General features: G+C 39.5%; 1 protein-coding gene across 1 annotated transcript; it reads left to right on the top strand.

The window, feature by feature from the left end:
• The first annotated feature begins 3313 nt into the window (after positions 1-3313).
• On the top strand, positions 3314-54924 carry LOC126162539 (dual specificity mitogen-activated protein kinase kinase 6). The gene is made up of 7 exons (XM_049919115.1): positions 3314-3721; positions 3832-3883; positions 5089-5254; positions 31842-32078; positions 44362-44541; positions 51717-51934; positions 52541-54924. Exons 1-7 carry the CDS (start codon positions 3715-3717, stop codon positions 52677-52679), a joined length of 999 nt encoding a protein of 332 aa, XP_049775072.1. The 5' UTR covers positions 3314-3714; the 3' UTR covers positions 52680-54924.
• Positions 54925-72089: the final 17165 nt, after the last annotated feature.

Raw genomic sequence — 72089 nt, forward strand, 5'->3', positions numbered from 1 at the left:
AGTAGTATGTGCAGTGGATTGTTATCTTGGCTTGCAAGTCCAAACATTTAATGATTGTATGAAGATTAATCAGACTGCATATGTGAAAAGTTTTAGCCAGGTATCATATGACTGATGCAAAGCCAATATCATTACCAACTGAGCCTGGTTGGATACCTGATAATTCACCACCAGCTACTGATACCGACACTTACCGAGAAATTATAGACAGTCTCACATATTTAACACTGGGAACACGTCCAGATCTAGTTTATGCTGTAAATGTTGCTTCAAGAGCACAAGATTCGCCTACTGAAGCACACCTAAAATTAATTAAACGAGTTCTTCGCTATTTGAAGGGTACAATAAATGATGGAATTCAGTATAGGAAAACGAACAATTCTGCTATAGAAGGTTACAGCGATGCTGATTATGCAGGTGAAAAATTGACTAGATGTTCATCAAGTGGAGTTTTAATGATGTTATATTGTGGACCAGTAATGTGGAAAAGTAAACTACAGAAATGTGTCGCACAATCATCAATGGAAGCTGAATTTGTTGCTGCCAGTGAGGCAAGTAAATCTTTAGTATGGCTTGATCTTTTATTGAAAGAAATTGACATTGTTGAAAAGAGTTCAGTTCCTTCTTCTTACATTGACAATCAATGTGCTATTAAATATATCAAAGGCGCAGGATTCTATGAATGCTCTGAGCATATTCAAACATGCTATCGGTATGTATGACAGTTAGCCAATGAGAAGAAGCTCAATGTCGAGTATGTTTCAACACAAGTTCAGGCAGCTGACATTCTTACTAAGGGCTATCAGCAAAGAAGCTATCAAGAATGAAAACTTTGATTGGGATGGAAGTAACTAATGAAAATAAAGACTGAGTTAAATTCTTGATTTTGTGATGAAATATGACTTGTGGGAGAGTGTTAAGGGATTGTAAATAATATTACAAGTTCATGTCTGTTTCTGTTATATGTGTACAAGTAACTTTGATGCTTTGTTCTTTGTATTAGAGATCTGTGAATTTTTAAAAATTTTTAGTTGTTCTGTTTTTGATCTTACATTAAATTCCGGCACTTTAATATATCTTTGCGCAATCATTTAGAGGTTGGATGTATACCATGTCCATTATAATTATCCGGGCTGTTATGCCGTGGTCGGTTGATGAATTCTATGGTGATTCCCAACGTTTCGTCTCCGACTGCGGGAGACATCTTCAAGGGGGTCCGTAGCTTGATGGAAGGTCCAACACACACACTGGCTCGCTACTGACTGCCGCTAAATTCCGTGTCCGCGCGCCCCCGCGCCGCGGCGTGACGTCACGTGTTTTGAAAACGTCAGTGCAATTGGCCGCTGTCCGTCGCCGTCGATCGCCGTTACCATCACCCAGTAGTGGACGGCGACGGCGACGGACAGCGGCCAATTGCACTGACGTTTTCAAAACACGTGACGTCACGCCGCGGCGCGGGGGCGCGCGGACACGGAATTTAGCGGCAGTCAGTAGCGAGCCAGTGTGTGTGTTGGACCTTCCATCAAGCTACGGACCCCCTTGAAGATGTCTCCCGCAGTCGGAGACGAAACGTTGGGAATCACCATAGAATTCATCAACCGACCACGGCATAACAGCCCGGATAATTATAATGGACATGATATTTCCGGCCGTGAAAGTTTACATTTTAGTATGTTGGATATATATATATATATATATATATATATATATATATATAACGTAATAGATACATATCCAAATTTTCCAACTCTCCATATAAAGATAGCAACCTTTTATGTCCTTGCACACGCACGGATCAGCCTATGCAAATTTCTTTGCATGCTACAAATTGCTGCAGATGTCGTGTGTGCATGCGACACTAGTTCCAATCTACTCCTCGTCTGCCATCTGTCGGTCTAAGAAAGAAATTTCAGCGACAAGCGATTACATTCTCGCAGCCTCAGAGTGTAAATTCGTAATGGAGAAAATTTGTTGTGGTCTGTGTTGCACAAAAATGGAAACAAAATTGAAGAAACAGAAATACCGATCAAAATTATCTACACAGTGGCTGATTCAGAGAAGGTAATTTTCGCACATAAATTTACCTCTTGTGTTTCACGGCGTACCCGACGACTGACGTACTTATTTTCGGATGGACTGGGAAACGTATAATTATCTCTTAACCTTCACAATTTCTCGTATGATACGAAAAAATACTTCTTTGACGGCAGCAATTTCTCCACATGAGAGGCTGGCGATGACAAAGTTCCTGGTAGCCAGAGACAATCCAAGGATCTAGAATTTTGTAACGCAGTTTCGAAACAAGTATGGAGTGAAATCATACCCAACATATGCGAAGCTATTTAGGCTGAACTGAAAGAGGACTTTATGTAGCCATGTAAAGCACCTCAATCTCGTAATATATCAGTTCTACATGTTACACACGATACTTTTACAATTTCAGACGTGTTTGAGACTTCGTATAATTCGCGTTCTTGTCTCGATCGCTGTAGTCCTTGCGCATAATTTTCCGGAAACATGCGTGATTCGTAGACCTTTTACTCAGTTCACCAATAAACTCTCTGGAGCACTGACGTGTATCTGCCAGTTTCAAATTCCCTGTGGAGACACAGACGAGAAACACTAGACTGAACAAACAGCTGACTCAAACTCGTTTCGCGCATCAGATGTGCGGAGATCTCCTGTCCACTCGCTACGATTTATCTGCGCAGATGTGATTGGTGCCCTAATATTTGAGTAGTTTTGTTCAAATCTACAACTCCCACAGCCAGGTCTACGCGTCTCTTATATCTGAGTAAATCTTCTGTCCACATTTAACAATCTGTCTGCCAAGTTGTGATATTTACCTTCCTTGGATAAATTTCTGTGAACCCCCAAGGCTTTTAGCCATTTATTTAATTATCAACTATCATCTGGTCTATTAGTCTAAGTAATCAGTTGATTATGAGAAATATATTCTTAACATAAATCCAGGCTGGCAATATAGTTAGCTGTTCTTTGAGTTTCGAGGTATTTTGTAACATAAATGAAAGAGTAAAGGTTCCATACTTCACTGCTTTTCATTACCACAGCGTTAGATTTGCAAAATGATTATTATTACTATAATAACTTACCATTTGTTTTTTAAAAGTGAAAAAATTCCTATTTTGGATTTGTGATTCCGACTTAAATTGGCACCAAGAAACTTGAAAATAATAAAAGACTATTCAAGAAATGTGCTGCCTTGTGATATGCCGCATTGCAAAAATGTTCTGCGCCACGGCTGCCTGGGCAGCTGGTCATGATTCCGCGCTAGAAGCTTATCTTTGGCCACAGATTTGACATTGAAATATAATAAGTGGAGGCTTGTTAATGGCGGTGAAAATAGTGGTGGTGTATATTCGCGTACCCTTATTTGTTTTTATGTGAGGATGTAGATGTAGGTGGTTGTTAAAGTTCTATGTTCGTGAGGGAATGACTGTGTATTTCTACCACTACATGCATGGAATGTTTGTCACAATATTCTGGTAGTGAAAATTTGGCGTTTTTCTTTATATTTTACTGTGACTCGTTTGTTATGGTTGATTAGAAAACGTACCTGGTATTGACCAAAACGTAGGCAGGAGAGCTACGCATGTAGAAAATCGCAAAATTTACGAGAAATTTGAGGGTTGCTGTTTATAACGGAAGTAACGAGGCTCCAGTTTACGTCGCTGCCAGACGAAAAAATAAATCATGGCAGGTGTAGTAATTTATCTAAATGCATTTATAGATTTTAGTAACTTAAGTATCGAAAAGACACATTTTCATAAAAAAGCTCTCATATTAAATTTATCTTGTTATTGTTTCTAGCTCGAAGAAAGACGATTTTGAAAGTAGTGGTACCCGATTCACCGCCAGTATTGTAAGTGCCCTATATTTGTAAGGGAAATTTGTTTAGCCATACTGTTTTTAAGTTTAATGAATTTTTCGATATATTAGTTTCGTATATCTCATCAATAAATTGTCACGCTTGTCATGATACATTGAGAACAAAAAGATGTGCAGATTGGTTTGACACTGATGGTGCCTCTTTTAACAGCAGTGTTATCGTTGGCCGAATAACTGACTCTGATTTGATTTGATAGTAATGTCAGGTGCCCCACCCCCAATTCAGAATAATGTATGATGTTATCAAGATATCCTATATCCTTAAATTTTTTATCAGTCATTAATTTTTCCTTTCATGGCAGAGGTTAGCTTTAACTTCATTAAACTAGTGTTAAGTGTGAGCTGATATTAGGAATTAAGCTAGTCCAGTAATATTTATGACTATGAAGACTCCCTTAAATTGTCTGTCAGGGAATTGAAGATTTACTGACAGTAGCCTTCCTATCATGTTAATCTCGTGTGTAATACATGATACATTTCAGTTCATGTGAAATTATAATTTGTTTGAGACCGTTAGTTTTGTGATACAGTATTATAGCTCAAGAGTGCTCAGTCACCAAACTAGATCTTTTGCAGAGTATTGATATCTGTGGAACACACACATTTATTTTTCAAAGTAAATGTGTATTGCGCCATGTGTACTGTTTTCAACAAATTCCTTTCGGGGACACAGCAGGCTATGTGTTATGCAGAACACAGTGCTTACTCCTAGTATTGAAATTCTGACAGCAGGTATTCTAAGACAGTTTAAAAAATCCACTTTGTGTCATGTGTATATCTTGTATAATGACTGACATTTAACTGAGATTTTACTGCTCACACATGTAATAGAAGGGACTAGAAGACACTGATGTCTAATTTCTATCCTTTGACACAGACCTATATCATTTGATGGTTTAAATACAAATGCAGATACTTCCAATTAGGTGTTTTCCTCAGTTGGATGCTTAATGTCTACGCAGGAATTTTCTAGAAATTCTTCATTAGACATTCAGCAGATTACTGTATGCTGTATATTTTCTGTTTTAGGTATTATTAAGGGCTTGCATTGTAGAGTTTCATGGAACGCCCCAAATAAAATTTAACTACTTATTTGTTATGGTCATATGTTTGTTCCTAGTTGATACAATGATTAAAAATAAGATGATTGTATGGATGATTTGAGTTTTTATGATGTAGAACCCCGCCACGAAACCTTGATAAAAGAACAACAATTACTATTGGAGAGAAGACTTTTGTTGTAGAGGCTGATGATCTAGAGAAAATTTCTGACCTTGGCAGTGGTGCCTATGGTGTTGTTGAGAAAATGCGTCATATTCCTAGTGGAACAATCATGGCAGTAAAGGTAAGTCATAGTTCTGATTTTTCTGGAATTGTGTCTGATACTGGGAAAATATCTCAGTTTTTCGTGGGATGAGTTATGCAATGTATGCGCCAAATTTTTTCTGCAGTTTCCTGTATGCATCATATGCCTATAAATATACAGTAAAATTGAGTTGTTGAGGTGCGCACATTGTTTTATGTATAGAAATGATGATATGGTTATGAAGGAGAGTGAATGTATTACTAATAGCCCTATATTTTTAATTTACAAATTGTGTGTACCATTGAGTTGATGTTTACTGAGAAAATAACAATAATTGACACTGTTTATTGCGGATGGAGCTGGCTGATGAGCAAGATCCTGGCTAGTGTGTAGTAGTGTAGTAGTCTCCTCCCCCCCCCCCCCCCCCTCTCTCTCTCTCTCTCTCTCTCTCTCTCTCTCTCTCTCTCTCTCTCTCTCTCTCTCTTTCTTTCTGATATGTTGGTTTGTGGTGAGTGATTTGTAGTGTAGCCTGGTGTCATGTTATGCTGTGAAGTGAAAATGTGGTTAGAGTTGGCAAAGCCAATGAATGTGAGTGTGAAATGACAGTTGTAACTGGTCTCTAGTATTGGCTAATGTCTAAATTCATCCATATTTAACACACTTTTCAGTGTAAAAACCAAAACTACAGGATAATTAGGAATGTGTCTTACATAGTGAAAGATTTTGATGCGCACTTTGTGTATGTCATTCATAAAATATGAAAAATATGTGGGCTCCACTATGTGTATAGAATTTTTGCCAAGTACTGCTTACATATTAAGGATTGCATTTTTCGTAACAGCTTGTAAAAAGTAAACATGTCACTGCCAGCAAATAATAATAATAATAATAATAATAATAATAAGTTTGTGTTTTTTAGTGTAACATAAAGCCAGATTAGATTGGAAGGTGACAGTTTGCGAGATGGTGAAGCCAACAAATGTCGTGAGACTCATTTTTAAAATACGTTTCACAGTCCTTAGTTACATTTATATCCCTGATGAAAACTCCTATTTTCTCACAGTGGTTTGTTATTATCAAGTTTTTATTGTGCTTGAAAGCATTAACAAGACCACCCCTGCCCTTGTCCTCCATATTCCGATGGGAGTGGTGCTAGTTTGTTGGTTTTTGTTTTGCTATTGGTTTGCATGCTTTGATGTCATTCATCGGTAACATCTTGAAGTTCATGTCCTACTATGTTAGTATCACTTTGTTTACTAATCTCATCCTTCAATAATATCACAACTGATACTTTGCTTTCTTGTGTCAAAGTTGTTTTTCTTCAGAGTCTCTCTGATGTGTACGTAAACGACTTCTCTACAATCATTTCTGGACTCAGTCCAAAAGACATTTTGAAGGGAGGAAATAAAATTGTATAAATGATCCACTTAATAATCATTTTATGATACTACACTTCTGTCTCCTCCATAGGTTGTTTGGCCATTTGGTAATGGTATATGGGAATATTAATTGTAAAGAGTAGATCAGAATAATTGGACCAGCTTTGTCTTGCATGAGTAAAGTAAGCAAGGATGGTCAACCATGTTTACCTACCGCCTACTTTTGTGTCTTTTGAGTAGTTAAATTTTCTAACCGTCTGCCGATGCCTTAGTAATGGTGATTTATAAAGTATGGCAGTAACTTCACAAAATTTGTGAAATGGAGTTAGAGTACCTTAAAGCATATGATCATAATTACTTACCAGTCACTTTGTCAAAATTTTATGGAAACCTAATTAAAATGTTTTTAAATACCCTAGCACCTACCTCCCACTATGGAACCTGGAACACCCACTACTGAGTGGTAGGAACCAGGTCGACTACAACTGATGTACAGTATAGTCTCAAAGGTCTGATGTCACTAATAGGTCATTGACAAACTAGTGTCTGCACTCCCTATCTCCTCGCTGACCACTGAATTTTCTTAGTTCTTCTGGACTCCACCAATGCGATGTTGCACCAAAATTTCATGAAACATTTTTGTCTGTCTGTATGTGTGTGGAATTGCACATGCTAAATTGGTGTGGCTAGGAAATGGGGCGCTCATACATCCCATTGTTCTGTTAGCTGTGAGAAATTACATTCTCAGATCTTCTGACAGTTTTGGCTGGCCACAGATGACAGTGCTGGCATATGTTTGGTGTCTGTTTCTGTTGCTAACACTTACCTGTTTGGAATAAAATTCCACAATTATCCTTCATGGCTCATTATTAGAGACTTGTTTTTACATGACAACATAACTTATTGCAGTGAATTATATTTTCTACCATGTACAGAAAATGAATTAATAACTCACAAAACCGTAGTTATATATCTGTATTGTAAACAGTAGATTTCTTGCAATCAAACCATCTAGGATCTATAGTTGTAGTTGCTAAAGTGCAACTATTGAGAGCGAACGAGCGCACTGTGATGTGGTGGAGACTCGTCTGTGCAATCTGAACTTTCTTTCTACCCAGGCAGACAAGTGTATCAGTTCAGTGTCAATATGAAGAACGCCAGAACATTTTATGGGTACTGACCAGTAGAAGAGCATACCTAAAATCATTTCGTCAGAAAATCACAAAACTATTTTGTCATTCACTGCAAGACTTCTGTTAGTGGTGCCACTCCCCAGCCCACTCTGCCCCTCTGCTCCACCTGTCGCCAGCTGAGGTCCTGAGCGCACACTGGATGATGGTGGCTTGTTATCACAAGACAAGTGTGTGCTGTAGATGTACAGATCCAAGATGCTAAAACTAAGGGCCGTTACAGGGTGTGTCACGAAAGACACCCAGGAGGGACCGCAAGTTGCGGAGCGCATTTGCTGGCTGTTGCTGCTGCATCTGCGTAGTTCTCGGATACAAATACTTAGCATGTGCCCCCTACACTGTGTGATTGAGTGTACTGGTGTTTTCTTTTGAGCTTTTTGTCAACATTTCAAATATTGTTGCTAGACATCATTATTGCAATTGCGTCGAATCTACATGCGCATTGACATTCTGCAAGCCTCCATACAGTGTGTGGTGGAGAGTACCCTGTACCACTACCAGTTATTTCTCTTCATGTTCGTTTGTAAATAGTGAGAGAAAAAGGCTATCTATATGCCTCCATATGAGCCCTAATTTCTTGTCTCTTATATTCATGTTCTTTGTGCACAAGATGTGTTCACAGCAGTAGAATTGTTCGGCACCCAGCTCCAGATGCCTGTCTGTCCCTAAATTTTCTCAGTAGTATTTTTTGAAAGAAATGTTGCCTTTGATCCAGGGATTCCCATTTGATTCCCCAAGCATCTCCGTAAGACTTACATGTTGTTCAAATCTACAGGTAACAAATCTAGCAGCCTGCCTCTGAATTGATTTGATGTCTTCCTTCAATCCAACCTGGTATAGATCCCAAACACTTGAGCAGTACTCAAGAATAGGTTTCACCAACATCCTATATGCAGTGTCCTTTACAGGTGAACCAGTCGTTCCTAAAATTCTCCCAATAATCTGAAGTTGGCCATTCACCTTCCTACCACAGTTCCCTCATGCTCGTTCCACCTCATATTGTCCTGCAGTGTTACACTCAGATATTTAAACGACTTGACTGTGTCGATGAAGACACTAGTAATACTGTATCCAAACATTACAGGTTTGATCTTTGTTCTCATCCACATTAACTTACATTTTTCCACATATGCAGCTAGCAGCCACACCAACTGGAAATTCTGTCTTGAGTTATCTTGTATCTTCTTAAGGTCATTTAACTTCAACATTTTACTGTACATCACAGCATCAGTGGCAAACATCGACGGGTGGCTGCCCAAATCATTTATGTGTATAGAGAACAACAGTAGTCCTACCACACTTCCCTGGGGCACTCTTGACGATACCCATGTCTCTGATGAGCATTCGCCTTAGAGGACAACATACTGGGTTTTATTATTTAACAAGTCTTAGTCACTCACACATCTCTGAACTTACTCCACATGCTCTTAACTTCATCAGCAGCCTGCAATGCGGCATTGTCAAATGCTTTCTGGAAATATGGAGTCTGTCCATTGCCCTTCATCCATAGTTTTCAGTACATCGTGAGAAAAGGGTAAGCTGAGTTTGCAGAAGTGATGCTTTCTAAAACATGCTGATTCATGGACATAAGCTTCTCAGTGTCAAGGAAGATTATTATATTTGATCAGAGAATATGGTAAAGTATTCTGCAGCAAACGGAAGTTAAGGGTATTGGTCTGTAATTTTGCTTGTCCGTTCTTTTACCCTTCTTTTATACTGGAGTCACCTGCACTTTCTTCCAGTTGATTGGGGTTTTGTGCTGGGCAAGAGACTGACAATAAATGCAAGCTGGATAATGGGCCAGTGCTGTAGTGTACTCTTTGTGAAATCTGAGATTCTGTCTGAACCTAGTGATTTATTTGCTTTCAGATCTTTCAGTTGTTTTGCTATGCAAGGTATGCTTATTACTATGTCGTCCATACAGGAGTCTGTCCGGAGGTCAAATGACAGTATGTTTGTACAATTCTCCTGTGTGAACGATTTCTTGAATGTGAAATTGAAAACAACAGGGGACTGAATAGACGCCTTAGACCTTCGTAGCGATTTTACGTAGTCTGGGACTTTCCTTGTCAGTGTGTCCGTGGGCCCAGTCCTTGGACAGAAACACTGTGTGCGTGTCTTCTATGCTGTGCGAATGAATGTTTGGGTGTTCTATTGCGTTTCCTGTCAGCTTGAATTCATACAAAAATATCCTGGTGTGCAATGTCCCCCAATGATTCAGTGACACACAGATTAGTGAAGTAATTTCAAGAGACTGTATCTGTGTTACACAAACAAAGGCCTAGAAAACCTAGTGTTTTAATCATCATCATCATCATTTAAGACTGATTATGCCTTTCAGCGTTCAGTCTGGAGCATAGCCCCCCCCTTATACAGTTCCTCCATGATCCCCTATTTAGTGCTAACATTGGCGCCTCTTCTGATGTTAAACCTATTACTTCAAAATCATTCTTAACCAAATCCAGTTACCTTCTCCTCGGTCTGCCCCGACTCCTCCTACCCTCTACTGCTGAATCCATGAGTCTCTTGGGTAACCTTGCTTCTCCCATGCGTGTAACATGACCCCACCATCTAAGCCTGTTCTCCCTGGCTGCTACATCTATAGAGTTCATTTCCAGTTTTTCTTTGATTTCCTCATTGTGGACACCCTCCTGCCATTGTTCCCATCTACTAGTACCTGCGATCATCCTAGCTACTTTCATATCCGTAACCTCAACCTTGTTGATAAGGTACCCTGAATCCACCCAGCTTTCACTCCCATACAACGAAGTTGGTCTAAAGATTGAACGGTGCACAGATAACTTAGTCTTGGTACTGACTTCCTTCTTGCAGAAGAGATTAGATTGTAGCTGAGCGCTCACTGCATTAGCTTTGCTACACCTCGCTTCCAGTTCTTTCACTATGTTGCCATCCTGTGAGAATGTGCATCCTAAGTACTTGAAACCGTCCACCTGTTCTAACTTTGTTCCTCCTATTTGGCACTCAATCCGTTTATATTTCTTTCCCGCTGACATTACTTTCGTTTTGGAGATGCTAATCTTCATACTATAGTCCTTACATTTCTGATCTAGCTCTGAAATATTACTTTGCAAACTTTCAGTCGAATCTGCCATCACAACTAAGTCATCCGCATATGCAAGACTGCTTATTTTGTGTTCACATATCTTAATCTCACCCAGCCAGTCTATTGTTTTCAACATATGATCCATAAATAATATGAACAACAGTGGAGACAGGTTGCAGCCTTGTCTTACCCCTGAAACTACTCTGAACCATGAACTCAATTTACCGTCAACTCTAACTGCTGCCTGACTATCCATGTAAAGACCTTTAATTGCTTGCAAAAGTTAGCCTCCTATTCCATAATCTTGTAGAATAGACAATAACTTCCTCCTAGGAACCCGGTCATATGCCTTTTCTAGATCTATAAAGCATAGATACAATTCCCTGTTCCACTCATAACACTTCTCCATTATTTGCCGTAAGCTAAAGATCTGGTCCTGACAACCTCTAAGAGGCCTAAACCCACACTGATTTTCATCCAGTTGGTCCTCAACTAATACTCGCACTTTCCTTTCAACAATACCTGAGAAGATTTTACCCACAAAGCTGATTAAAGAGATACCTCTGTAGTTGTTACAATCTTTTCTGTTTCCATGTTTAAAGATTGGTGTGATTACTGCTTTTGTCCAGTCTGATGGAACCTGTCGCGACTCCCAGGCCATTTCAATTATCCTGTGTAGCCATGTAAGACCTGACATTCCACTGTATTTGATGAGTTCCGACTTAATTTCATCCACCCCAGCCGCTTTATTGCACTGCAATCTATTGACCATTTTTTCCAGTTCCTCAAATGTGATCCTATTTCCATCATCATTCCTATCCCATTCTACCTCGAAATCTGAAACATTACTGATCACATTTTCACCTACATTGAGCAACTCTTCAAAATATTCCCTCCATCTGCCCAAGGCATCCACAGGATTCACCAGCAGTTTTCCTGACCTGTCCAAAATACTTGTCATTTCCTTCTTACCTCCCTTTCGAAGACTGCTAATTACACTCCAGAATGGTTTTCCAGCAGCTTGACCCATAGTCTCCAACCTGTTTCCAAAGTCTTCCCACGATTTCTTCTTGGATGCTGCAATTATCTGTTTGGCTTTGTTTCGTTTCTTTCTTCAACATAACTTTCTCTGTCTACCTGGGTTCTGGTATGTAGCCATTTTTGATACACCTTCTTTTTCCTTTTACAGGCTGCCTTGACTGTATCATTCCACCAAGCTGTTTGCTTCATCCTACTTTTACACACTACTGTTCCAAGACATTCTTTAGCCACTTCTAGTACTGTGTCCCTGTACCTTGTCCATTCCTTTTCCAATGACTGTAATTGACTACATTCAACTAACTAGTACCTTTCTGAGATCGCTGTTATGTACTTGTGCCTGATTTCCTTATCCTGAAGTTTCTCCACTCTTATCCTCCTACATATGGACCTGACCTACCTCCTGCACTTTCGGCCTCACAATCCCAATTTCACTGCAGATTAAATAATGATCAGTGTCGTGAAAGAATCCCCTGAATACACGTGTGTCCCTCACAGCCTTCCTGAATTCCTGATCTGTTATTATATAGTCAATGACAGATCTGGTTCCCCTGCCTTACCAGGTATACCGGTGAATGTTCTTATGTTTAAAAAAGGAGTTTGTGATTACTAAGCCCATACTGGCACAGAAATCCAAGAGTTGTTTCCCGTTCCTGTTGGCCTCCGTATCCTCTCCAAATTTACCCATAACCTTTTCATACCCTTCTGTTCGATTTCCAATCCTGGCGTTAAAATCACCCATGAGCAGAACACTGTCCTTGTCCTTTACTCTAACAACTACATCACTGAGTGCCTCATAAAAACTATCCATCTTATCTTGATCTCTCCCTTCACAATGCGAATATACTGACACAATCCTAATTTTCTTGCTAGACACTGTCAAATCTATCCACATCAGTTGTTTGTTTACATACCTTATTGCAACTACGCTGGGTTCCATTTCTTTCCTGATGTAAAGCCCTACACCCCATTGTGCTATTCCTCCTTTGACACCTGACAGGTAGACCTTGTATTCTCCCACTTCCTCTTCTTTCTCACCCCTTACCCGAATGTCACTAACAGCTAAAACGTCCAGCCCCATCTTACTTGCAGCCTCTGCCAGCTCTACCTTCTTCCCAGAGTAGCCCCCATTGATATTAATAGCTCCCCATCTCATTACCATTTGTTTGCGAAATCGTATCTTAGGAGTCCCTGGTTTGTCAGTTAGAGGTGGGACTCCGTCACCTCCAAAGGTCCGAGGCATTTTGCTCTGATTGTTGCCAGCATCATATTTAAAGTACCAGGGAAGCAGGTTGCTAGCCTTACTTGCCCCGAGTCCCATTGGGTTTTACCCCTAACGGCTGACGGACTAACCGGTGGATTTGGTAGTCTTTGCCGTATGAGCACAAAGGTGACCACGACTCAGAATATGTCCGAGATGCCCAGCCTTATTCCAAAGTAACTGGTATCCCGACTGTCGGGACCACTTACTTGGCCACTCATACGTTGCCCGTGGTTCATGAACTAGGACATGACTACAGGAACCCACACCATGAACCACCCTAGTGTTTTAAATGAAAATAAATTGATGAAATAGGGAGGCCTTGAAAAGAAGTCGGAGAAAATCACTGCACCTTTTGGCACTTCGGACTAGTGAGTCAAAAGCACCTGCTCACAGAGCTGTGCACAAACTGAAATTGAAACCATACAAAATAACAGTAGTGCATCAACTGAGGAACTTGGATACTGCTGCTTGTCATCGTTATTGCAACTGGCTGTTAGTCTGTGTACGATGGGCAAGTTGGTCCTGACATGCTTTATTTCTTCTGAAGAAGCATGGCTGCATTGTCAGGATATGCAAATTCTCAGAACAAATGATGTTGGAGCTCTGAAAATACTCATGAATTACATCAACAATCTCAGCATGATGTGAAAATGGGAGCATGGTGTGCAATTAGGGCAAGACAAATTATTGGACCACTCTCTTACCATGAAACAATTCATTCTGACAGGTATTCAATCAATCATTCTTTCCATGTTCCACATGTGAATGGAACAGGAAGAAACCCTAATAACTGTTACAATGGGGTGTACCCTTTGCCACGCATCTCACGGGGGTTGCAGAGTTTAGTTGTAGATGTTACGAAAAGATATAGGTTATTTCATGCAGGACAGTGCAAGACCACACACATCGCCAGTGCTTCTATGAAAGCAATTCAAAGTAGTTTTGATGATAGAAGGTTGTCATGCCATCTCATTCTCTAGATCTAAATCCAAGTGATATTTATTTTTGGGGAATGTTGAAAGACAAGATATGTACAACCAATCCCCACACGCTCGAAGAGTTGGAAGACAGGGTTCGGCTAGTTATCCCAGATTTCGGCTGCCAAAATTTGTCGAGTGTTTGCTAATGTGTTCAGGAGATGTCGGGCTGCTCTTACCACAGAGGGACATCATTTTGAGCGCATACTGTAAATAAAGGTAAGCTTAAGTTAATCAGATTGTAACATTGTTTGTGCTTAACTCTGGGGAAGCCTACCTGCAGCTGACTACCAGTAGATTAGTGTCAGGTTATTGGGCGCAGTGGCGGTGGCCATGCCGCAAAGCCTGCGGACCCGTCCCCAGTGTCTTTTGTGAGACACCCTGTGTCTATACGTTGCTGACTAGAGGTCAATTTCGACTTTAGTTCAGAAATTGAACTCTGTTCTCGAGTCCACTCTAATGTGTAACACTAAACGTGAATCCACTGAAGGAGTTTGTGTTGATCTAAAGTAGCACAAAAAAAGCTTGGCAAAACCACAGAAATAGTCTAACATGACTTTCACACTTTGGCCACAGATGGTAATGCGAAGGTGCTGTGTTATAATAGAGAAATGTAAGCAGAAAAAACGGTAATCATCAAACTTCCCCTCAGCCACAGAAGATTTACTGCTGGAACTCATATTTGGTCAGTATAAAGAATAGTATAAGGTAAAAAATGGGTAGTTGCTATGGCCATGAAAGAAAAGTAGTGGAAAGAAGTTGCTGTTGACTTTAATTCACGGAACATAGGACAAATAGTGACCGAAAATGTTCTAACAATGTTAAGAAGAGGAACAAGAAAGCATTCACACATGTCTGTATAATTTTAAGATGAAATTCACAATTATTACATTATATGGAGAAAAGAAAGTGTCAAAACGTTTGAGTGTTGAAACGCATGAAACTTGAAGCACTAATTTTATCAGGCTTAGTGTTACAGAAAATAGACAGATACTAATTGGATGCCTGAAACCACAATTTATGCCTATTTCAAACCTTTACGATGACAATAGATATTTATCCCGAAGTTGTATGAGGTGGTTTGTATAAATTTTAATGCGCTTAAATAATTTTTTAAAATGAATTTGCTGTGTAGATGATAGTTTATAACATTTGTTACGTTCTTGTTCATTTCTTGTTCCAATATAGATTTAAATAACACTGAAGATAGCAGTTAATTCACATCATCAATGAGTAGACAACTGTAACTCCAAGTGAACAATATTGTTCACTTCGTTGATGACAAGAAAATGGAGGAAGAAAGAGTAGCTTATGTTAAGTTGGTAAGAACGATAGTGTAAGTTAACTATGGCAGTAATACACCCTACTGGAATTTCTTCATAGACTCTTCTCCTAACAAACATAGTGTCATCCATTTTGTGCTCATTGTCTGACACACCGATAGCTATACATTATTGGGCAAATAAAATGCTGCAACTATAACTGCCACACAATTTAGTTTTACTCTAAGTCTTGAACATTGCCAGAGGTGTGAGAAATGACAAGTGGGGAAAAAAATTCTGAGAACTGATTGGGATCAAACCTATGATCTTCCAGAGTATATTCTAGGCCACAACCACTGAGCCGCCAGCTGTTTACTACAAATTCTCTTATGTATACTTTTTACCAGTTCTCTTCGTCAGCATATGTGCAGTTGTCATAGCATTTTAAGGGCTTGTTTTTTAGTTGAGAATTTAATATGAATTCTGTATTTATTGCTATTAAAACCTATAGATTATTATTTTTTTCTAAGTAGTGCTCTGTTGCTATTGCATGCTGTGAGACTCCATGTACGAAACTTTTAACTACAAATATTTAGAATTTACATTTCTTTCTCTACCTTTAAGTATCTGTAAAATGCTTTAAATTAACATAATTGTCTCAATGAACTGTTGTGAAATCAGTTTTATCTGAACTCATTACATACATAGCTGATAATTGCCTTACGTTACAGCTCAAAAATGCTATTTAGAGCTTCTGCAGCTTGAGAGTGATGTATTCTTAACATTTTTTGTGCATTGTGGTGGGAGGTCAAACTGGCTGATTGAGAGCAGGAAAGGCATCACAGGACATTTTAATTTCCACTGCCAGTACCTTTCCGAATAAATTTATATTTTATTCTCAGCATGACCAGGAAGGATTCCATGTTCACATTCGTAGCAGTGGAAGTTCCGAATAATCATCATCATCATCATTTAAGACTGATTATGCCTTTCAGCGTTCAGTCTGGAGCATAGTCCCCCTTATACAGTTCCTCCATGATCCCCTATTCAGTGTGAACATTGGTGCCTCTTCTGATGTTAAACCTATTACTTCAAAATCATTCTTAACCGAATCCAGGTACCTTCTCCTCAGTCTGCCCCGACTCCTCCTACCCTCTACTGCTGAATCCATGAGTCTCTTGGGTAACCTTGCTTCTCCCATGTGTGTAACATGACCCCACCATCTAAGCCTGTTCTCCCTGACTGCTACATCTATAGAGTTCATTCCCAGTTTTTCTTTGATTTCCTCATTGTGGACACCCTCCTGTCATTGTTCCCATCTACTAGTACCTGCAATCATCCTAGCTACTTTCATATCCGTAACCTCAACCTTGTTGATAAGGTAACCTGAATCCACCCAGCTTTCGCTCCCATACAACAAAGTTGGTCTAAAGATCGAACGGTGCACAGATAACATAGTCTTGGTACTGACTTCCTTCTTGCAGAAGAGAGTAGATTGTAGCTGAGCGATCACTGCATTAGCTTTGCTACACCTCGCTTCCAGTTCTTTCACTCTGTTGCCATCCTGTGAGAATATGCATCCTAAGTACTTGAAACCGTCCACCTTTTCTAACTTTGTTCCTCCTATTTGGCACTCAGTCTGTTTATATTTCTTTCCCACTGACATTACTTTCGTTTTGGAGATGCTAATCTTCATACCATAGTCCTTACATTTCTGATCTAGCTCTGAAATATTACTTTGCAAACTTTCAATCGAATCTGCCATCACAACTAAGTCATCCGCATATGCAAGACTGCTTTTTTTGTTTTCACATATCTTAATCTCACCCAGCCAGTCTATTGTTTTCAACATATGATCCATAAATAATATGAACAACAGTGGAGACAGGTTGCAGCCTTGTCTTACCCCTGAAACTACTCTGAACCATGAACTCAATTTACCATCAACTCTAACTGCTGCCTGACTATCCATGTAAAGACCTTTAATTGCTTGCAAAAGTTAGCCTCCTATTCCATAATCTTGTAGAATAGACAATAACTTCCTCCTAGGAACCCGGTCATATGCCTTTTCTAGATCTATAAAGCATAGATACAATTCCCTGTTCCACTCATAACACTTCTCCATTATTTGCCGTAAGCTAAAGATCTGGTCCTGACAACCTCTAAGAGGCCTAAACCCACACTGATTTTCATCCAATTGGTCCTCAACTAATACTCGCACTTTCCTTTCAACAATACCTGAGAAGATTTTACCCACAAAGCTGATTAAAGAGATACCTCTGTAGTTGTTACAATCTTTTCTGTTTCCATGTTTAAAGATTGGTGTGATTACTGCTTTTGTCCAGTCTGATGGAACCTGTCGCGACTCCCAGGCCATTTCAATTATCCTGTGTAGCCATGTAAGACCTGACATTCCACTGTATTTGATGAGTTCCGACTTAATTTCATCCACCCCAGCCGCTTTATTGCACTGCAATCTATTGACCATTTTTTCCAGTTCCTCAAATGTGATCCTATTTCCATCATCATTCCTATCCCATTCTACCTCGAAATCTGAAACATTACTGATCACATTTTCACCTACATTGAGCAACTCTTCAAAATATTCCCTCCATCTGCCCAAGGCATCCACAGGATTCACCAGCAGTTTTCCTGACCTGTCCAAAATACTTGTCATTTCCTACTTACCTCCCTTTCGAAGACTGCTAATTACACTCCAGAATGGTTTTCCAGCAGCTTGACCCATAGTCTCCAACCTGTTTCCAAAGTCTTCCCATGATTTCTTCTTGGATGCTGCAATTATCTGTTTGGCTTTGTTTCGTTTCTTTCTTCAACATAACTTTCTCTGTCTACCTGGGTTCTGGTATGTAGCCAGTTTTGATACACCTTCTTTTTCCTTTTACAGGCTGCCTTGACTGTATCATTCCACCAAGCTGTTTGCTTCATCCTACTTTTACACACTACTGTTCCAAGACATTCTTTAGCCACTTCTAGTACTGTGTCCCTGTACCTTGTCCATTCCTTTTCCAATGACTGTAATTGACTACATTCAACTAACTGGTACCTTTCTGAGATCGCTGTTATATACTTGTGCCTGATTTCCTTATTCTGAAGTTTCTCCACTCTTATCCTCCTACATATGGACCTGACCTACCTCCTGCACTTTCGGCCTCACAATCCCAATTTCACTGCAGATTAAATAATGATCAGTGTCATGAAAGAATCCCCTGAATACACGTGTGTCCCTCACAGCCTTCCTGAATTCCTGATCTGTTATTATATAGTCAATGACAGATCTGGTTCCCCTGCCTTCCTAAGTATATCGGTGAATGTTCTTATGTTTAAAAAAAGGAGTTTGTGATTACTAAGCCCATACTGGCACAGAAATCCAAGAGTTTTTTCCCTCCGAAACCTAACAGACATTTTTTCACTGACTTTTGGATGCACCTGATGATGTAGGTACCCTTCTCTTCATAAGTAAGAGTTTCTTCGATGTGTACAAAGCGTACTTGCCGATGTTTGAAACTCTGGGATTTATTTAATTGATGAAGAAATAAATGAACACTTTCATTTTAAGCTTGATGTTTAGAAAAAACTCAGAATTTGTTGTTAATTATTTCAATTTCTGCTACATTTTTAATAGATTCGGAAAATTCTATTTTGCATTTAGGAGGTTGGGTTTTGTAAGCATACCAAGTTTGGAAGTAATATGACTTATACTTTGTTATATGTACCTATATACACAAATTTGTTTTGCGGAAAATGCCCATTAAAGTTTCTGCTTGTGTTTTGGATTCTTTTAGAACCGTCCAGCACCATAAGCTGCTTTTCTTTTCACTTTGTGTATCAGTTTTCTTCCTTTTCACATTTCTATGACACTCTTCTTGATTGTGTCACCCCCAAAAACTATGCCCTCTCTGTCGCACACAAAGCTTTCGTATCATTCACTTCAGGCTTAGTTGTATTTTCTCTAAAAGATATTTTCTGCTTTGCACACCATCATTAAAAACATGAAACTGCATCATAAACACCAATAGCAACTGCATTTTTCTCACAAAAATGCTTTTTGGCAATCTTTCCCATACACATTGGTTAAAACTCACATTTGGGTTTTAGTATCACCATGAAGACATTTATTGAATAAGTTTTCATTTGAAAGGTCTGTGAATATATATTTGATGACTTCCCTTCACGCAATTGTTAGAGAAATCTTGTGATGATATTCTTCATCTCCAGCAATTGACCTTTGGAAGCCACACCATTATTCACTTCCCTTCAGGTACAAGTTGTGGATAGGATTATTGTCTGTGGACATTTTATCGAAATATAAGGCCCACGTTTTTCAGGTTCCCTACATCCTTTCTTATTGCTAAGCAATGTATGTAACCCTCTTGTTTTATTCCTTTCATCAGATAATTTTTCCTGACAGATCTTGTCAGCTTCTTAACTCTAGGGCCAAGTCTTTCCCGTACATGTCCCACACATTCTAACTTCTGCACATTAGTGTCAGTTCCAAGTGGAGCGCATTTTTGATCCTCAAGGAAAGGTTCACTGTCCCATCACCAGGGTACTTCCTATATATCAGGCTACAGGAGGCAGCTGATATGGTAAACAGGCTGACAACTCCCTGCACTTGATTCTCTATTGTTCATATTGCGTTTCATGATCTGGGATCCGTTTCACGCAACTGTGACAAAATTTGCTCAAACCTTTGACATCTAGTACTTTACCAGTATCAGCATGGGCCACTATGTCCGTGTCACCATAGTTGATTCAGCAGTAGGTTCTTTACCAGCAGTTTTCATTGATAATTCTGCAACTTCTCTTACTCCATTGAGTAGTAAGCTACATTATCTCTTAAATATTGCTGGAAGATGTGAAAGATTCGTAACAGCACAAAGCTTCCTTGGTGCCTTCTGTCCTCTACTGTTGGAATTTAGAATTGATGCCTCTGCTACGTATTACCTTTGCTGCAGTTGCTATGGACACTTTTATAGACGTTCCTATTTATGTGTACGTGTTTTGCGTACCCTTGTTACATTTGTTCTGTGCGTGTTAATAAAAGCATTTATGTTTACTTTCAAACTGTAACCCCGTGTTTATTTCAAGTTCAATAACAGGTTATGGGCCCAGGCACAGTCACACAGCAGTTTATTTGAAGTGAATAAAAACTATGTTTTTTTCGTCACGTCAAGACACAGATACAGAACGCCGATATCATGAGTTCAGTCAGTGCTAATTCCTTGCCGTTAATTGAAAAAAAACTGAAAGGAAGAGAAAATTAAAATACATGGCAATTTGCAATGAGCACTTATTTACAGCACAAACAATTGTGGCAGTGTATAATGGCGAGATCAAAGATGAAGTTAAGATATGCACCACAAGGGTCAAAATAATCTTATTAGTTGATCCTGCTATTTATGTGCATCTGCAGAGCATTTATCGGCTACAGCAGGAGAGTCAAAAAGTCTTCTAATGTCAGTATCATTACTTCATAGGGCTGGTGGAAGACTTTAGCACTGTGAATCATTTCATCTACTTCTCCTGGAATCATATTCCTACACTACTTTTTTGTCTTTTCAGTTATGTAAAAATCCTGGTCAATGGGCACATGGAATTATTCAGAAACCCGGAATTTAAATATTTTTTGCAACAGCTTAAGTCATAACAATTGATATTATTTGATTCTTAGTCTGCCCTGCACATTATCACACATTATTTGCAAATTTCATTTCTCATTTATACTGGAAGAAAGAACTTTTCAGCACACAAGAAGTGATCTCGTTCACACCACATTCAGCAATACTCCATGCCACAGCACATGCAATTTTGCCCTGTGTCATCAATGTGAAGGTGCAAGCTATAATTTGAAAGTTGCTGAAAGTAAAACAAGTTGGAATGTATTAGTATAGGAATGGAAATAACTTATTGCATGTCGACACTCAAAGTTGATGATGTACTCAAGGGCATACATGATTCGGTGTTGTCAGAGTTGAGAGCTTTTGTAGGCTTTCCAACTTTGTATGGATGTAGTTTTTGCCACAGTGTAGAAGAAAACTTTTCTGACCCAACTGCACATTTGATTTTCATCTTTGTCAGTCCCAAATCATACAAGTGTCATCATGATACCTACGAAATAACAAGCTATGATCTTTGTTTTTGTTGAGTTTGAACACCCTGTACATCCTGTAAATGTTGAGGCCATCACTAAACTAATGTTTTGAAGATTTAGGGAGGAGTATAGCTTTCTTTTTACAAGTTTCAGTTTGAGTTTATTTCACTTTGTGACTGTGTGTGTTAGGTTTATTTCACTGGTGTTTCTGAAGACATGTTCTCCCCCTTCAGTTTTTCAATCGCAGTGAACAAACGTTTGTGTGTTAGTCCTAACATGTCTTTAAATGATCTGCTGCACACCTCCAAGTTTTCATTGTCAGAGGGTAATCAGTAGGTTACCAAAACTTGCCTTTTACTTGACTCTTGATCATTGTGTTTCATGTTCAGTCTTCTCCGAATGTTGATAATGTTAATCAGACATAGTAGAGATGTGCCTTCAACATTAGTCATTTGCCTCAAGAACTTAACATGGACTTTTCTTAAAGCCTTTTGAGTGAAACTGTGGCACTTTTAATGACATTTAAAGAGCAAAATATATGTTAGGTTATGTTTGTTTGCAAAGTAGTTCCTTATAACCCCATCTATAAAAACAGCAATAATAAAGTGATGATATAAATTTCCAAAATAATGCTATTTGAACTTACCATTTTAAAAGAAAAGGCCTTGGGCAAGGTGATTTGCAACAATACATTCATTGTCACTTCCAAGCATCACACTGCCAGCTCCCATACCCAAACTTAAGAGATCTAGTTTCAGGCATCAGAGATATACAGATTAAGCAGCAATGGAGCAAGGACAGATCTCTGATGTAGTTTGCCATTTAATATCTTTGAAGAGCGTATCTTGTTGCCAGTGTGACCCTGAATGACCTGCCAGATAAGCTCTTCAAAGACACTAAATGATAGGCTACCTCATGGATTTGTCCTCACCCTATGTTGTTTAACCTTTACATCTCCAATATGCCTGAAATTAGATGTCAAAAAATTTTGATACACCGGTGAATAGGTGCTGGCAGCGAGACATCAAAATTTTGAAGAAATGGAAGCAGTCATAACATGATCTGGCAATAAATGGGAACGCACTTTCCAGTATGGAGACAAAAATCAAACCCCACCAGAGTTGTGAATAGTTAGCTCCATGTCTATTTTGGTGACAAAGCGCTTCACCACAATCACTAGTCTCATTCTGACTGAATTGTGGTTGTCAGGTTTATGGCTCTGTGGCACCTTCAGCTTTGAAATTGTGTTTAACTGGTCACTGGTGCCTTACAGATTAGTCCCGTAAACAGTCGCCTTGCTGAAGTGGAAGTCTTCTCTCTTCAGCTCTGATGGTACCAACTGTTGTTATATGCAACACCATCTGACAATTTCATCATCATCCAATGTATCATGTTCATTTTGCATAAGAGGGGCATTGCCCCTGCCGTCTGCCCTCGACGGAGTCACCAGTTGGAATGCAGCCATCTGCCGAGATCTCTGCCTAAGCACCTTGAAATCTACTCCTTGCGTTTTTCCACACTACCCCCCTTGGTTGGTACCAAGGCCATGAATTGGGCCTGCATATTCCACAGTCCTCAAATTCCGATCCCCCCCCCCCCCCCCCCCCCCACCATTAGACACGTGACCCTTTCAGTTCTCCTAGAGTAGCAAGCTGCTATCATCATTTATACAATGGCTCTAAAACCATGGATAAGGTGGAATATTTTTTTCTTTTACTTACATCACTTGTCAGGTGCAGCATTAAATGCTGGGAACACACAGTGTTTCTATTGTGGAGCTGATAGCCATTAACAAAGCCCTGCATTTTATTAAACAAGCTGCCATTGACTGTGTTTTAATTTGCAGTGACTCACTAAGCAATCTCAACATTGACCACTGTTTCTCTCATCACTCTGTGATATCTGCTACTCATGACCTCTGTCATTAGTTATACTGCCTGCTCAGCTGTTTTTTCTCTAGGTCACAGGTCATGTTGATATTCCATAGGAATGAACTGACTGACCATTTGGCTAAAGAGGTGATAATCCACCACACATTTGTTTCGATGATCACAGGTGTGGATGGGCGGGTGCAATTACGGCCTTTTTTCGTCCAGAGGTGGAACATTATACAGTGGGCTACTGCCCTTCTAATAAAACTCTGTACTATCAAGGAGACTACTGTTGCATGGCGTTCCTCCTCCTGTTCCAAATGGAATCCACCTGCATTGGTCATACCAGACTAACCCATAGTTTTATTATACGCTACAAGCCATCTCCCACATCCTTAGAGACAGGTAGTTCCTGTCCTAGTGGAATGGCCCCCTCCTTCTGGCCCTCCATGCTGCCTCTTTCATCCCTTTTTTACTCTGTTTTAATTGCCTTTAGCTGTAGTTTGCCTCTTTCTGCTGCACCCAGTTTCCCCTCTTAGGGATTGCTCTCTGAATAGTGAGAGCTGTTAAATGCCTTGATTGTACGGATCAGGGATGGGACAGCTCTTGTCACGTACAGAGCCCCAGGGACATCCATCTGCTGCCATTGTTTTATTCTCGACAGTCCAACCTGATGTCCACTACATTTTTAGCTTCCTCATTGTTCTGAATGTCCCACCTAGAATGCAATCTATGGTATATTACTGTCTTATCTTGTAATTGGGTTGGTAGGAGTCAGATGCATATGGGATTTCTCTCACCATAATTGAGTTCTGAAAGAGACACACACACACACACACACACACACACACACACACACACACACACACACACACACCCGCTCCTTCAATCTATGTATTAGCCCAGTACTCATACATCTCTGTAAATTATTTCTCAGCCATGACATCAGTGTTGTCTTCAGTGCTTAGATTTTACTGCTCCTGTACATCAGAACATGACCCTGGTAGACGTCACAAAATCCAGATGAACTATCCCTGATTCAAAGGAATGATGACATCACTGTTTAGTCCCTTAATCCTCAACCAACCAACCAACCAACCAATCCAGATTAATGTTGATCAAATACTTTATATATAGGTGGTATCAGTAGCTGCTGTGTCAATATCTATTAGTACTAGTACTGTGTATGCAGCAACTGAAAAGATTTTTCTCGCCTCACTGTCCCCCAACCCTTTCAATAAATGTTGTTTTATTTAGTTAAATATAGGCTTTTGTCATTTATTTCTTGCTTGTAGTGTGTATATGATGTTTGCATGTACATTTTGTTAGAAGTCTCCCCATTTCTAATTGCTGCTGTACATAAAAAAAAAGTGAACTGGGGGATCATAAATGACAGTGAAACCCAACAAGGCTGACATTGAAGTCTATTGGTAAGACAGTATTTTCAGGATGGCCAGTAACACAGACCAATGGCAGCCACAGGGTGGAAGGGTGCGAGGGTAAGGAGTGTTTCTCCACTTCAGCCCTCACTGGCATATTTCTCAGCTGCCTACTGCTTTGATAATGAAGCTGTCACAAGTTAGAGTTCTTGCATAAAGTGTTCAAATAGTATCTCACAATATTCTTCATGGATTATCATAAAAGGGGCAAAAAATATCAGAAGTTTCGATCCCATTGGCCCTCTGTCAGTCAAAGCATCTACTCATAAACACTCCATGTAGCTGCAAAGGATATGTTTAAATGTCTGTGTGTACAAGTGTGTGCTTAAACTGAAAGAAGTGGTAGCTGAAAAACTACTTTCTGTACTGCTTCACATCTCCATCTGCCACGCATCAAAAAGTTTGAGTGGTTGACTTGCCTACAAACTAACAATAGAATGAGGTGGTGCAATGAACCATTTCAGTGGGCCCATCATTGACACCATGTGTACCTGAATCTTTCTTCATTCCATTGCAATATTGACATTTTCTGTCATTGTTTCTGAGTAAATTTTAAGTCTGGTGTATATTTTGGAAAACTGCATTTAAGCTGTCCATTTGATGACAGTACATTATGACCATGTCAACCATGATTATTGCAGTATATTTCTTTACTCAAACTAGACTAGTGCTAAAGTGCAAGAATGTAATTATTATTTTTGTATCCAGGTCAGGAAAGTACAATTACATACAAATACAAAACATATCCATAATAAATACACAAGACTTTGTACGTGTCAAATTGATTTCAGGGAACAGAATATGGCAGTCTTCATTGCTGGAACATTTGCTGAAACCATGTCATTCAGCATGCAGGCTTCAGGCAGACAAAGATATGCTCAGCATCCTCCCCATTTGCAAGTTGCGTCTCCGCTAATGCAGCCCCACCACTTAGAGTGTAGTTTGCACCACATCACACCAGTTTGCAGTCTGTTAAGAGTCTTCTGCATGTGCTAGTTGTAATAGGAAACCAGCAGCAGACTCTTTCTTTAGGTTTTGGCTATTACATCAACTTGCATTATTCTGCCACAGTCGTATTTAGTTGTTCGAAGAAAGCTCTGTCTAGACTTCGGCCTAGAATGTGCGATGTGGTGCTTTGTTTACAAATATGAAATGCCTGAAATAGTTTTCCGGTTTTTTCTCGACATCTGCCACTGTTATTCATCTAATATCCGAGGGTGCTAGGCCTGCGAGATGGTAAACTATGTCAACTGGAGTCGGTTGTAGGCAACCAGTTACGATGTCGCCTGTCTCATTAAGAATGGTGTCAATGAGCCCGGTGTGCTGTAGTGAGCGTGAGTATAATATTAGTGCAGACTTTGAACTTCGTGTAACCACAATGGTAGTGGAAAGTAATTGTGCATTAGTTTTACTCAGAGGTATGAAGGGATGTCCCAGTGTCGTAGCTGTGTTCCCGTCCCAAGTTACTTAGTTTTTTTTCTTAGTTTATCTGTTTCTCAAGTGAAATGCACAGTCGTGCTTTGGATGGTTTAGGCTTTAAATGGTTGTTGTCATAGTATTCTACAGATCTTAAAGGACTGCGGTCATTTTCATTTCTACCTCCCGAAACTGTCTTCCTCGGACTGCAGCTGCTATATTGTTGGCTGTGCAGCAGTGATGACAGCACACTGCCTTGATGAAGACTGGTCTTCTGGATTCTCCATTAGCTTTTGTTGCTGTTCAGTGTGACAAAAAATGGCCTGTTTTGTAGTAGGCTTTGGAAGAACTGCATTAATTGGCTGTCCCTTGTGACTGTATACATCTTTGCGAGTTTGTGAGGGTCTAGCCCCATCCGAATCACTTTGTTCAACTCGTAGGTCGTCTAGGCCTGGAGCTTTGTTATTCTTCATCCTCTAGTTCCACTAAAGTGAAAGGGCAGTATTTTATTCGACGTATGTTTGTAGCTTCATCCTTTCAGATCGTATTTGGTTTTGCCATTTAGTAGCAAATAATGAGCTGCGATTACATTATACATTTCGGCAGAAACTCTGGTGTGGTCATCACTGAGGGTTTTGGTGAGTTTCCGTGCTTGGTGACTACTGTGCTTTGTGTCTGTGTCACTAGTTTGCACCGATTTTCTTTTGTGGAGGAAGATAATTGTTCACCTGTTTGAATTGTTTCTACAGAGGAGGGTCTTCACTGAATAGTTCATGTTTCTCCAGCAGTGCTTTAGCAGCTTTGTCAAGTCCTGGGATGTATGTAGTTCTACAGACCCTACAGGTGAGATGTTTTTCACTAGGGTGGGAAATTGGACAAATTGATCGTACCTTTCTGGGATAGTGTCCACACGGTGCAAGAATATATCGCTGATCATATAAAAAAAGGAAAAGAAAAAGAAATGTGTATGACATTTTTTCTCAGGAGTCCCCTTCTGGTCAGTTCGGCTGCCTGGTACAAGTCCTTTTGACGCCATTTCGGCAATTTGGGTGCTGATGGTGAAATGATAACACATCCAGTTCTGAAAAAGAGAATTTCCTGCCCAGTTGGGAATCAAACTTGAAGTTTTGTGATTGAGAGTCAGCAGCAGTACCCCTGACCGTGGGCTTCTGATTGATCCTAAACAGTGGTTGATAATATTGACTACTGCAATTATGTATGAAATCATTTTGAAGTGTTACAGATAGATGTTTACCTGAGCATACTGTTAGCAGAAGTATTAGTTATCCATGATAAAATGTGAAAATATTTCTTTCATGTCAAATAAAGTAATGTATTTAGGCATTCTCTCATAGATTAAGAGTGTAGTGGAAAAATATTGTGGTTTTTTTAATTATTTTTTTATTTATTTTTTATTACAATATACAGGCACTTTGCCTATTAAGTGCTTGTGGTGATAATGTTGATATAAGATGATATTCAGCAAAAACTCTAGATTTAGATTTAATGAATTATAAAATCAACAGATACCACATTTCATTATGTACTGTACACCATTGATAGGGACTTGGTGCAGTGGTTAGCTTGTGAACTTGCATTTGGGAGGTGCATGGTTCTTATTACTCCCAGGCAATGCTGATTCAGCTTTTCCACTTTTTATCTGTTACCTATGTTTGATCACTACAGATGGCAACAGGTGCTCTGTAGAGATCTAGGGGCGGGGGAATAGTCAAGAGTTTTTTATGAGCGTTTGTTTGGTGAACACGAGCCCAAAGCCCCTACAACATTTCTGTTTGTGTCTTGAAAATCTAATTTCTGTCTATCCTTTATACTCCAACTAGGTGTTGAGCCAGTAATGGTTATGTAAAGGCATGACAAACTTGGATTTCCCGAGCTGGAGGATACTAAGTGCTGTCAGTCCCCTACCACTGGGGTGTGGCAGTGGAATGTTGCATGTCTCGGACAAGAAGTTTTGTCTTAAATACCCAGACCATGGGAGGGTGCAATAAATGTCTTCGTGTGTTCTGAGCTGATGTGATGATTGTCTATTGAGTTCAAGTAGGGTTAGCAGAAAATGTCTCTTGTACCATTTACACCAAAGTTATATTAGGCTTTTCAGGTATGCAGGACCTTAAGATCTTAGTATTGACTGTTGATGAAAGGACAGCTGGACAGGTTTCATGCTTTCTCAAAGAGTGTGCCTTTTATTTAATGATAAGACAGTACCCAAGTTGGCAAGTGGGATGGTAGTGTAAGGGATACCTCCTACTGCATGTTGAGTTACGGGGGAAGCTTCGACTGTGCCTAACCCACTTGCCAAGCAGGTAATTCTCTTTTACCTTCTATTGTATTTCACATTTGCGATACTTGCTATGCTCACAGCTCTCCTACACAGTAGCCCAATTTTCCTTGCATTTTTACGTTTCTTAAAAGAGTCTTTATATCTTAGTGTCACCAGTATTCTAAACATTTGTTATACTATTTTCCTTATGGTGAGGTACAACCCTTAGATGACTATTATTTTTGGTTTGCAGTTGTGTTCTCAATGAATTTGTACCATAAATCGTACTTTTGTCCCTTAATCTCTATACTTCCAACCAATCTGTTCCTGTAGAGATGGAAAGAACAATTGATTATACAATACATACTTTCACAGCCAATATTTATAAACTTGTTGCCATTGGTTTTATGGGCATTAGACCATGGTCTAAGGCATGGTTTTTGTGCCCAATGTTCGTCTGAGGATGTCTATCACAGAGATGAAATGAGGCACAGAAACAAGGCTTAGACTACTGTCCTAATTACGCGTGGGGAAAAAAAAATATAAAAACAAAGAAGCTTTAACTTACCAAACGAGAAAGCGCTGGTATGTTGATAGACACAATAAAATAAAAAACCCACACACAAATATTCAAGCTTTCGCAACCCATGAAGCAACTACGGGTTGCGAAAGCTTGAATATATATATATATATATATATATATATATATATATATATATATATATATATATATATATATATATCTGTGTGTGTGTGTGTGTGTGTGTAAACAATGATGATGTAACTTACCAATCGAAAGTGTAGGTATGTTGATAGAGACACACACACACACACACACACACACACAAAATTCAAGCTTTCGCAACCAACGGTTGCTTCATCAGGAAAGAGGGAAGGAGAGGGAAAGACAAAAGGATGTGGGTTTTAAGGGAGAGGGTAATATATAGGTAATGTGGTTACAATCTTAACTGGCCAAAGCTACTAGGAAAACTACCATCATCTATGCTTGCTTATGGTAGTCTACTATAGCCTTCAATAGTTTCGCAGATTTACACAACATTTTAATAGTGGCATCTGCTTTTACATCAACCCTACTTACTTCATCTCAGGGATAATTCTAAACTGATATATGTGATAATAATTTGATTTAGTGAATCAGAACTGTAAAATATTCTTCACCCTTTTTGTGTATGTCACTTCTGTTATTCATGCTTGGAGTCATACAGACTTTTTTGAAAGACGCTGTTTGTGCATGAAAAGTTTCAGCAACTGAAAATTAAGTTTATTTTTCAGGTCATTCAGAGTAATTGAAACTTGCATGAATAAAATGTAGCCTCTAATTGAAGAAACAGTAAGGAGGAAAATTCACTTAAGGGGACTGGTTCATGAACACAAGGGAAAATCTTGAAAAATTTGTCAGTTTCCTAATAATTGTAGCTTAAAGAAGTTGTAAGCCTATGCAATATTTACCATCTGTTTAACAGATCTTTTGGGAAATACTTGCTGTATGAACCACAGCTTTTGGTCTCTCACTTTTTTGTGAATTGGATTTTGTATTACAAGTGAAATAAAGCATGTTAAAAGGGGGGTAGCATGACAAACGGGCCAACTTAGAGCAGGAGAGGCACCACAGGACATTTTAATTTCCAGTGTCTATACTTTTACAAATAAATTCATAAAACTTTGTCAGGGTGACCAGGAAGGATTCAGGATTCACTCTCATAGAAGTGGAAGTTCAAAAACATAACAAAATAAATATTTTTAAGTGTGGAATTTCTTAATTTTTTTCACTTACTATTGGCTGCATTTGTTGCTACGGGTATACTTTTCTTTATAAGTAAGAGAAATTCTTCAATGAATTTTGCATAGCATACAAGCCATACTTACAGGTGCATGAACTCTACATTTATCCAAATCTGTTAAAAACTGTGGTAAAAATTGAGATACTTAAATATAAAATTGGAGTTTATTCTAAACGCAAAGTTTAAAATGTAGCTGCTCATTAATTTTTTCATAAATTAAATAAATTCTAGAGTTTCTTACACCTGTAAGGAAGGACAGTCTTTTGTTCTCATCCTGTATGGTAAGTATCTCCTGACCTGTGGTTCTGGATGACTTTCCCAAAATCTACACCTAGTCCTAGACCTCTCCATTCCTTTTCCTTCACCCCTCTTCCTTCCCCTTCAACCCTTCTGGCTCCGAAAGCTTGACAGTTACAACTGTCTTTTATGTGTGTCTTCTACCACCACTTGGTGAACTACTATTTTGCTTTATGAAACTGAAAATAAGAGTTTCCTTATCTTTTGTTGTAAAATTATTCTCTCTCTCTCTCTCTCTCTCTCTCTCTCTCTCTCTCTCTCTCTCTCTCCCCCCGCCCCCATCCCTCTCTCCTTCTTTCAAAATAGAGGTATGTATGAACATGCATAGCAAAAGCCATTGCCAGAGAAACAGATTGTGATTAACTTTTATTAGTGTCAGATACGTGCAAAACAAAATTGATGCTTAATATAGGGTGATTATAAAGTTTTAGGCAACATACAGCGTTGTTTTGTGTAAGTAAAGCTAAAAGTGCCCTGTGATTTGATGGGTGCTCAGAATGTTTGTAGTATGAAAATGTATCAGTTCTCACAAAATATTAAATTAAAGATAGCAAATATCATACACATCTACATCTACATGATTACTCTGCAATTCACATTTAAGTGCTTGGCAGAGGGTTCATCGAACCACAATCATACTATCTCCGTGCCATTCCACTCCCGAACAGCGTGCTTTGTGAACTTTGTGAACATGGTGCTCCATTCCTGGCTAGAGGAAGGGCTTTTGAAGGTGCTGGGCGGGGGGCGGGATGTATTATGGTTAAAGGAAATATGACTTTCCAAGGAGTAGGTGTGAAAGTTGCCCAGGAACCAATGGTATGACCAGACATGATGACACTGAAGTATTAACAAGCATATCACCTACAGGATCACACTGTTTTGTTCAGAGTCGTCTGGCTTATGCCAATTGAAGACTAGAGACAGAGGAAAATATGTTGCATGTAAATATTATTTGGCAATTTGAATAAGACTTTGTACATAAACTCCAATGATTTTTTAATTGCAGTGAAAAAATATGAAAATCAAAATTTGCGTTGCATGCCTTTAAAAGTATTCACCAGAAAATGAATTTATCTAGTTCTGATGTTGTAAATGGAATTCTGTTCATAGCTTCGTGATTTTCCTTTAGACAATATTAATTTATTTAGATTTGAGATACATTACATGTATAAAAGCAGTTAATTTGTTGTTAATTTAAGTCAAAGTTTATTTACTTTTCGTGTCTGTTTTCCAGAGAATAGCTGCTACTGTGAATACCCAAGAACAGAAAAGACTGCTTATGGATCTAGATATCTCGATGCGCTCTTCTGATTGCCCATATACAGTCCAATTTTATGGTGCATTATTTCGAGAGGGTGACGTATGGATTTGCATGGAGGTTATGGACACAAGTCTTGACAAATTTTATGTCAAAGTATACAAGCATGATCGCACAATCCCAGAAGATATCCTTTGCAAGATAACATTCGCAGTAAGTATCTACATCTAAGTTTGTTTATAACCGTGTTTTGAAAACTAGTGGTTGCTTAAAAATGAACTGTTGAATCTGTATTTTATTTCATACATACATGCACTGTCAATTGCAATGTAGGCAATGTTATCGGACTAGAGTACGCAAGTTACAAGGGAATACATAGGATAAAGTCTACTTACTGATGAAAACAGATTGACAAATGTGTATAGAAGTGGATAAGTGGATTGATACATATGTATAGAATTGATCTTTTTATGTAACTTTGTGAACATGGTGCTCCATTCCTGGTTAGAGGAGGGGGTTTTGAAGGTGCTGGGGGGGGGGGGGGGGGTATTATGGTTAAATGAGTAGGTGTGAAAGTTGCCCAGGAACCCATGGTATGACCAGACAGGATGGCACTGAAGTATTAACAACATGAAATATCTAAAAACCAGAGAAATAACACGTTAAAGGTGAAAGACGAGGTAAAACGTGATAGAAGTGTAGAAGAAACAGAAATGGGGAAATGAGGTTCTTTGCATGTTTGCATGCATGCAGGATACCTGCAACCTTTTTCTGATTACTTATAATTTGAAAGGGAAGAAAATTTGAAACCATTTGAGACTCTCCAGAGACCTATGCTACTTAATGCTGTGTTCCACTTTCTTTTATCTGCTTGATGATTTGGGAATGTAGTTGCCCATAATTTTGTACCATGCACAACATTTCATCTGGGCATCTGCCAGACATCTTCATATTAGCTGTCAGAGATGGTTTGGTAAGAAACAATTTTGGTAATTCCCATTATTGAGACATAGCACACTACCTTTATTCACACATAATAGATGAGGAAATAAGTGTTGAAGAGGCACAACCTTTGTAGCTTCAGTACTTGATCACTGCCTTTCTTATCAGGCATATCTAGGGCACAGTGGAAGTCCTCCTCCACCTCTAATAATAATGGTTAAAGCCAAACTTGATACATGCAAAATTCGTTGGTTGATGATGTGTCAAATATTTTAAGTGATTCCCTATTTACTTTGTCCACAGTACTTTAATAGTACTTAAATTGTTCATAACTTCAGCCTCAAAGATTCAAATTCACTAAAAATACTTTGTTTTTTGTAATTCTTCCTGTTTTATGTAATCGTCATGTTCCTGTTTGTCTTCAGTCCATTTCAATCGAGGTTCTATTGTTGGATATTTTTTTCTGTTCTTGATGGAGAAATTTATACTTACACACTTTTCAGTCACAAAATAGAAATTTAAAATATTTAGAGAAATGTTACACTGAAAGACTACCATAATGTCATTGTGTTGTGTAATTCTTGAATACAGCTAATCAGTTATTGATGTCAGTGATACTAGTCATCTTCTCAGCATTTGGTTCTCCACACTTAGCAATATTCATCATACCAAATAGTGGCATGTTGTAGAGGGAAACAAGTGAAAGATGGGACAATTTGTGGAAAAAACTGAGATGAAAATATAAAAGGGATTCATGTCAATAAGACTAGCAGCACCACAACTTCAAAAACTTTATTGTAGGGCCAGTTTTTTATCATTTTTGTTTTTGAATCATCTACATTATTCAAGTTTATGTTCATAAATCTCATTAGATAGTGACAAATAGTAGGTACAAGAAGTCCAGGAGGAATTAACCATGAATAATGTACAATTTTGCCCTCTGCAGCAAGCAAAACAATGAGAGACCAAAATGATATGTAATTTGAACACCATAGAAAATTTGATATAAATAATGAATTCGTAAGATTTCTTTGAAGTTGTGTGAAAAAAAGTCTGGGATCAAATTTCATGTCTTCAATTTGTAGACTTAGTTCTTATTGATTCTGTATGGGTCACAAATTCCTCTCAATTTTCTGTCAACTCCAGTTTAGTTATTGTCTCCTGCTCTTGAAGTATTTGAGGCATTGGAACGTCTCTTCTTTCACATTACAGCCCTTGATGACCCTTGGCCTCCTCAGCAAGATGCCTACATACTTCACTCTTCTCTGGTTTTCTCTTTCATCCTTGAATTTTCACCTTTGTGAGATCAGCCAACACATTGTCCAGCCATCCAGCTCTTGGTTGGCCCTTCCTTCTGGTGGAATACAGTGTGCCTCTTATTAATCGTTTAGGAATCCTGTCATCTCTCATCTTCTCCACATGTCCTAACTACTGTATTCTTAGAGATTCAACCAACTTCAGTATGTCCTTCACTTGCATAAGACCTTGTATTTCATGGTTGTAACTTAATCTCAAACATTCAGCATTTTATAAAGCCCTGAAAGGCTTGGGGACCTGAGATTAGCAAAGGAGGGTAGGTGAATTTACATTGAAGGTCACAAAGGCAAAAGTAAAGGTGAACAACAAAATGACAGAGCTTTTAAAGTTAAAGATGAGTGAAACAGGCCGATTGTCTCCCTGCAGTCCTGTTTATCTTACCACTGCTTGTCTGATAGGGGGGAAAAAAGAAAAATAGACGAGAGGAACAGTAATGATGAAGTACAATCAGATATGTGCATATGCAGACAATATTGCAATTGTGGTAAGAGATGTAAAAATCTTTAGAGAAATTTATGAAATAATGGAAACCAAAGGCATGTTGTTATTGTTGTTCTTGTTGTCTTCAGCCCAGAGACTGGTTTGATGCAGCTCTCCATGCTACTCTATCGTGTGCAAGCTTCCTCATCTCCCAGTACCTACTGCAGCCTACATCCTTCTGAATCTGCTTAGTGTATTCATCTCTTGGTCTCCCTCTACGATTTTTGCCCTCTACGCTGCCCTCCAATACTAAATTGGTAATCCCTTGATGCCTCAGAATATGCCCTTCCAACCGATCCCTTCTTGTCAAGTTGTGCCACAAATTTCTCTTCTTTCCAATTCTATTAAATACCTCCTCATTAGTTATGTGATCTACTCATTTAGTCTTCATCATTCTTCTGTAGCACCACATTTCGACAGCTTCCATTCTCTTCTTGTCTAAACTATTTATTGTCCACGTTTCACTTCCATACAAATACTTTCAGAAACGACTTACTGACACATAAATCTATACTCCATGTCAAACAAATTTCTCTTCTTCAGAAATGCTTTTCTTGCCATTGCCAGTCTACATTTTATATCCTCTCTACTTCAACCATCATCAGTTATTTTGCTCCCCAAATAGCAAAACTACTTTAAGTGACTCATTTCCTAATCTAATTCCCTCAGCATCATCTGATTTAATTTGACTACATTCCATTATCCTTGTTTTTCTTTTGTTGATGGTCATCTTACATCCTCCTATCAAGACACTGTCCATTCCGTTCAGCTGCTGTTCCAGGTCCTTTGCTGTCTCTGACATAATTACAATGTCATCGCCGAACCTCGAAGTTTTTATTTCTTCTCCAAGGAACACACATTTTTTTGTTTCCTCCAAAAAACATTCTGCTCTGAGTTACAGCCCTCCGAAGGTAACACTGTGCATACCATTTTGAAGATGCGAATTTTGGAAAATTTTTTAAAATGCTGTGTCTCTGCGACAGTTCTAGATATTTTATTGTAAAGTTCTTTTACTATAGTGTTCCGAACTTTTTTATAATTTATGGAAAATTTTTAAAAATGCAAATTGATAAAATTTTGATTTTTTTTTCTTTTTTTCTGTTGATTTGTAGTATATGGTTCTACATTCGCTGAAAAGGAGAGCTTCCACTTTTAGGATGAACAGGTTTTATGAACAATTGAATTTTTTGTCGTACATAAAACCTCTTTTACTACCACATTATCACATGACAGGCTCATAAAAAATCAAACCTAGCCTTATTTAACATAATTTTAGTTTTGAAAGATAAGTAAGGGACTCATTTTTAAAGCATTGTAAGTGGTTCCTAAATGTATTTGTGAAAGGTCCCAAGACTCAAAGGTTTCAATTTATACAAATTCTGTGCACTCTGTTTTGTACTGAAATTAGCCAGTCAATGAACTGAAAATGTGTTCCACTGCTTCAGTATCTTCCTTTGATATAGAGTGATGCTGTCCTATTGAACCAATACGAACTGGAGCAATTATAGTCTTCAAAACATTGTGAGCAGGAATTGGGCACTGATAGCATTGTTGCTGTCCTTCAGCTGGAAACCTATATCCAGCAGCTGATACCCGTGGTAGCATAAAGTTCACTACAATTTCGTTTAACTGGTGTCTATAATCTCTGAAATCCACCAGTCATACGCACACACCACAAACATCCCCCTTCTCAGGTTGTGAATCAGAATATTATCCTGCTGTTTCTGAGATGTTGGCCAAACGAACGAAATTTCTTCTTTCTTGGTCTTTAAAGTGCATGCAATATGAGTTTGCCCATCACTGTGAGTCCAAAAATGTGTCTTCTGAATTCCTTTCACAGGAGTAGCTTGTTTGGACCGTTCTTCTGTTTCCTGCTCATGAAATTCTTCGATTTCCTCTTTGTACAAAAGCATGAGGGCTGTGGATGTGTAAGATTTTACGACTCTTGTAAAATCCTCAGCATTCTGAATTGCAGCTGTATTTGGTCTTGAAAGATTATGTTTTGTAGCATGGTGCTTCAGCAGGCCTCCTACACCATCACAAGGCTCCTTTCTGTGACCAGTGGCACTGTACACCCAGTCAGTTAGCACAAGCGACTTAACTCAATTCAAACAGCTGGTAATGATTTTTAAAAGGATTAGGAGCTCCATGAGAAATAATGATGATCTTCTCTGCCTCTGTTTGCAGTTGAAGAATTTTGCGCATTTCTAGCAAAGCATGTGCCGAGTCATGTCATGTGTCATCACCTGTAACTGCAACACTTAGGGTCTTGTTTTGAAAATGTTAGTCACTCCTTTAAAAAATTGAAACCTGGTCATTACTCCAAAGATAACCTTGTACTTCTTGTGGCAGAATTACAGACCTGTTCTCAGCAAAATCACAGTGAAGCACTAAACGTAGTTCTTCAGCCTGTACATACCCTTTCACTTCTGCAATGTGCTGTTGTTGGAATTTCTTTAGATGCTGGTGTGTTACTGCTTTCACTGACCATTTGCCAAGTTGATCAATGAAACTGTCAAAGGCAACAGTTTTCTTAATTAGTTTATTTTCCTCCCATGCCGCATATATAATTTCTGCAGAGTTATCTGCTACGTCTTCCAGGCCAAGTGTCTGTAGAGACAGTCTTCCCTTTCCAGGACAGTCACCACATTCGTGAAACAAACAAGTCTCTCTCTTTGCGTCACAGACTACTAATGACTTCACACACCCAATCAGTGTTGGTCACTTGCTCCAGTGAGTTCTTCAAAGTTACCACACAAATTTCAAAATTAGCACAGTACACATACAAAAAATTTTCTCTAGGTGGGTGTGGAAATACCCACTTAGGTTGTAGTACACAAAATTTTGATCTTCTAATATCTGAAGTTCTATAGTTGCTCTTATAAATTGCAAAAGTTCCTTTAATATTGCGAGTCATGTACTTCTTCACTTTCACAACTTTTTGACTATCAACTGTTACAGTTATAGTGTCTTTTTGTTGGTGCTCTGGTGAGAGCAGTCCCATTTGTCTTCCAGATAAAATGACTGCACTATTTGAACATGAGCTGCTTCTGCAGAATGACCATAATAGGAATCTGGTCTTCAAAATATCCCTTTTACAGACCTCACATTTCTTGATTTGTTTACCATGTACTTTGATACTGATAGAACATGTTTCAAAATTGTGTTCTTTGAAAATACCTCCGGAATAATAGTTAAAACATGCACCTTTTAACTGTAGGATGCACAGTATTCAACAGCTGAGTTGATATTTGTGAAAAATTCGTGGCAAGAGGTGCAAGAATGCTTTGGTTCATTTTCTTCTGAAGTTGGAATTTCTGCTTTGAAGAGTGTAGTCAGTTTTACTGTAGTGTATTCATCCATAGCTTTAGTAATTTCTCTGCACTTTCTTCAACACACAGAGCTTATGACTCGACTTTACTGACCACGGTTTCTTAAAAGGACTAACACCTACCTCTGAGTTGACTGATTATGGGTATTTAATTCGGAGTCTTCAAATGAGAACACTTATTTCCAACCCGAACAAAGTCTGTTTTTTTGTTTGTATTATATATCACTCTTCTATGGATATGGAAATAATCAGCACACTTCACTCTCCTGTAGCCCCGTTCAGAAGACATTTCAAACAGTCTGTTTCACAAAACACACTGCAACTGTGTCAACTGGCAAATTCCTCGCAAAACCACAAAACTCACTGGATGGTCTCAGATTTCTTAGAAGCCTCTTCACTAAACAAATTAGCACTGAATGGCTACAATACAGAAACCCGCAATGAACAACCCTGACAAAGAAACTGACAAGAAACTACAACAAAGTGTACGAAATATCTGCAGCAATGAAAGTGCAAAGAAGTAACTGCAACAAAGACAGTAGAAACAAACATTGTAACAAAGAAATTAGTAAGAACAACTTCCATGAAGACACTCTTAAAAGCTATAAATAAATAAATAAATAAAACCTGTCCAACTTAAAAGTAGCTCTCCTTTACAGAGAATATAGTACTACATAGTACTAATCAACAGAAAAAATCTAACTTTTCTGGATTGGCATTAAAAAATTTTTCTGTAAATTATAAAAAAATTCAAAAGGTGACAGTAAAAGAACTTTGACAGGTATGTCCAAACGGAGCATACCATTGTAATCATAAAGCAATTATCACTCAAATAAAAAAACTGTAACAAAATATCTAGAACTTTACAGATACAGCATTTAAAATTTTTTTCCAAAATTCCCATCTTCAAAATGATGTTTGCAGTGTCATCTTTGGAGGCCTGTATCTCAGGGCAGGAATTTTTTTTGGAGAAAACAAAATTGTGTTTCCTACTTACTCCTGAATTTTAACATATGAATAGTCCAGCAGAAAAACCTGAGAAGTCACAATTCTTATTTCTTTCAGGAGATGAAATTTTAAGTTTTAAGACTCATAAAATTTTAGTTTTTCAAGTTATGTGCTTCATTTTTGTTTTAGACCTTAATATATCTTTCAGAGAAAGAGTACTGCAGAAATTATACACATCTGAATAGGATTTACAATAATATGATGCATTTTTATTACAAAGGCAGGCCATACAGAGGAAAAATGACAAGTCCATAACATATTGCAGGTAACTACAAGATTTCAAATTCATGTTACAACAAATTATCTCATATAATCATTTAATATTCTTCTATAAATGGTCCTGCACTTTTTCAATGGTGTATTAATGCAAAAGACGATCAAAATACACTTGCACTTCACTACGGCTAAATCTTTTCAAGTCTTGTAAATCTCTGTATTTTTGCAGCAGATATTTTAAGATCACCTTCAAAAAATCAGAATCTCCTAATTTAAATGGCTATATGCCTAATACTAAAAAATACTTATTTCTGTAAATAAAAAAAACTTTCAAATCATATTGCTGTAAAAGAATTACTATACCTTCATATTTAGCAGAGGGTAGGCTGAACTTGCCTTCTTTCAGGCTGGAATCTTACCCTTTCTTTCCACAAAGAAGTAATGAAGCTTGCTCATATGCTCCATTGTAGCTTCCTCTATACTGAACCAATGCTGCATGGTGTCGTGTGACTTCCAAAAATGGTTCAAATGGCTCTGAGCACTATGGGACTTAACGTCTGAGGTCATCAGTACCCTAGACTTAGAACTACTTAAACCTAACTAACCTAAGGACATCACACACATCCATGCCCGAGGCAGGATTTAAACCTGTGACCGTAGTGGTCGCGCGGTTCCAGACTGAACTGCTTAGAACTGCTCGGCCATACCGACCGGCTCGTGTGACTTCAAATTCTCTTATTGGCCTGGACTGGAAAGGGAGTTTCTTCTTGTATATTGCGTATCCAGATGCTCTGTCCAGTATTTGATTATCTCTGGTTGCTCCTCAACATCAATGATGACAAAAGGCGAAGGGTGTGTGCGTGAATTCTGTAAAACCTGACACCAGTCCTTTGGAATTTGACATTCCTGAGTTTGGTCTATCATACCAACATTTTTATCACATTCGAGGTACGGATGACCTCATATGGGGTATGTAATCTTTACGTAGTCCAATCGGTTTTTCTGTATCGACCAGATGGTGAAGGAATCTGAACACAGTGGCATTCTTGTTTTGCCCTCTGATGAAGTCACAGAAGATCTCCAGATGTCTGACTTCTGGATTTAGAAAATTGTGCACAAAATGATGAAGGAATGATGAAACTTCGTCTGCTCCTTTTCGGCCTGTGCTCTCTGGATACATGTAAAAATAGCTGTCCCCTGTTGCCAAAACATGAACATTGAATGTAAAGACAGAAAGCTGTCGTTTATAATAAACTTCATTTGTCATCATATTTGGACAAGGAAAGTTCATCATAATTGCAACCTTTGATGGATTTTTTGACATTCCATCCTTGACTTTTTTTCCTGTCATAGAACACTTTTTGTTTTCTGAGATGCAATTCATGGGCTGTTTCATTGGATCGAAGTTCGGAATGAAGCCTTACTTTATTTTCAACAGATGATGTTAAAGTCTGTTCCTTCTCCACATTTTTCTTCTTGGCTGGATACTCATCGGAGGAGCCACAAGTATCAGATCTTGGATATCCAAAACTTATATTGAAATCTGAATTGAATATAGTGCGGTATGTTCTGATCCTGATATGTCTCCTTGAACATATGGAACATTTTTTTTAATATTCAAAGACTCTGGTAGATAAATTTTTTCTGACTTTGTCAAACTGTAGTGGCTGTTACGACCTTTAACTGATTTAATGTGCCCTGTTATTATTGCACATGTTTCATCTTTCAAAGCCTGTGGGTGGGATGTGTGTTTCCCTTGGCTGTCTTGTAGAGGTTGATCTCCGGATTTAAGTTTCTTCAGTAAATGATCTACACTGCCCTTCTTTATTCTATGTAATGACATAAATGCTTGCTTACACACATGTACTTCTTGGACACTTCCATTAATGGTAATACAAACACTGAATTTATATGATGCATCACAAAACTTTGCTTCCTGCTCTTCTCTTCCAAGACGCCTGCACTCTACAGGGACCACTGTGATTAAACCACTTGAACAGAGGTTTAGTTAGTGATTTTGAAAGTGGTTCATGTTATTAATAATATTCATTTTATTTTCATCACTGACAATATCAAAACAATTGTTTTTGCACTTTACATGGTTCTCCTGTTTCATATGACTGCAATCTTAAACATTTGGCGGCATCTCTAACGTGACCATACTTCTTCCTTTTCTTTGTCAGTTTCTTTGATGACATTCTATGTTTTCTTCGCAAGTAGATGAGTCACTGTGTTCTTTATTCATTTTACACATACAGAAAAGAATGCTAGATCTAACTTCCTTCACTAGCTCCACAAAGCTAACAATAATGGTCAACTTATACGCAACAATGACTGTGGCAACAATGATAAAACGACGATAACATTAGTGAAAACAAACCTGCGCAGGCTGGGAATCATTGTCATAAAATTTTATTGTTGCATTCTCTGGACTTGTCAGGATATTCCCATTTTGCATGGACTTATGATTTTCGCCTGCTTATGCTTAAAAGATATCAGACTATATCTTGACTCATCAGGTTTTTGACCAGTTCTGTAAAACCAGCTGAAACTACACTGGCTGGTCTCATAAATTATGAAAAAAAAAAAACAGAAATTTTGGAATTTTGGGCTTATCAGGTTTTTCCACTGGACTCTTCATATGCTTAGTTCAATAACATTGGAGACTATGAAGGTAACCCCCTGCCTGAAGTGATTATGCTACAAGAAGCCGAAATTGGACTTGCTGTAAATGAAAACAAGACAGAATACATCGTGATGACTGATTCTATGGCCGAAAAACCACCACATGACCTGAAGGCATCTGATAAATGTTTCAAAGTTGTCAGTTGCTCCCATTATTGATCAGTGATAATAATGAAACAATGGGTTAAAGAAAAGATAAAAGCAGGAAACAAAGCCTATAACAGTATTTGAACTTAAAGGTATTTAAGAATTGTCTACTTTCAAAAACAACCAAGTTTCAAATATACTACTCCTTTGTTCAGACTGTTGTTGCATACAGGGCAGAAGTGTATATGAACAACCAAAGGGCATTCTCTTGGAAGAAATTTTATTAAATTCCACAGCAAAATATGCATTTGGCGTCTATACAATTTGCTGAAATCTGTAGTGTAGTTTGCACTGGTAGAAACTCTTCATTCAAAATAAGAGGTAGCAAATGAAGTATCAAAGTCTTCTATCATAAGTTAATACTAAGACTTGAGTGTGAAGACAAATGCATTTACATCCAGAAAGCATTCAAAACAGCCCCAGATGGTTACAGTAAATGTCAGAGTACTGTGGAGGTTGATTGACGATGTGGGCAGACTTCAGCATTGGCTGACATATCAACCTCCTCATGGACCAAATGGTTTTTGACGTCGGAGGCATATAAAAACGTCCATTTCATTTTGTGAACAAAAATGGGTTCACTATGGAGGTGAGGCAGTGAATGAAATATTGCTAAATTTGGACATGATTTAAATTTGTGTTGGTCATGGAGTGGTTTTCATAATGTGAAGCATTTGTGCTATTTGTCTGAGGTGCTCCAGTTGAATTTCAAGCAATCACTCTCATTAACCTTAGAGGAGTGTCAGCCCAAAATCCCACATATGATAGGGAGTGAAGCATCTGTTTCAAGGGTTGATAATGTGTTTGAATTTCGATGAATAGTCACTATGGCCTCACAAAACAGGAAAGTGTGATTTATAATTTTATTAACAAGTGAATTACTTCTTTCAAATGAAACTGCCTTTTCAGTTCCAGAATAGTAATTCCATCCGGGCTCTTGGGATCTTCGCATATTCTCAACATATTACTACGTAGTTACCTAATTGTTCTTTAACTAAAGATCATTGTCATCCTAAAAACATTTACAGATTTATACTGCTAAGACACTAAATAGCTTATGAGCAGCATAAATTAGCTGAACTTCGGTATATTGTCATGTCGTAACCACAGTAGAGTCCAAATCAGAAAACTGGGTCATCAATGTTAAGTACAGCACTTAGCTCTTAAAGCACCTTTATTATGGATGCAAATATTCGGACAGAACAGAACTACCTCCTGGACATACACCACTGTTGTTTATAGAAACATAAAATATTCCAAAATATGCAAACATTACAAACATAAGAAATTTTGGGTACCTTCAACAAATGATAAATGCTAAATAACAAGTAATTGCTCAGGATTGGATTTGAACTGGCAACTTGCAGCGTGCCAGCCAGTGACACTAACCATTACTCGAACATTGCATGCAGCACAACTCGTGGCATTGCTGCTCCTTCTGGAGAAGCAGTGACCCAATGTTTCAGAAGTTCTCTCTGGAACTGACTACAGCATCTTAGATCGAGAACACGTCAGTTTCCTCTATGTGGCGCTGCTGTAAGATACTGGCATTTGAGGCTTGTCACATCCTCTTCACTATGGGGAGCATCAAATGTAGTCCCTCCCATCGAATCTTTGTGATTGTTGGATGAGCTGTCAGTTTCCTTAAACAAGATGCCATCATCATTAGTATGCTCATCAGGACTATAATAGGGCCTCATACAGAGGTCATGGGTGATCGCTTTGCACTTTTGTCTTGTTGATGAAGGGTCATAAACTTAGATGGCTGTCATGGAAAATTCCACAGTCCATACTAGTGAACAAATCCATACCAAGTCTCCTGGACAGTACCTCAGTGGCAGGTGCTGAACATTATAGTGCATTCAGTCCTCCTCCTGACTGTCCAGGATCCATCTTTGATCCTGATGATGTGGTGTTTCACATTGTCATCCTGAGAATTGCCCCGTTGAAATGGGGGCAGTATATCCAGTGTTGTCATTTCAGCTGCAGGATGGTGAATCAGAATGTGACACCTTTAGTGTCATTGATGAGCATTATTGTATTCCAACCTCTCCATATAACTTCAATGTACACTGAGAGAATATCTACACAAACATCTTATGAAAGTATCTTGTGAGGCCAGTTGTCTGTGGATGGTAGACAGTTGTCAACCTGTGGGTGACATCATAATGATAAATTCTCTTATACTAGTCTTAGCTGGAAAAGTTTCCCGTGATCAGAGATCAGCGCGTGGTGTACTCAGTGCTTCAGAATGATGTCTTCCACAAGAAACAATTAATAAATCATTTTAGTGTAAGTGAAATACTTTAGCATTATTGCTATTCATTTTAGTTTTGTTGTTTTCTAATTTGTTTATTTCCTTTTATTTAGGTTGTTAGTGCATTGCATTATCTGCACTCAAAGCTGCGCGTGATTCATCGTGATGTAAAACCATCAAACATTTTAATCAACAGGAAGGGCGAAGTGAAAATGTGTGACTTTGGAATTTCTGGTTATCTTGTTGATTCAGTTGCAAAGACTATTGACGCAGGATGTAAACCCTACATGGCTGTGAGTACAATGACCCTTACTGTATAAGTTGTCAATTCTTTATTTAGTGTTCAGAAATAGCTGGGCCTTGATCATTGAAAGCATAGTGCACTCCAAATTTTTCAACCTTGAGATTTAGGTTATTTGTGACTTCAGTCAAGAGGACCACCCCTAATGCAGTTAATTCAACATTCATTAGAAGCTACACATTTTTCTCTATAGGATAACGAATTTCGTTTTGGTATGTTTTCAGATATACCAAGGATTATCTAAAATATGTACATGCAAAATTTCACAATTGAAGAAATTTGCAGTAATTAAGTCTTATTTTGTGGAAAATCTAACTTTCATTTATCTCAAGGACATCCCATTCTTGAAAGCTTAATTTTATATTTTCCACAGAGAAACCACCCCAAAACAAATACCCCAAATCAGAACTTTCTACAATTACTTCAGGAAATAATTCTACCTGACCTTTGAACATTTTCCATTACAGTGTAACTTCCTGATAACTTTGAATGTTTTTGGTCCAGTGAATTCTTCTAAACCTTTTACAACCCACAATATTGAACTAGTATACCAATTATCAGGGATGTATGTTAGCCATTTTGTGAAAGGCACCGCCTGAAGAATGACGAGAACTTTTGCATCTTCTTCTGAAATTTCTACAGTTCTCATGTAAGCAGCCCATAAGGACAACTATGACATAGTGAGGGCCAAGAATTTGTTTTAATTACCTATAACACTTTTAGGGAACTTGACACATTGTATAAACATAATTGGAGGTGGTAAGGTGGGGATTGTTCTAAAATCTGACCACTTCACATGGAATGACCAATACATTTCTTTTGTCATTCTCCCAATAAGAACTTATTTGAGTTAGTAACACTATCATTCAACTTAATTCCCACAGTAAAGTTCCCCACTAGGATAGCCACTTGCTCACAAACAGCCATTGATAATATCTTTATAGAAAAGTCAAATGAACAAAATTATATTACAAAACCAATAGTAAATGGCCTCTCAGAGATGCAGTTCCTTCTTTTAAATGTTAATACTGAACAGGATATAAAATCTGTTAAATCTGAGCTCAAGAGGGTAATCAGTAAGCCAAAAATTGATTATTTTAGGACACTCCTCAGAGACATTCACTGGACTGATGTTTACAGTGCTCATGGCATGAATGGAAAAATATAACATTTTTGCTAATAAAGTGCTTACCTTATTCGAACACTGCTTTCCCCCAAAACTTACCAAGGTTAGAGCAAAGTCTACAAAGAAGCCATGGATTACTCGAGGAATAGGGGTATCTTGTAAAACAAAAAGAAAACTGTACTGTCAATCCGAAAAATTTCCAGTGTTGATGCTATAGCACATTATAAGAAATACTGCAAAATATTAAAGACTGTAATACGGATGTCAAAGCAAATATATTACAAGGAAAAGATAGTCATATCAGATAACAAAATAAAGACAATATGGGATATAGTGAAGGAGGAGACCGGTAGAACCAGACATTAAGAGGAACAAATAGCATTAAGAGTAAATGATACATTGGTGACAGATGTGTATAGTGTTGCAGAACTTTTTAACAAACATTTTATAACTGTTACTGAAAAGATGGGGTTGTCAGGTTCGGTACATGCTGCTATGGATTACCTTAGACCAGACATTTCAAGTAACTTCCATAATATGAATTTGACCCTCACTACCCCAACAGAAATAATGTCCATCATGTTGTTGTTGTGGTCTTCAGTCCTGAGACGGGTTTGATGCAGCTACTCTATCCTGTGCAACCTTCTTCATCTCCCAGTACCTACTGCAACCTACATCCTTCTGAATCTGCTTAGTGTATTCATCTCTTGGTCTCCCCCTATGATTTTTACCCTCCACGCTGCCCTCCAATACTAAATTGGTGATCCCTTGATGCCTCAGAACATGTCCTACCAACTGATCCCTTCTTCTGGTCAAGTTGTGCCACAAACTTCTCTTCTCCCCAATCCTATTCAATACTTCCTCATTAGTTATGTGATCTACCCATATAATCTTCAGCATTCTTCTGTAGCACCACATTTCGAAAGATTCTATTCTCTTCTTGTCCAAACTACTTACCGTCCATGTTTCACTTCCATACATGGCTACACTCCATACAAATACTTTCAGAAATGACTTCCTGACACTTAAATCTATACTCGATGTTAACAAATTTCTCTTCTTCAAAAACGCTTTCCTTGCCATTGCCAGTCTACATTTTATATCCTCTCTACTTCGACCATCATCAGTTATTTTGCTCCCCAAATAGCAAAACTCCTTTACAACTTTAAGTGTCTCATTTCCTAATCTAATACCCTCAGCATCACCCGACTTAATTTGACTACATTCCATTATCCTCGTTTTGCTTTTGTTGATGTTCATCTTATATCCTCCCTTCAAGACACCATCCATTCCGTTCAACTGCTCTTCAAAGTCCTTTGCTGTCTCTGACAGAATTACAATGTCATCGGCAAACCTCAAAGTTTTTATTTCTTCTCCATGGATTTTAATACCTACTCCAAATTTTTCTTTTGTTTCCTTTACTGCTTGCTCAATATAGAGATTGAATAACATCGGGGAGAGGCTACAACCCTGTCTTACTCCCTTCCCAACCAATGCTTCCCTTTCATACCCCTCAACTATTATAACTGCCATGTGGTTTCTGTATAAATTGTAAATAGCCTTTCGCTCCCTGTATTTTACCCCTGCCACCTTTAGAATTTGAAAGCGAGTATTCCAGTGAACATTATCAAAAGCTTTCTCTGAGTCTACAAATGCTAGAAACGTAGGTTTGCCTTTCCTTAATCTTTCTTCTAAGATAAGTCGTAAGGTCAGTATTGCCTCACGTGTTCCAGTATTTCTACGGAATCCAAACTGAACTTCCTCGAGGTCGGCTTCTACTAGTTTTTCCATTCGTCTGTAAAGAATTCGTGTTAGTACTTTGCAGCTGTGGCTTATTAAACTGATTGTTCGGTAATTTTCACATCTGTCAACACCTGCTTTCTTTGGGATTGGAATTATTATATTCTTCTTGAAGTCTGAGGGTATTTCGCCTGTTTCATACATCTTGCTCACCAGGTGCTGGAGTTTTGTCAGGACTGGCTCTCCCAAGGCCGTCAGTAGTTCCAATGGAATGTTGTCTACTCCGGGGGCCTTGTTTCGACTCAGGTCTTTCAGCGCTCTGTCAAACTCTTCACGCAGTATCGTATCTCCCATTTCATCTTCATCTACATCCTCTTCCATTTCCATAATATTGTCCTCAAGTGCATCGCTCTTGTATAGACCCTCTATATACTCCTTCCACCTTTCTGCTTTCCCTTCTTTGCTTAGAACTGGGTTTCCATCTGAGCTCTTGATGTTCATACATGTGGTTCTCTTTATCTCCAAAGGTCTCTTTAATTTTCCTGTAGGCAGTATCTATCTTACCCCTAGTGAGATAAGCCTCTACATCCTTACATTTGTCCTCTAGCCATCCCTGCTTAGCCATTTTGCACTTCCTGTCGATCTCATTTTTGAGACGTTTGTATTCCTTTTTGCCTGCTTCATTTACTGTATTTTTATATTTTCTCCTTTCATCAATTAAATTCAATATTTCTTCTGTTACCCAAGGATTTCTACTAGCCCTCACCTTTTACCTACTTGATCCTCTGCTGCCTTCACGACTTCATCCCTCAAAGCTACCCATTTTTCTTCTACTGTATTTCTTTCCCCCATTCCTGTCAATTGTTCCCTGATGCTCTCCCTGAAACTCTGTACAACCTCTGGTTCTTTCAGTTTATCCAGGTCCCATCTCCTTAAATTCCCACCTTTTTGCAGTTTCTTCAGTTTTAATCTACAGGTCATAACCAACAGATTGTGATCAGAGTCCACATCTGCCCCTGAAAATGTCTTACAATTTAAAACCTGGTTACTAAATTTCTGTCTTACTATTATATAATCTATCTGATACCTTTTAGTATCTCCAGGGTTCTTCCATGTATACAACCTTCTATCATGATTCTTAAACCAAGTGTTAGCTATGATTAGGTTGTGCTCTGTGCAAAATTCTATCAGGCGGCTTCCTCTTTCATTTCTTAGCCCCAATCCATATTCACCTACTATGTTTCCTTCTCTCCCTTTTCCTACACTCGAATTCCAGTCACCCATGACTATTAAATTTTCGTCTCCCTTCACTATCTGAATAATTTCTTTTATTTCATCATCATAAAATCTTTAAAATCAAAAACATCTAGTGGGTATGATGAAATATCAACGAAGTTAATTAAAGAATGTGATTCTGAGTTAAGTAACATATTAAGCTATCTGTGTAACCAGTCATTTATCAGTGGAATATTTCCTGAATGGTTGAAATACGCTGAAGTTAAGCCACTGTTTAAGAAGGGAGATAAAGAAATAGCATCAAATTTCCGTCCAATTTCACTGTTGCCAGCATTCTCAAAAATTTTCGAAAAAGTAATGTACAGTCGTCTTTATAATCATCTTATCTCAAATAACATACTGTCAAAGTCACAGTTTGGATTTCTGAAAGGTTCTGATATTGAGAAGGCTATCTACACTTACAGTGAAAATGTGCTTAATTCATTAGACAAAAAATTGGAGGCAACTGGTATATTTTGTGATCTGTCAAAGGCATTTGACTGTGTAAGACACAATATCCTTTTAAGTAAACTAGAATATTATAGTGTAAGAAATGCTGCAAAATGGTTCAAATCTTATATCTCTGGCAGGAAACAAAGGGTGTTATTAGGAAAGAGACATGTATCAAGCTATCAGGCATCATCCAACTGGGAACTAATTACATGTGGGGTCCCACAAGGTTCCATTTTGGGCCCTTACTTTTTCTTGTGTATATCAATGACCTTTCATCAGTAACATTACCAGATGCCAAGTTTGTTTTGTTTGCCGAAGATACAAACATTGCAATAAATAGCAAATCAAGTGTAGTCTTAGAAAGATCAGCCAATAAAATATTTGTGGACATTAATCACTGGTTCCTAGCCAATTCTTTGTCACTAAACTTTGAAAAAACACACTACGTGCAGTTCAGAACTTGTAAGGGGTGTCCCAAGAGTATATGTCTAACATACGATGACAAGAAGATAGAAGAAGTGGACAGTATTAAATTCTTGGGATTACAGCTTGATAATAAATTCAACTGGGAGGAGCACACCACAGAACTGCTGAAGCGTCTTAACAAATCTCTGTTTGCAATGCGAATTTTGTCAGACATAGGGGATATAAAAATGAAAAAGCTGGCATACTATGCTTACTTTCATTCCATAATGTCATATGGGATTATTTTTTGGGGTAATTCATCAAGCCAAGCTAAAGTTTTCCGGGTACAAAAACGTGCAGTAAGAATTATATGTGGTGTGAACTCAAGAACATCCTGCAGAAACCTGTTTAGGGAACTAGGGATACTAACTAATGCTTCCCAATATATTTATTCCTTAATGAAATTTGTCATTAAAAATATCACTTTTTCAAACCAACAGCTCAATTCATGGAATCAATACTAGAAATAAGAATAATCTTCACAAGGATTTAAAGTCACTTAGTCTTGTACAAAAAGGTGTGCATTATTCAGGAACACACATTTTCAGTAACTTGCCAGCAGCCATAAAAAGCTTAACAACCAATGAAATTGAGTTTAAGAGAAGCCTAAAGGATTTATTGGTGGCCAACTCCTTCTACTCCATTGATGAATTTCTTAGTAAAACCAACTGATTTGTATATAAGTACAACATAACTGCTGCACCATTTCAGTTCAGTAATGTGTTCATTGTAAATAAGTATTACAGTAGTTGTATTACATGTTTATTACCTTATAAATAAATAAAAAACTTTTTTATTTTAAATTCAGTGCATTAGTATTTGTAAAATGACTCTTAGTGTTCCACTTGGAACCTGTGGAATGGTACATTAGCTTATTTGTTTTAGTTGTAAATATTTGTCATGTATTGTTTTTCTGACATGTTCCACATCCTGGAGGACCTCCTCACTACGGATCAATTGGAATGAAAGTGAATCTAATCTAATCATTAGTTTCATTTGTGTGATCTGATGCTTTCATGGCACAGAGATTACTTGAAAATGCTCTTTGTAGTGTGTGAACGTGGAAATGTGTGATAGCAATATCCGCTTTGATTGCTAGTCAGATGGGTGGCAAGTTTCATCAGAAGTACTGCAGCACAGGAGCAAAGGGACCAAATATTAATATTTTTGTTGCATAATACTTCCATTTTGTTTTATTTTGAAAATATTTTAACCTCAAAACAAGTTCCTAGTGTCCTCATTTGCTGTTATCTCATTCAAATTAGCCTAAATTTGATAATCACTATTTAAAGCACCACAGCTGGTACATCTCATGGTGTCCTAAATTTTCTCAGTAAATAGAATAAAATCAAAATTACTTTTTTCCGAAGTAAAACTAGGCAAACAACTCTGATGGACGAGTTCTTTTGAGTGGAGATATAATGACTTAATACACGTGTAGTGTAAACAGTTAAAAGAAAAATTCAGATTCTGTCAGTCAGATAGTACCATTAATTACCCATGCAGCCACACCCCCCTTTCCCTTGCTGCATTGAGAATCTTACGTGGTGTGGAACAATGAGGTTACTGCCAGGGTAAGAACATGATTGGCATGAGAGTATATCCTTGACCTCCAAGCATGAAGTGTTAAAGCTGGTGGTTGTATGGTATCATCCCATAGTCTCTAATTAAAACAGTAAATTTGATATATGCAAGTGCTGTTCATGAATACAGTTACCTGAATTTACTGATTATACTGAAGAATAACTGTAGTGTGTGATCTACAAGGATAATTTTTTCCAGTGTAAACAAATCACGTGAATATTCATGTAATATGTAGAATTGTCCAGTAAAGTAAACTTATAATTTATTTTTGAATTTGTGGGTACTCTCAAATTCCTATCTGATGGCTGTGGGCTGCTTGTAAAGGACGTTTATGGCTAGAAAACATCGCTTCATACCTTAAACAAGAATACAGAATCTATATAGAAGTTATTTTGTATCTTTATTGTGGGTGTATATAATACAGACTTTTGTATTAGTAATAAGTTAATTTGTGTGCAAATGTAAGAGTGCAAATTCCCTTAGGTTTTCTGCAGGCATAAATAAATATTATTTTTCGTTTGCAGCCAGAGCGCATTGACCCAACAGGCAATCCTTCACAGTATGATATTCGCTCTGATGTTTGGAGCCTAGGCATCTCTCTTATTGAACTTGCCACAGGCAAATTTCCATATAAAACATGGGGTACACCATTTGAACAATTGAAGCAAGTTGTGAAAGATGATGCACCAAGACTGCCTCCTGATACATTCTCACCAGAGTTCGAAGACTTCATCTGCCAGTGGTAAGAGAGAAGTTGTCACATTTTTATGTGTCAGGGATAAATATTTATAAAAGTATTATTTCCTCTTTGAAAATAGTTATTTGTTATTAAATTGAAAATTTGCTTGAAAGATGTCTAGTTGTAGTATAATACAGAATTAAAATCCTTGTTTGAGAACCATAGACATTGTTGATAGTGTGTGTGGATGCAACACAATGTTCATAAAGTGCACAGAGTGCATGCAGTGCTTTTCTGAGATCATAAATGAGTTGTCATTCCTCATGGATGCAGAAAAAGAAGAGAGTAGCTGCAAAGCTGTAAATTTGCAATAGCAAAAGATATAAGACTATTAAGTCATGTAAAATGTAGTAGTACATGTATTTGGAACACATTCCAAAATTGCTATATCCTTTCCACATTTTTTTTTTTTTTTTACATTGGTGTTTACCTCATGCATAAAATAAATGGATTATTACATTCAGTATGCTTGGCAGCTATTTTTGTATTTTTGCATTAGTTGGATAGCTCCACTATCCATTGTTCAGATATCTTAAGGTTGCGGAAAAACCATTTTGGTGCATACTAGAACAACCTTAAAGGTGAATGTGTTGTTTCATTGTGTTTCAGCTTGCAGAAAGACTTCACAGAGAGACCCAACTATGAAAAGTTGCTCAAGCATCCTTTCTTAACTCGGCATCAGAATGTGGACGTAAATGTTTCAGAGTTTGTGAGTGAGATTTTAGACCTGAAAGATGAGGAAGCATAGTAACTTCACTCAGGCACATGAAGTACAATATAGAAATACATTGTGCTCAGTATTCCTCAGTTTTTGGAAAACTGCATGTTGTTAAAAAGTTTCTAGTATTGCACCACAGCAAAGATTCCAAAATTTTTCTACTGCCAGATGACACATTGGTGTTAACACTTTGTACATTTGATTCACCTTTGTTTAATAGCCTTGTAAATAATATAGAGGTATCTTACTGTGTAGAAGTGTGCCTTTTGAGTCCAAGCAGTTTTAAACAGTGTTTGAACATCTAGAACGTAAAGTTGTCAGTGTTCTGAGCTGTGTACTGTGATATGCGTAATTTAGGCCATTACTGATTTTCAGTACTTCTTCATAACAGGTGCCTTTGCACGGTGCATTCTGTTGTGGGTTTAAAGTATGTGTTACTATCCTGCAACTTCCTGTTGAATCACTGTAGTGATCAAAGACAGTTTGTAATGATCTATTGCAAATTCTTGAGGTTATCAAATTTTGTCTTGAACTTTGTAAAGCATCTATCTAAGAACATAAAATGCTAACTGTAAATGACTATCACACTGCAGAAACCAATATTATTATTGGTTATGTTGCAGGACAAAATTTAAGCATTTAGAAATTTGTTGTTGGAAGTGTGCAGTTTTGACACCAGACAACTGTCTCATTGATTTATCAAATTTGTTTTGTATACTAATATGTCAACTGTGGCAGCTGTGCCTGTCTGCAATGTACTAAGTGCAAAACATAAAGATGTATTTTCGTTGTTGTTGTTGACAAATAAACTGGCATAATTATTGTAGCCAACATAAGAAATATACCACTTGTGCCAGTCCATTAGCATGCGGTTTCTATTCTGTAAAAAAAATCAGCTTGTGCAGTTAATTGACTTATTAGACTTTTTTATTGAAGCCATTTAAAGGAATGAATATCCATATTAAATATGGTTGAAATAACATACTACTATTTTTCATGTCTTACAATTTGAACTGATATACTTATTCGATCTTCAAAAGTTTTTACACTTCAGATTATTTTGATCAGCCAGAAACACAAAAAAGTCATGTCTATACAAATTAGATGAATGCCTACTGGGGCTCTCAGGTTAACAGTTAAAAGTGAAAATACACACCACAAATTACTTTGTTTGGGACACAACTGCACATCTGACTCTTCAGTTATCAACTGGGTGAAATTCTTTATAAACACTGTATGTTGCAGAATGTTGTACAATGAATGGAAAATGAAAACCAGTAGGGGGTTCGGTGAAAATATGTTGACTGTTCAGATTGCTAGACTGACAGTTTTGCTGCTTTTCTTAGTTAACTGTGTGTCTTTGATTTTGTTCTTCCAATATAACATGCAAGTTTTTGAAATTTTGTCATATTTCATAGAGGTTTAAAGAGGTAGCACTATTTTCAGTGCCTTTATTTTGTTTGTGCTTAACAAAAGTAAAAATATCGTGACTTTTAAACTCTTACAAAAGGGGTGCCTTATTTACTCCTCTTAGTTAAGGAGTCAAATTTAAATTAATTTATTAAAGACGAGTATCTCCTCCTTGGATGTATTATTCAGCTCATTCATTTTAAGTTTCAAGCCAGTTATTTTTGCTACATTCTACATTGTCAACTTAACTGAATAATCCAAAAAGAAGCATTCTGGCACTACTGATACATTTAATCTATCTGTATGTATTATATTTTTTAGTTAATAAATCAACACATACAGTAATGTTCTTTTAAAATTAACATAGACCTACCTGCCTTCAGTTAAGACAAGCAAGCACAGCCTTTAACAATGAGACTCAAATTCTTAATCATGTCCTTTCAACCACGCCTTTGATCATGCATAAACAAAAAATGATTGGCTTCAAGTCAAAAGGACTAGTCTATAATTGATTTTTAAGTGTTTTGTCTTGGATGCCTCTTATGTACTGAAGATAGGAATTCAGATCTTTTACAGTATATGATGCGCATGCACATGCACTTGTGTGCACCTCCTCCCCTCTCCCCCCTCCCAGTCCCCCTCCCAACTAGACCAACTCGGAGAGCAGAGGAATAGGTGTGTGTGTGTGTGTGTGTGTGCGTGTGTGTGTGTGTGTGTGTGTGTGTGTGTGTGTGTGTGTGTGTGTCAGTCATTGGAGGTGTTCTACCATTACCTGCAGTCTTTTTCATTTGCTCCTGTAATAGAATGAATTCCTCTTATTGTAATAAATTATTGTTGGATATGAAAATAAAAATTCTAAAATTGATATATGGTGGTTTCCCAATTTGTTGTCATTTGAGAATAGTGCATTCTGCTTTATTAAATCGTGTATGCTCCCAATGATGAGCGAGAATATCAAAATACTAGCCGTTAATTGCCATGGTATTCACAGCAGTCTCACAGTTCACATGTAGTCATTCATGCATGTACTTTTTTAACTGCTAGAACATCATAATGTAGCAAAGGTGCTGTAAGATAATAGTGCTAAAGTGTCAAGTTTGTAGGTGTGATACCCTTACTTTAATAAACTTGTATTTCGTCAAAATTTGTTCTTATAGTGTTTCAGGTCATGACAGTCATAACAACATAGTACAGAAATTATGCACCAAGTGTCTTTTGGATCATACTTGGTGCAAAACAAATATTTCTTTTTAATCGTCAGAAAATAAGTTTTAGTTGGGTCATCAGTTCTACCAGTGCTGACACACATACTGGATGTACATCATTTCAATGGCATTGAATCTTTCCTATTTGCATTGTATGTATTGAATCAGTCAGGACATGTGTAACTCAGTTCACCGTCATCTGAGATTGGTGGCCATGTGCCTTATTAAATTATGTATTTTCCCAAAGATAAGTGAGGATCTGAAAATATTAGTTAACTGTCAGGGTATTCACAGCAGCCCCAGAGCACTCATCTCATAGAAAGCTGTTGCTTCACTTCATACTAGGAACCGAGTTCATTGAAACCCAAAGTTGAGAGTAGAAATTTTCTACAATATTTGGAATATACATTGGAAAGATAGAGGAGATTCTCAAAGAGTAGTACTTCAAAATAGCTTCAGGAATAGTAAGTATAGTGAGATTCAAATAAATCTGATTAAAAACTAATACAACAATAGTTGGGATGGTGGACTTTTTAAGTCATGAAATGTGTGTACTGATCACCAGATTCAGCTGCATCGGTAATAGAGCTAAACACAATACTACAAAAATACCAGCATTGTACTGATGTAGTATGTGGTAACATTAACCTGCCAGCTCAACTGTGAAAACTACGCATACGTAACTGGTGGGTGTGAAGTAGTCTTGTGGAGTAGTACTAAGTATACTGGCTGATAAGTGCTCGAACAAGTAGTCTGATAATCCACAAAAAAATTGACATTTTAGACCCGATGGTTACAAACATCTTTTTTTGAAGATGTCACCAAGGAGCAAGGGGTTAGTGAACATGATGCTCTTAAAAGAACAAGAGTCACCAAAGGCAATAAGATCTCAAGAAATCTAAGAAACTTGGGTTTGAAGAAACTAATGAGATCTTTTTCTGTAAATCCATATAACACCCCCACCAACACAGTCAGCTGTGTGTATTAGTTTTATTTAATTGCAACTGGTTTCAGAGTTATGATCTACCAAATTCAGGCTCTTCTGATACAGATTGATCACACTTTCAATGGGAATCATCACTATATTTGTAGTAATAGGACCAGGAACCATTGGCTTCTGTGGAACTTATCTTGTGTGGTGTGTGTGGTTAAAGCTCATGAACTCAACTCAGTTGAGTTGATGTTCTCGCCTCAGTAAGCATGCCGCTTTACTCTCTCCCCCCTACCACTTGAGATTCCCACCCTAACTGTTTCCTGTAACCTAGCAGCCAGCCCCTGGCTGCTTATGGCTCACATCAGTGGCCTGGCTGCTCTGCTGAGAGCCACGCCTAACTAACTTATTTCAGCCACAACATGACATCTTGCTGGCCACAAACCACTTAGCCAGATATTTTGTGCTCATACAATTCTTAGAAGGCTATTTGCTGTGCTTTGCATGATGCCCTCATTTGTCACCCATACGTTTGAACCCAACACCTGCCGTTCCAAACTCAAACCTTCATGGATGGAGGATTGAAGTCTGCCATACCAAGTAATCCCCGTGGAGCTGTGGGGAGTAAGTTGTGAAGTTACAATGGCACACCCCCCCTGCGGGTCCGGGGATTAGAATAGGCCCGAGGTATTCCTGCCTGTCGTAAGAGGCGACTAAAAGGAGTCCATCCCCCTCACGGGGGTAGTTAGCGCCTGCGTCCGGAGACGGACGGTTCCACGACCTATAATTGTGGTCTTTTTGGTTTTTCACTTCTTGTTTCTTCCTTCCTTTTGTTGGTTCCTTTCTTTGCTCTTCTCCACCTCACTGTCTTCCTTACTCTTTCCCTTGACTTCTCCTTGCCTTCCCATTGCCTTCTTCTCCTTGCCTTCTCATTGCCTTCTTCTCCTTGCCTTCTCATTGCCTTCTTCTCCTTGCCTTCTCATTGCCTTCTTCTCCTTGCCTTCTCATTGCCTTCTTCTCCTTGCCTTCACATTGCCTTCTTCTCCTTGCCTTCACATTGCCTTCTTCTCCTTGCCTTCTCATTGCCTTCTTCTCCTTGCCTTCTCTGGTCTCTGCCTCGGCATTTGAGACAGTCTGTCCTCTTTCTCCCTCTCTCTCTCTCCTTTTTCCTCTTCTTCCTTCCTCCCTGTGCGTGCCTGAAGGCCGACCCACGCGTTCGCACGCGTAGCTGGTGACGGGGTAACGCGTAATTCCCCACCCTGGGTAGACATGTAAGACAAGCGCGTACCCCCTGGTAAAGGCCAGGCCCGGGGAGGGGTGATTGCCTGAGCTGATACCTTCTGACCATGCCGATTGGTCCCTCCGTCTGTTTCTCGGGAGGTGTGACCTGAGGTGTAAACATTCACCTAAGGCGGGAGTGCCCTCTGAGAGGGTCCCCACAAGGAAGGAGCGCGCCATCGGAGACGCTGGCAATCATGGGGGATTCCTCCGCAATGGATTCTACTCCATCTCTCTCGACTTCTGCCCAAAAACGGAAACGTGACCAGCCACCAGTGACAAAAGTACTACCGCCTGCCCCACAGTTCCTCGTCGTTTCTCGATCTGAGGATGGAAAGGATTTTTCCTCTGTCAACCCTTTCGTTATCCAGAAGGGCGTAGATGCCATAGTCGGATCTGTCAAATCTTGTACCAGGTTGCGTAACGGTACCTTATTACTAGAAACTGAGAGTGCCTTTCAGGCACAAAAACTGCTTCGGGCCACACTCCTGTACACGTTCCCTGTCCGGGTGGAGGCCCACCGAACTTTGAATTCGTCTCGTGGTGTAGTTTATACTAGCTCCCTCGACGGATTGACTGACGAGGAGATTCAATCTTTCCTCGCTGAGCAGGGCGTGACGGCTGTCCATAGGGTCATGAAAAAGGTCAACAATGACCTTGTACCGACCCGGACACTTTTCTTGACCTTCGATAGTGTTAAGCTTCCATCGCGCATCAAGGCGGGCTACGAGGTTATTTCTGTTCGCCCCTATGTCCCGACACCTACGCGCTGCTACCAGTGTCAGCGTTTCAATCACACTCGACACTTGTTCCAATGCGGCTAAATGTGTCACTTGTGGCAGGGATGCCCATGAGGGTGACTGTCGACCTCCGTCTCCTCGTTGTGTTAACTGTCGACCTCCGTCTCCTCGTTGTGTGAACTGTCAGGGTGACCATGCTGCATCCTCCCGCGACTGTCCTGTCTATAAGGAAGAACGCTGTATCCAAGAAATTCGGGTCAAAGAGAAAGTGTCCACCTTGGCTGCTCGCAAGCTATTGGCTAGTAGGAAGCCCGCGCTGCTCCCAGCGGGGAAATACAGTACTGTCCTCGCCTCTCCTCGGACTACCAGGGAGGTAGCAACCCAGACATGCGATCTGACCTTCAGCACCACGGTCGTCCGTTCGGCCAGTGCTAAGATCGCGCGGTCGACGTCTCCTCTTCCTCCCATCACTCCACAGACACCAGCCCCTTCATCAGCTTCTGCTAAGACGAAGACCCCGAAGTCAGATGCACGGGCCTTCAAGAAGGAACCATCCCGTGCAGACTTCCTACGTACCTCGACCTCCCAGCCTTCGACCGGTACTTCCACCAAACGTCCTTCGAAAAAGGCTCATAGGAAGCACAGTTCTCCTTCTCCGCCACGGCGCATTTCTTCTCCTGCGCCACCCAGCGGTTGCCGCCCCAGGCCGTCATCCGTTTCGCCTGGCCGCACCGCTGGTAGCCGTACATCTGGCCGTTCACCGGCGGAGGAAGCTCCCCCTCCCGGCCATCCTCCCGAGATGGCCGATGAATCTATAGACCCAATGGACGATGACTGTCCGCCTACTGATGGCGGCAGCAGTGCTCGCTCGAAGCCAGGCCCTCAGCGGCCTTCGAGGTGACCCCTTCTTTCATCTTCCTTTTCTTACGATGGCACTTATTCACTGGAATATTCGCAGCATTCGCTCCAACCGAGAGGACTTGAAGTTGCTGCTCCGCTTGCACCGTCCACTCGTCGTAGCCCTCCAGGAAACGAAGCTACGCCCATGCGATCAAATTGCCTTGGCACACTACACCTCTGTGCGTTTTGACCTACCCCCTGTGGTAGGTATCCCAGCTCATGGAGGGGTTATGTTGCTAGTCCGGGATGATCTTTACTACGATCCCATCACGTTGCACACCGGCCTGCAGGCAGTTGCCATCCGCATTACTCTCCCCACTTTTACGTTTTCCTTTTGTACCGTTTACACTCCATCGTCATCTGCCGTTACCAGGGCAGACATGATGCAACTTATTGCTCAGCTACCTGCACCATTTTTGTTAACTGGAGACTTCAATGCCCACCATCCCCTTTGGGGCTCTCCAGCATCCTGCCCGAGGGGCTCCTTGTTAGCAGACCTTTTCAACCAGCTCAATCTTGTCTGCCTCAATACTGGCGCCCCTACTTTTCTTTCGGACACATCTCACACCTATTCCCATTTAGACCTCTCTATATGTACTCCCCAACTTGCACGCCGGTTTGAGTGGTATGCACTTTCCGATACATATTCTAGTGACCACTTCCCGTGTGTTATCCATCTCCTGCAGCATACCCCCTCTCCGTGCTCCTCTAGTTGGACCATCTCCAAGGCAGACTGGGGGCTCTTCTCTTCCAGGGCGACCTTTCAGGATCAAACCTTCACAAGCTGCGATCGTCAGGTCGCACACCTCACGGAAGTCATTCTCGCTGCTGCTGAATATTCCATCCCTCACCCTACTTCTTCTCCACGTCGCGTACCGGTCCCCTGGTGGACCGCAGCATGTAGAGACGCTTTACGTGCTCGTCGACGTGCTTTACGCACATTTAAACGCCACCCTACAGTGGCGAATTGTATCAATTATAAACGATTACGTGCTCAGTGTCGTCGTATTATCAAAGAAAGCAAGAAAGCCAGCTGGGCTGCTTTCACAAGCACCTTCAACAGTTTAACTCCTCCTTCTGTTGTCTGGGGTAGCCTGCGCCGGCTATCTGGCACTAAGGTCCACTCACCAGTTTCTGGCTTGAAGGTCGCGAATGACGTCCTTGTGGCCCCTGAGGCTGTCTCCAATGCCTTCGGCCGCTTTTTCGCAGAGGTTTCAAGCTCCGCTCATTACCACCCTGCCTTCCTCCCCCGCAAACAGGCAGAGGAGGCTCGGCCACCTAACTTCCGCTCCTCGAATTGTGAAAGTTATAATGCCCCATTCACCATGCGGGAACTCGAAAACGCACTTGGCCGATCACGGTCCTCCGCTCCAGGGCCTGATTCTATTCATATTCAGATGCTGAAGAACCTTTCTCCTGCGGGTAAAGGTTTTCTTCTTCGTACATACAATCGCATCTGGATTGAGGGACATGTTCCCGCATGCTGGCGCGTGTATATTGTTGTCCCGATTCCTAAGCCTTTTTGGAACTTCGTTCGAAGTTCATCAACATGACTTTCATTTATACAGATGGCTCTAAGACCAATGACGGGGTCGGGTGTTCCTTTATTGTCGGGGCACAAAGTTTCAAATACCGGCTCCATGGCCATTGTTCGGTCTTCACAGCTGAGCTCTTTGCCCTCTACCAGGCTGTTCTTTACATCTGCCGCCACCGACATTCTGCTTATGTCATCTGCTCCGACTCCCTGAGCGCCATCCAGAGCCTCAGTGATCCGTACCCGGTTCACCCTTTCGTACACCGGATCCAACGCTCTCTTCAGCAGCTGGTGGACGTCGGTTCTCCGGTTAGCTTTATGTGGGTTCCTGGCCATGTCGGTATCCCTGGGAACAAAGCTGCAGATGCCGCGGCCAAGGCTGCGGTCCTCCAGCCTCGGACAGCTTCTTGTTGTGTCCCTTCGTCCGATTTTAGCAGGGTCATTTGTCGGCGCATTTTATCGCTGTTGCATGCCGATTGGGCTGCACTTACAGACAACAAGCTTCGGGCCTTAAAACCTCTTCCCGTGGCTTGGACGTCCTCCTCACGCCCTTCTCGGCGGGAGGAGATAGTTTTGGCCCGGTTAAGGATTGGACACTGCCGGTTCAGCCATCGCCATCTGCTGACGGCTGCGCCGGCGCCGTTCTGCCCATGTGGGCACTTGCTGACGGTTCGACACATTTTAATGTCCTGTCCAGATTTTAACACACTGCGTCTAGATCTTCACCTGCCAAGTACTTTCGATGCCATTTTAGCGGATGACCCACGAGCAGCTGCTCGTGTTCTTCGTTTTATCAATTTGACAAACCTCTCTAAGGACATTTGATGATGCTGTTTTTTAATCCTATGCCTGTCAGTCTGTCTTTTATCGTGTTTTCCCTTTTAGTTGTTGTTGTCAACTTGTGCCTCGCGGTGCATTCTTAGAGTAGTCAGGGCGCTAATGACCATTGAAGTTGTGCGCCCTAAAACCACAAAAAAAAAAAAGAACAAAAAAAAAACAATGGCACACAGAGACACACCATGCTTAAATATATTATATATATTTATTCTGATTTTCAACACCACAATACTGTACACAAAAGCAGACTTAACAACAGCTGCTACACCACCACAACCCCCCCTCCTTCCCTCCCTCACTGTGTTGTGTGTTTGTTAAATTGACAAAATATTTAGCAAGAATTAATAAAAGTCTTTAAATGTATTGGTTTGTAACGCGAAAAGTTTACTGTTATCAATTTTAAGTTAAGATACACACATGTAAGATTTCATAAAAAACTAATTATCATTCTAATAATTACAATAATACTAACTAGAATGCCAAATCTTTATTATTTTGTACAAAAAAAATCTCCAGCGTGTACCTAATACTACACTGGTGTGCTAAACTTCAGGACGCAAGAACTCGCACATGATGGCCACTGTCAAGTAACATAGCTCAATGAAACTTGAACCATGCATTGCAGTACAGAAGGTAACTGAAACAAATACGCAGTGAGAGGAATATAAATGACACTTTCCTTCAAAGATAATAAAAACACCGAAGTAATCGTGATTTATAATGACCCCCTGGACCTAACAAAAGGAAGGACATAGTTCTTAATAGGGTGTGTGATCACCATGGACAATAGTGCATGCTCTATTAGCTGCTGCCATCCTGACAACAAGGTTAGTAAAGCGTTCTTATGGGAGGGCATTCCATTCATCCACCAACATGGTTGAAAACTGCAGGATGGTCGTTGCTGCATGTGTACAAACAGCAATACATCTCCCTAACGCATTGCACATGTGCTTGATGGGATTTAAGTCATGGGATCAAGCAGGACAGTTACTTGCTAAATTTCCTCTTGTTCCAAGAGCTGCTCCGCCTGCACTGTTAGGCACAGCTCCACAGTGTCATACATAAAGATAAAGCCATGGCCAAATGCAACCTTGAAAAATTTGTTATGGGGAAGTACAGTGTCATGATGTTGCACAGTCAGTGTACTGTGTTCAAAGAATTGGTGTCGGTATGCCCATGCAACATTAGGCCTCTTAACACCATAACAGTTGGACCACCAAAACAATCATGTTTGACAACGTGCCTGGGTGTATTGTGTGTTCCCACCTCTTGCCATATGACAGTACATCCAAAGCCACTGCTCGTACTGGATTTCTCTCATCCGAGAGCAGCACGCAACCCCACTCTTTGGTGGTCTGTCCCTCACAAGTGACTCCTAATCGGATTGCCTGCCTTTGTAGTATAGCTTCAGTTGTGTGGCTGGATTCGTGAATTCCCATCAGAAAGGCCACCACACATAGTAATCGATGGAAAATAGAATAAAACAGAAGTGATATCCAGTGTTCCCTAAGGAAGTGTTAATAGACCCCCAGCTGTTACTAATCCATATAAACAATATAGAAGACACTCTGAGCAGCCCTCCTACATTGTTTGCAGATGATGATGGTGTCATATACTATCTAAACACATCGATTCTGAGCGTTCCGGAAACTGTATAGAAAATTGGAATAGAGATCAACATAAAAATCATTTCTGCCCTTTTTATTGCTCATGAGAACCACATGTTGCATGTTGTACCACTATACAGAGAAACCTTCAGACGTGATGGTCCAGATTGCTGTACACATGGGTACCTCTAATACCCAGTAGCACGTCCTCTTGCATTCATGCATACCTGTATTCGTTGTGGCATACTATCCACAAGTTCATCAAGGCACTGTTAGTCCAGATTGCCTCACTCCTCACTGGCGATTCAGCGTAGATCCCTCAAAGTGGTTGGTGGGTCCATAAACAGCACTTCTCAATCCATCCCAGGCATGTTCGATAGTGTTCATGTCTGGAAAACATGCTGGCCACTCTAGTCGAGCGATGTTGTTATCCTGCAGGAAGTCATTCACAGGATGTGGACGCGAACTGTCGTCCATGAAGATGAATGCTTCGCCAATAAGCTGCCGATATGGTTGCACTATCGGTTGGAGGATGGCATTCACATATCGTACAGCCATTGGGGCACCTTGCATGACCACCAGCGACATATGTTGGCCCCACATAATGCCACACCAAAACAGCAGGGAACCTCCACCTTGCTGCACTCACTGGAAAGTGTGTCTAAGGCGTTCAGCCTGACCAGGTTGCCTCCAAACATGTCTGGTTGAAGGCATATGTGACACCTATCGGTGAAGGGAACGTGATGTCAATCCTGAGCGGCCCATTCGGCGTGTTGTTGGGCCCATCCGTACTGCACTGCATGCTGTCGTGGTTGCGAAGCTGGACCTCGCCATGGACATCGGGAGTGAAGTTGCACATCATGCAGCATATAGCATGCAGTTTGAGTCGTAACACGACATTCTGTGGCTGCATGAAAAGCATTATTCAACATGGTGTAGTTGCTGTCAGGGTTTCTCTGACTCACAATCTGTAGGTAGCAGTCATCCACTGCAGTAGAAGCCCTTGAGCTGCCCGAGCGAGGCATGTTATCGACAGTTCCTGTTTCTTTGTATCTCCTCCATGTCTCGGCAACATTGCTTCGGTTCACTCAGAGGCACCTGGACACTTCCCTTGTTGAGAGCCCTTTCTAGCACAAAGTAACAATGCGGACATGATTTAACTGCGGTATTGACTGTGTAGGCATGGTTGAACTACAGACAACACGAGCTGTGTACCTCTTTCCTGGTGGAATGACTGGAACTGATCGGCTGTTGGGGTTGGGTCATCTGAAGTTTTTAATACAAACTGATTACACACGATACCTGTATGGTGCAAAAAGTGGCAATTGTCTCTGAATAAGGAAAAGAGTCCACCCCATGAACCATGGACCTTGACGTTGGTTGGGAGGCTTGCGTGCCTCAATGGTACAGATGGCCATACCGTAGGTGCAACCACAACGGAGGGGTATCTGTTGAGGTGCCAGACAAACGTGTGGCCCCTGAAGAGGGGCAGCAGCCTTTTCAGTAGTTGCAGGGGCAACAGTCTGGATGATTGACTGATCTGGCCTTTTAACAATAACCAAAACGGCCTTCCTGTGCTGGTACTGCGAACGGCTGAAAGCAAGGGGAAACTACAGCTGTAATTTTTCCTGTCGGCATGCAGCTTTACTGTATGGTTAAATGATGACGACGTCCTCTTGGGTAAAATATTCCGGAGGTAAAATAGTCCCCCATTTGGATCTCCGGGCGGGGACTACTCAAGAGGACGTTGTTATCAGGAGAAAGAAAACTGGCATTTTACGGATCAAAGCGTGGAATGTCAGATCCCTTAATAGAGCAGGTAGGTTAGAAAATTTAAAAAGGGAAATGGATAGGTTAAAGTTAGATATAGTGGGAATTAGTCAAGTTCGGTGGCAGGAGGAACAAGACTTTTGATCAGGTGAATACAGGATTGTAAATACAAAATCAAATAGAGGTAATGCAGGAGTAGGTTTAATAATGAATAAAAAAAATAGGCGTGCGGGTAAGCATAGTGAACGCAGTATTGTGGCCAAGATAGACACGAAGTCCACATCTACTACAGTAGTAAAAGTTTATATGCCAACTAGCTCTGCTGATGGAGAAGAAATTGATGAAATGTATGATGAGATAAAAGAAATTATTCTGATAGTGAAGGGAGACGAAAATTTAATAGTCATGGGTGACTGGAATTCGAGTGTAGGAAAAGGGAGAGAAGGAAACATAGTAGGTGAATATGGATTGGGGGTAAGAAATGAAAGAGGAAGCCGTCTGGTAGAATTTTGCAACTGGTAAGACAGAGATTTAGGAACCAGGTTTTAAATTGTAAGACATTTCCAGGGGCAGATGACTCTGACCACAATCTATTGGTTATGACCTGTAGATTAAAACTGAAGAAACTGCAAAAAGGTGGAAATTTAAGGAGATGGGACCTGGATAAACTGAAAGAACCAGAGGTTGTACAGAGTTTTAGGGAGAGCATAAGGGAACAATTGACAGAAATGGGGGAAAGAAATACAGTAGAAGAAGAATGGGTAGCTTTGAGGAATGAAGTAGTGAAGGCAGCAGAGGATCAAATAGGTAAAAAGATGAGGACTAGTAGAAATCCTTGGGTAACAGAAGAAATATTGAAGTTAATTGATGAAAGGAGAAAATACAAAAATGCAGTAAATGAAGCAGGCAAAAAGGAATACAAACGTCTCAAAAATGAGATCGACAGGAAGTGCAAAATGGCTAAGCAGGGAGGGCTAGAGGACAAATGTAAGGGTAGAGGCTTATCTCACTAGGGGTAAGATAGATACTGCCTACAGGAAAATAAAATAGACCTTTGGAGAAAAGAGAACCACTTTTATGAATATCAAGAGCTCAGATGGAAACCCAGTTCTAACCAAAGAAGGGAAAGCAGAAAGATAGGAGTATATAGAGGGTCTATACAAGGGCGATGTACTTGAGGACAGTATTATAGAAATGGAAGAGAATGTAGATGAAGATGAAATGGAGATAAAATACTGCGTGAAGAGTTTGACAGAGCACTGAAAGACCTGAGTCGAAACAAGGCCCCGGGAGTAGACAACATTCCATTAGAACTACTGACAGCCTTGGGAGAGCCAGTCCTGACAAAACTCTACCATCTGGTGAGAAAGATATGAGACAGGCGAAGTACCCTCAGACTTAAAGAAGAATATAATAATTCCAATCCCAAAGAAAGCAGGTGTTGACAGATGTGAAAATTACCGAACAATCAGTTTAATAAGTCACAGCTGCAAAATACTAACACGAATTCTTTACAGACGAATGGAAAAACTGGTAGAAGCTGACATCAGGGAAGATCAGTTTGGATTCCATAGAAATATTGGAACACGTGAGGCAATACTGACCTTACGACTTATCTTAGAAGAAAGATTAAGGAAAGGCAAACCTATGATTCCAGCATTTGTAGACTTAGAGAAAGCTTTTGACAACGTTGACTGGAATACGCTCTTTCAAATTCTAAAGGTGGCAGGGGTAAAATACTGGGAGTGAAAGGCTATTTACAATTTTTACAGAAACCAGATGGCATTTATAAGAGTGAAGGGGCATGAAAGGGAAGCAGTGGTTGGGAACGAAGTGAGACAGGGTTGTAGCCTCTCCCCAATGTTATTCAATCTCTATATTGAGCAAGCAGTAAAGGAAACAAAACAAAAATTCAAAGTAAGTATTAAAATCCATGGAGAAGAAATAAAAACCTTGAGGTTTGCCGATGACATTGTAATTCTGTCAGAGACAGCAAAGGACTTGGAAGAGCAGATGAACGGAATGGACAGTGTCTTGAAAGGAGGATATAAGATGAACATCAACAAAAGCAAAACGAGGATAATGGAATGTAGTCGAATTAAATTGGGTGATGCTGAGGGAATTAGTTTAGGAAATGAGACACTTAAAGTAGTAAAGGAGTTTTGCTGTTTGGGGAGCAAAATAACTGATGATGGTCGAAGTAGAGAAGATATAAAATGTAGACTGGCAATGGCAAGGAAAGCGTTTCTGAAGAAGAGAAATTTATTAACATCGAGTATAGATTTAAGTGTCAGGAAGTCGTTTCTGAAAGTATTTGTATGGAGTGTAGCCATGTATGGAAGTGAAACATGGACGGTAAGTAGTTTGGACAAGAAGAGAATAGAATCTTTCGAAATGTGGTGCTACAGAAGAATGCTGAAGATTATATGGGTAGATCACATAACTAATGAGGAGGTATTGAATAGAATTGGGGAGAAGAGGAGCCTGTGGCACAACTTGACGAGAAGAAGAGACCAGTTGGTTGGACATGTTCTGAGGCATCAAGGGATTACAAATTTAGCATTGGAGGGCAACGTGGAGGGTAAAAATTGTAGAGGGAGACCAAGAGATGAATACACTAAGCAGATTCAGAAGGATGTAGGTTGCAGTAGGTACTGGGAGATGAAGTAACTTGCACAGGATAGGGTAGCATGGAGAGCTGCATCAAACCAGTCTCAGGACTGAAGACCACAACAACAACAAGGAAAAGAGTTAGGTCATCCATATGATTATGAAAACAATTCCTTTAAATTTTGGTGAAACAATAAATTGCATAAATTTAAAGACTGTCAGTTCAACAAAATACCTAGGAATTGCAATTACCGCCAACTTAAACTGGAATGCTCACATTTGTAATGTTGTGAGGAAGATAAATCAGAGGTTATGTTTTGTTGGCAGAACACTTAGAAGTTGCAACTTGTCTAGTACAGAGATTGCGTACACTATGGTTGTTCATCCTGTGCTAGAGTGTTGCTGTGCTGTATGGGACCCACACCACATAGGACTGATGGAGGACAAAGACAGTCCAAAGAGGTGCACTTCATTTTGTGTTATTGCAAAATAGGGGAGAAAGTGTTATGGAAATGATAAGCAAACTGAGATGGCAATCATTAAGCAAAGACTTTTTGCATTGTGGCAAGATCCTTTCATGAAATTTCAATCACCAACTTCCTCATCTAAATTTGAAAATATTTTATTGTTGGCCATGTACGTAGGAAGAAGTGAGAAATCACAGCTCTTACAAAAAGATTTAAGTGTTAATTTTTCCCAGGTACTATGAGAGAGTGGAATGGTAGAGAAGTAGAAGTTTGTTCGAAGAACCCTCTGCAGGCACTTAATGTGAATTGCAGAGTAGTGATGTGGAGAAGATGGTCTAGTCCTTATACTCTTGGCATCATTACAAACTGTGCCATTGATGTGTGGGTGTGAATTGAACACGTGCTGGTTGTTGGGCAACGAGACCACCCCAAGGCAGTAAATATGGAGTATGAGATTTTGTGTTGTGCAGTCCTGTTAAATGTGGTTACAAATAAACACCGTTTGTCATGGGTCCCTTCTTGCCTATTGCACAATATAGTGGCCATCTGCTGCTGTAGCTGACCATGGTCGACTGCGTCCTCTCCTTCAAGCAGTAGTGCCTGCAGTTTGGAACATTCCTCTCGCACATGTAACAATGCTGTTAGCAGTAGAGATGGGCAAACATATTCATATTTGGAAACTAGTTTATTGGTGATCATGCCTTTTTGGGAACTGTTAGTTTTTATTCACACACCAACCATGTTTTATCTTGATTGTGCATGCTACATGGATTTTAGATAAATTCCAAGATAAAATATCACATGCGCACATTGCCTCATGTTGACAGGTTGTTTACCTAGATTTCCTAAGCTGAATGTGTCCCTAGAATGTATAACATTAATTACTTGACGCAACATGCCAGTGACTGTAGACAGTAAAGAGAGGCCAGTACAGGCTGAATAGAAGTACGTATCACAGAACCTGTTTATGACAACGTGGACCACCACCAGCCATAATCCACTTTCGAAGCAAGCTTGTAATCGTAGAAAGTACAGTTTGCTTTTCATTCATTTAAAGAAAATACTGTGTACTCACGTCTGCTTTACTAGCATGAAATAATTGAAAGTAAATTGTCAATCCAACATTAATGGTTTTCTTTTACAATTAACTACACATTCCCTGCAGGGGGCTCACAACTTTTTTGTGAGCACGTGCTTGGCTACCACAGGGCCTCAGCCTTTGCAGCATTACTTCCTTTCCGTGCTGCAAGATTATACTTCCACTATCCTTTTCCCCTCTGCTCTCCATTGGATGGTTTCCTTGGTGCAGACCCTGCTTGGACGTGGTTTATGACTGGGACTAGAGTTTCCACTTCTGGCATTTGCTACAACTTTTCATTAAATAAATACATGTCCCCCCCTCCCCACCTCCAATGTTTATTTCACCTGCTGAGGCGGGGCGGGTTAAAATATATGTCTTCAACATTTGTCATACTGTACATATTAAATGTCCACCTACCTCAGTACGGCTTCCGCTCGATGTTCCGTCACTCTGCAATTGTAGGTACTTACTAGACAGCGAAAAAGCAACATTGAAGTAAACGTCACCTAATATCTACCCAGCAGAGTCCGCTTAACTCTAGTGGTGGAAACAATTCCTGAAAGTTCCTATTTATCAAGATTTCAAGTGGTAGTATGGTGTATTTTTGACTGAAGTAAGCGTCCTAAAATGTCAAGACCAGTAATGTTTGTTGCTTAATAACACACGTTTATGGCTATCAAGTCCACATTTAGTGAGGTACTATTCTATCATTCTCAGTTCCCAGTCAAACAACAAATTTCACATGCAAAGCAGCCAGAAATCTACACAAGTGCGACCCGTTCATTTTGGGGTCTCTCAGTCTCTGATTCACCATTGCTTGCGAGTTCTACATTTGGTCTCATTCAGTGGTCTTACATAAAAGACATGCTCGCCAAATACTCCATAAATGAATACAGAATATGCCATGTGGAATTTACACTAAGGCCGAAAGTTCCCCCCACTAGTAACTTTCCAACAAAATAATCCAGAAACTTCAAATTTCCATCAAAATGTTTGTAACTGCAACAGGTTTAGTCACGAATCGTACTAAATGCGAGAACTCAACATTTCTTCATTTTACACATAAAGAGCACCGTGACATTTACCCTGACCTTTCGCGTCCGGTAGCTGGCGATCGACTCTCTCGATGCCTCCCCACTCCCTGCATATCTAACTTTCGGTGTGCAGGAACATGTTAATTCTGATTAACTGATAAGTCTGACTGACCAATCAGAATGATCCTTCTAGATCAGTGGTCGTCAAACTTTTTTGCTCAAGGGCCAAAAGTAACAATATGTTGTGGCACCTCGGGTCGCAGATTTCCAGGTCTTTTTATTAACTGGCAAACCATGTAAATGGTGTGTTATGAACCTCCAATAGACTAGCTATAGTAATGAAGCGAGAGGTTTACCATTGACTTTCTAGCACATATCGTTAAAGTCTACAGCATTCGGACCACCATGTGTAGAATGTTCTCAGTTTCAGATTGTAGCCACCCTCAATGACCCGTAAATTGTAATACTGTAATTGCACGACGAAATGTTGCTGCATTGTCTTTGTGAACAGATGGACTTATGCTTAAATGTATTATGTAACATGAGACATGATCACAACTGTTTTCTACATGTTTTGAAAGTCATTTTTCTTCAACCCACTTGACTGAACTACAACAGCCTTAATTTTACGTCATACTAGGTGAGGTACCTGGCGTTGGCTAGATATGTATTTATTCCTATCTTATGTTCTTCTGTCTCTTCCTTCCCTCACTCTGTCATCCATCTCGACTTTCCCCTCATTCACCATCTCTTCACCCCTTTATCTGTCCATTTCGCACTTCCCCTGTACATGTCCATGTCGTCCTAAATTTTCGTAATTTTGGCTGGTAAGAACCCATACTCTAACAAAGGATATTACTATATCCCGCTACTGTAGAATAATACTGCAGCAATAACGGATTAACGAGAGAAAAAAAAAACGAAAATAAAATAAAAACAAAAATAAAAAATTGCTTCCAATGAACGTGATGTCACAACTGTTTACATTATAGAGTCGTTATAGCAGTTATGAGCAGGCTCATGCGCATGCGCTTCTGGCTACAGAAATGTGGCTATTGGCTGTGTAATCAGTCGCAGTAAGCACCTAGATGCTATCAGAAAAATTTTACTGGCATGCCCAAGCTGCCAGCCTCACACATGCACAGAATGTAGGAGGGGGGGGGGGGGTCAAACCGCGGTATCTGAACCAGTTGGCAGTTTCGGGAGGGGGGGGCATATTCATATTCTTGAGGAAAAAACTTTGTTTTACAAAGAGTTTAGCATCCAGCGCACGTTGGTCTACCGATTATTCGTATGAATTTGAACGCATCAATGTTGGTTTTTTAACATTTTTGAACACCTTCTAACTTGATTTATGAATGAATCATAAGTTGATTTTTGAATGCGTGCCTAGTGTACGTGATGTCTGTCAGGGGAATTCTCGTCATACCTAGAAATAAACTTTCCTGCAGACAAAAGGGGACGGAGCTATGCGAGCTGAGCAGAATAAAGCCGAGCGAATGAATGCCAATCGCTGTCTGATTACGTGGTTGATTGGGTTTGGAAATGATCAGCGTTGTTATATTTACTAGAAAAATCCATAGATTCAGACTACCAGAGTGGAAATGAACGACTAACAGGTAAGAAAGATTACGTATCATCTTCTCAGTGTATCCAAGAAAATGAAATTTTGACAAATTTTTTGGCCAGATCCCAGTTGTACAGTCCCAGGCTATCAGCCGCGTATGTTCTGTTCTAGAAGCAGTGCGGAAAACGTGTCCTATGAACATTTAATAACCCCTGACCGGAGAATAATCACGGGCTAACGAAATTGATGATTCTGTCAGGGTTAGTGAAGTTAACCGGCGAAAAAGTTTTTACAATGGCAAGAATAGTTACAGAATTAGTGATAAGATTGTTTGTTAGAACGAGGAAGGAGAAGAAAAGGGGACATCACACAAATTATGGAAAAAAAAATCATGGTTCCAAATTTATAGAAAAATTTTGTACTTCTGCTTTTCTATCTTATGCTTAAGAAACTGGAGCGTATAATGAAA

Source organism: Schistocerca cancellata, chromosome 2 (assembly GCF_023864275.1).
Source record: "Schistocerca cancellata isolate TAMUIC-IGC-003103 chromosome 2, iqSchCanc2.1, whole genome shotgun sequence".
Taxonomy (NCBI): domain Eukaryota; kingdom Metazoa; phylum Arthropoda; class Insecta; order Orthoptera; family Acrididae; genus Schistocerca; species Schistocerca cancellata.

What these genes read in the sequence shown, in the direction of transcription:
- LOC126162539 (XM_049919115.1), top strand. An exon ending in TTTGCAAGATAACATTCGCA is followed by an intron (nt 32,079 to 44,361) that starts GTAAGTATCTAC and finishes CCTTTTATTTAG; the next exon opens with GTTGTTAGTGCATTGCATTA. An exon ending in GAAGACTTCATCTGCCAGTG is followed by an intron (nt 51,935 to 52,540) that starts GTAAGAGAGAAG and finishes ATTGTGTTTCAG; the next exon opens with CTTGCAGAAAGACTTCACAG.